A 72089-nucleotide genomic window follows, 5' to 3' on the forward strand; every position below is an offset into this window, starting at 1 on the left:
GAAGGAGAAGTGACAGTTGGGAGTGGTTGGTGGTTGCCGGGGGTGACAGTGGGGAGTTTTTAACACCTTAAGTAGCTTGATGAAGGATGTGGCGATGAAGATGAAGGATGAGGTGATGGAGAAAAATGATGAGGTGGTGACATGTGGACAAAACCACGTTAAAAAAGGGTGCTTGCATCGGGAAGTAACGCTCTTCCCCTGAGGAGGCCTGGGCTAGTCCCAAATGCATGACAAGAACCTTTTTAACACCTTAAGTAGCTTGATTTGACTAGAATGCATGAGTATCATGCACGGGTTAACTTGTGTATATATATATATATATATATATATATATATATATATATAAAAATATATATATATATATATATATATATATATATATATATATATATTCTCACTTACTGGTCAGCCCTTGAAATAATTTAAAAAAAAAAACCCTTAACTTACCTTATTCTCCGATGCAATCCTCTTCACTCTGCTTACAAGTCACTGCAGCACGAAAATCACCAGGCAGCAGGGGACTCCTCCGTGCTGCACTCTGTAATGGATGTCTGGTGGGCGTGATGACTTCACGCCCGACATGCACTGCGAGCGCCGCATGGAGGAGGAGACCAGGGAGGGAGCCGGATCGCCAGCTGACCGCAAGGTAAGTATTTTCTTCTTTTTTTCCAGGATTTTATTTTTAGCGCTGCCTCTGACGGGCCCCCTAGCCCGCAGGGCCCCTGGGCACCTGTCCATTGTGCCCAATGGAAGAGACGGCCCTGAGTAGAAGGCACTGATAATCAATTAGAAAATTGTAAATATATTATCCAAAAATTGATCACTATTAAAAATCCTATCATTGGGCAAAATAAACCTTTATTATATGGATCACATGTAGGTGAAATATTAAAAACAATAAAGTGATGAAAAAGATAAAAGAAGTGAATTAAAAACTCATAAACAGACCTTTGAATGTATTAACCGACAGATAATTATGTTATACCGGAAAGTGAGACATCAGATTGTTGAGTATTACAATATAATATAATTTATTTCTTGTTCTTCTATGCTATCACCTATTTATTCTATCTAAACATTGAAGAGGAGCCTACGGAATTTAAGGTACATGAAATTATAGCAGATCTTACATCAATTTGTATGTAGAAGAAGTGAATGCTGCAACATCAGGTGAGTGGTGAGAAGACCCAAAACATAGTCTGCAAACTAAATCCTAGTTATTTCACCCAAAATGTAATTTTCATTTTTTGATGAACTAGCCCTTTAAGGATATTATTCAAGTGGAGCAGCTGTGGATACCAATGCTTAGAATGACCATCTATTCAAAAATTATGGGGTGCAAATCACATCCATAAAGAAGTTCAGAAAACGAGGCCAGAAATGTGTTACCAATGTAAAGTTTTATTTGCTGCAGAGAAAACATGTCTCTATTTTAGTGATTTTATTTACTTGTTGAGTATATGGTTATTCATGATGTGTTTATGATAGTAGAGATCATTTGATGGTTATTAAAAATAATAAACTTTTTACCTGTGGGTATCTGAAAACCCCCAAAATATTAGCCAAGGCGATTGAGTTTGCGGAAACTGTGGATCCAATAACTGCGCTGAAAGATGATCTAGTATTACACCGGCTGTTGGAGGTGAATGTGGTGACCTCCGTTAAGAATCCCAAAGCTCCTTGTAGTTCATAATGAGGTATATTACATGTGTCGTACATCTGGAACCCTAATGTTACATTTGAAAGAATATTGGGATCCCTGTTGATCTCTTCAATGGTGTATATCAGAGTCTGAAGCTGATGATAGTGGTCCAAAGCAAACCTTTAGGATAGATAAAAGTTGAAATGAGATATTTGCTTTTTTTCCTGAATTTTTACCTACATTACATTAAATAGTTTTAATGGTATAAAATTATCATAGTATCATAGAACGCAAAGACAATTTAATTTTTGTCGGTAAATTGGGGCTGGCAATGCTATTCATCTTCTCAACCTGCATGAGTGCACTTGTCCACCTTGTGTATTTCAGGGTGTAGGCCCACCTCCTGGTCCTTAAAACACCCCCATAAAAAAGGATGCACTTACAGTAATTTAAATTGCTTTTTGATTCCTCGGTGTAGGGTGCACACAGTGTAATTGTCACCATAAAGTCCATCCTACTTTTAAGTTTGGACAATCACGCTAATTATTTCAAAGTTTTCCTTTTTTTCTTAAAATACTGCACGTCTTTTTTTTATATATGGCTTTAATTAATCATGAAAGTGAGATGGTACAATATGTAGCAAGTCAGGGAAGAAATGCAAGGTACTTCTAACTTTTAACTGTGCTATTTAGTTTGAATGCCATCAGCCAAATTGCTTCCCAAGTATGTTTAAGAGAATCTGAGTGTTGTAGATGTACATCCAGTGGTCAACATGGTGGTGTATAGAGTGTATAGAGTAGTATGCAATACTATCACTTCTCCTTCTGCCTTCATTGTAAAGCTATTAAATTCCATTCACTTACATTCCTTTACATTTTACATACCGCCACTTATAAATTTCCACTTCATACACTGTGTACATCTATATTATTATGTACTCAATTCAGCCTGCACCATTGATTTGTTGACATTACTTCATCTTCGCTTGTCATTATGTTGGAGATTCCAAAATATTGGAATCTCCAACATTGCCTTGAAGAAAAAAATGTAAATCTGCCAAGTATGACCTAAAAATGCAATTTAATTAATTAATGCAATTTAATTTTTAGATAGACCAGGATCCGAGGGTCCCAAAGCAAAGTGTATAATGTGGTGAATGTCATGTCCTTGCTATAGCCACCCAATCCCTCCATGTCGTGAACATAAAGAGCTTGCAATTATTTATAAGGGATAATTCATAACTGCGGGGTTAATAGGTTGTATCAAATGAATCCATTGATAAGTTAGTGTAAAAGTTAAAGACGGAGAGTCTGATGTAATTGTGTTTGATGGCTTTTTACATCCCAGTGTGAGGAGATAAGTCTGCCAGTTTTAGCAGCTTCCAGGATGTCTCACTGTTAGCTTTAGACACTGGAATAGACTTTGTGGTGCCAATCAAAGCTGGAGATCCTGGTGGGCAGCATGTGAAAGCCTATACATGTATATAGAAATATAACCTTCAAAGGAAAATGTTGTCATAGTTCATATTTTGGGAAATCTGGATGCCACTCTGTACTGAGGGGCAAAAACCATACAAGGGTCTTAAAACATAGATACCAACTACACAGAGAACAGCCATAGTCACATGTATTTCAGGATGAGATTGGATATTGTTGTAATCTCATCATATTTGGTATTATGATCGGTTTATTGAAGGGAAAGTTATGTCTCTGGGAGATATCTGAGGAAAGCTAAGACCGGTCAAAACTTAGGAATAGTTTGAACAAACCTGAGGTGACACCCAGGGGACATTTCTGCCCCCACATTAGCATTCACACTGCCCTTGTGAGTGCCGTCCCATTTGAGTTTGCTTAAAAATCTGTGTTCTGGAGGGACAAAGGGTCAGCTTCTTGGGGATCAATCTAATTGAAGGACTGTCCATCTTCTCTGCCTGCCCCAGGCATACAGATTATAAGTTAGTTTTGCTCTGTACGTTTATCTCTTTTATTTTAAACTGTTTGCTTGTTATGTCAATATATTAATTGCTTATTCATTATTTTTCTTAATATCTGAATGCCCTGTATTTTTGTATATTAAATCTATAATTGAATAAGTTGCGTCCTTGATACTCTAACGAATCCATTAGCCTGGTTAGAAGAGAGCTCGACCAAGTTAACCCTTGAAATGTCAGCGTGTGATTTGTTGATACATTTGATTAACAAGCTGTGTGTGCTTGCATTTACATTTGTGTAACAGTCTGGAAGTGTGAAGAGTTAACCCTGTGTGTGCTGGTGTGGGTCTTGCTAGTTTGTGGAACTAGAAGCCTGTGTGCCAGTATGGGACAGTATATTGGGGTCCTATTGCCCGTACCCAATAGGTGGTGGCAGAACCTGAAGTGTCTGGGGGTGTGAGAGTGCTGTGTTGAGGGTGATTCCGTAGGTCTATAACCTGTGTGATAGGTAGAGAGACTGCGGGCTGAAAACATGTGTGACCTCATACAGCGAACACCACAAAGTCACGGCAGCTTGGAGCGTGTTTGTGACACTCCATATCATAGTAAACCATTGAATGTAGCACAATACTAGATCTTGAAGTTGTCCTGAACACTATACAAGAGAGTACATTTCATATGGTCAAATTATGAAACTGAAAATAATAGTAACTAATATTGTGGAGACAGACAGAGAATTGACATCAGTGAAACTATCAAAATTTGATTTTCAAGCTCTTCAGCAAATGCAACCATAAAAACTGCAATTCCATACAATGATGTGTACCTCCTATAGCAGTATGTATTAACCTAAGAAGATTTTTCTCTATTATACTGCAAAACCTTTTAAGCAACAATTTTTATTATTATTTATTTAGAAAAATAAACTATAATGTTTAATAGAGATGGTTAACAAGAGAAAGACTGTTTTAAGCTGGTATCAAACATCTTATAACCATGTATTGCAATATCTGTTTACATGCAATCATTATACAGGTTTTAAGATTTTGTTTACACGTGCCATTGACATAAGATGCTGCAGTAATTAGAACCACTTATCTTTGTATTATTTGACTGAATTAAAGGCCTTTGAATGTCTGTCTGAGCTGAAAAACAAAACTGTCACAATTTGCAAAACGCAAATGAAAAATATTACACTACAATATTCCTTTCAAATACCTAATAAGTTGTTCAACTACAAATGGCGTAAAAAAATCTGTGTAAACAGACAAATCAGGGTAGATAGAGAGATCAGTTTAGAGAGCAGTGTGTATATACCAGCTCAATACATTGAGCAGTGTAGATCAGTCAGGAAGTCTCTAAGGGGTATATTTACTAAACTGCTGGATTTGAAAAAATGGAGATGTTGTCTATAGCAACCAATAGGATTCTGGTTATCATTTATTTAGTACATTCTACAAAATGACAGCTAGAATCTGATTGGTTGCTATAGGCAACATCTCTACTTTTTCAAACCCGCAGTTTAGTAAATATACCCCTCATAGACTGGAGAGCACAGAGAGATGTTTCTCCTTTCATTAAACCATGATGAATAAACATTGAAATATAATGTGGTTGTAAAGATATTAACCCTTGGTATGATAATATCGTAGTCAAACAGCTAACTTCAAAGTGAACGTCTAAAGGAGCAGAAGATCAGGTACAGATGTAATATGACCAGAAACACTGATATATCTGGATGCAGGAGTATTACCATATCTCAGTGATAGGTAGGTATAGGAGAGCACCTACTGCTTACATATGGTGCCTTGGAACAGTACTGGACTAATCAGCTGAAATGCAGTGTATACACACATATATATATATATATATATATATATATATATATATATATATATATATATATATATATATATATATATATATGCATCAGACACAGGCAGAATATCAGTTATATCATGAGCTTTACTTACAGTGTACACAAGGTCTTGGGTGGTCTCACATTGAATGTAGATTTTTGATATATTTTGTCAGCATGAATTCCTAATAAGATTCCTATCTTGATATCTCCAGGTTGTGTTATCCCCTCCAGCACTGACAGAGGTGACAGTCTGCATCTCTGATCCATGGAGCGGACAATTAAAATGAGGCGGAAAAAGATGACATTGAAACACACAATAGATGTACAGTTCATAGTATCTGGATTAGCCAGTGAATGATCTGAAAAAAAAAAATATGCATCACTGTTCATATTCTATATGTGGATGAGGATGTGTGCTGGAGGTGTAGTGGCAGAGAGATGTGTAGGGATGAGAGTGTTTGATGAAGGTGCAGTGACGGTGATGTGTTCATTGTTGAGCATTAGGTATATAAAAGAGTTTAATTTACAATAATGTGTGTACAGATGGCCATGGATGACAAATATATAGAGATAGTGATGTATATGGGTGAGAGTGTATAGTGGAGGTGGAATTACTGTGGTTTGCGTAGAAAAGGGTGTATGACAGAAGTGTAGTAACAATGCTGTGAATAGATGAAATGTAGGAAGGAGGTGTAATGGCAGTAATGTGTGTATATATAAGAATGTGTAATGTTTGTATAGTAATAGTGATGTTTGTATAGATGAAGTGTCTGATGGAGGTGTAATGACAGTGCTGTGTGTATAGATATGCATGATGGATGTATACTAACAATGATGTGTGTATAGATTATATGTGTGATCGACATATAGGGCCTGATTCATTAAGGAAAGCAAGAAATTGAGTAAGTTTGCTTACTGAAGTTTTCTGGACAAAACCATTTTGCAATGCAAGGGGTGCATATTAGTTTATTATTTTGCATGTAAGGAAAATACTGGCTTTTTTTTTCAAATACTTGACAGCTTATCTGTACACTGAAATTTAAAGTTGATCTAGGAATAAAAAGCTAGTATTTTCCTTATGTGCAAAATAATAAACTAATATGCACCCCTTGCATGGTAACATGGTTTTGTCCAGGAGAAAAACTGAAGTAAAAAAATGAGTACTTTCCTTAATGAATCATGTAAATAGTGACAGTGATGTGTGTATAGGTAACATATGTTATGGATGTATAGTGTCAGTAATGTGTGTATAGATGATATGTGTGATGGATGTATAGTGACAGTAATGTGTGTATAGATGATATGTGTGATGGATGTATAGTGACAGTAATGTGTGTATAGATGATATGTGTGATGGATGTATAGTGACAGTGATGTCTGTATAGATGATATTTGTGACAGATACATAGTAACATTGATGTGTGTATAGATGATATGTGTGATGGATGTATAGTGACAGTGATGTGTGTATAGATGATATGTGGGATGGATGTATAGTGACAGTGATGTGTGATGGAAGTATATTGGCATTGATGTCTGCATAGATGAATATAATTGGTGTCTTATACTTACATCATATCAAGTCTCTCTATTTCGTACTCACTGCTACTACCCAGCTTTATATAGGTAACTACAATTATATCTAATGATCTGAATCAATAAATAGATTGCTGTTTGCTCAGGGTATTCATAGTAACATTCAATTATCATAATGATTTAAATTTGCAGCATTCTCAGCGGTCTGTGGCCATAATAGTTTAGGGAAAAAAAATACATAATTGTGCAGATGTGATTTCCCAGCTGTGGGTAGAATGATTATGACTACACATTCAATATTACAAATAATAAATTAAAAAAACCAAAGACTCACAAGTAATATAAAATAAATCAATTACTACTTACATTTCTCATCTAATTTTGAAAACTAAATGTGTGACCCGTCCACCAGTAAAATAGAGCGTCCATGCTGTAACGATGCAATGAGTCTGCTCAGCAGGAATTAGCTTTGGACCCACCGCAAACCATGGTTTGTGAGAGTACACCTAGATCTCCACTTGGGTCACAGAGGAGTTTGCCCTCATCTGAGTAAGAGCAGGAGTTTTCACAGGGAGAGGAATTGTATTTAGTGAAGACATTCCTAATGCAATTTGCCTCCAAGTCTGGGGCAGGTAAAAACTAGGTTTTATTTTGCTGAGCGAGGTTATGGTAAAGAATAAAAAGGGGTGGATATGGTGCATTTTTAGGGGAATTCCTTTGTGTGGATGGGAGCTCAGCTATATCCACTTCACAAAAGGAGCTTTTCAACTCACCCCAGCACTATGGGCTTCTCAAAGCTAACTTTAGTGGAGTGGGATGGGGGGAAATCGACAGATTAGCACTGGACCTCATTCTGATAATCCTACTGGTCTTCATGACCATAGGAATGTGTACCATTTCGAGGGGGGATGTATTCATAGGTCTAGCTCTTTAAATGTGAGACAGAATTATGTTTCAGGTGCCGTCCCCATACTTCTCATGTGTGCCGAGGAGGGACGTCTGCCTCTTCCTCCAGGCGCATCCCCTTCTCACCGGTCAGCCCCTCACCTGGGCTTCTCCTCTGTGGAAATGAGCGGATGCACTCATCCAGAGTTCCACGGTTTTCATTGAAAATTTTCAGAAGGTATTTGATGAACTGTGCCGTGTTTTTTCTGCTGCTTCCAAGTCTTCTGTCTCTCCGTCAGGGGTCTCTTTCAGCAGAACAATGCACAGCTCAGTCCTGGACCCTGGTCTCAGAGGTTAAGTGGAGTGACAAGGCATTGGTAGCGACCTTCTAGCAAGATCTATCTGATGTATTAAGGATGATCTGGACTCATGTAATCTACCCGCTAGCATTAATGATTTGGTTTCCCTTTGCATTAAGGTGGATATCAACCATAGAGAACAGAATTATTTTTACCCAATGCTGACAACAGTTGTCTAGTTGTAGTATTTTTAGAGCAACACTGACAACACCTTCCTTATCAATATCCTCACTAGTGATCAGAGTTAGTCCTGCATTCAAGTCTAGATGACTATTCCCCTATCCATGATTTCTCTGATAAATTCTTGAGCGCTAGTCTAGCTGCTGCTGGGGTGGATCTTTAACCCAGAAGTAGACCAAGAAGATGACTACTAGTAGTTTACAGCAATTGACTGTTAAACAATTCTTTGCAAGAAGAAGCAAGTATGAAAGCTGTCACACAATCGCAAAGCAGATCACAGACGCAATGGCGACTATGCTAGTATTAGATCTGTGTCCAATATCCACTATTAATGCAGCTGGTTTTAGACAGTTAATTGAGGTCTTGTGTCCCTGTTACCAAATTCCATCACAGCACCATTTTAATAGAAAAGCTATTCGTCACCTCTACGAGAAAGTTTGTAAAAATTTAATTATTGGGCTACAAAATGCCATTCTACCCACTGTACACTTAACCACAGATATATGGACCAATGGAACTGGGCAAACTAAAGATTATATGACTGTGACAGCCCACTGGGTTGGTGATTCGTCTTCACCAGCAGTAACAACAGCAGCATGTACCCAACTACGTCACATTTTTCAGAGGCAGGCTAATCTGTGTATCACCGGCTTCACTAAGAGGCATACACCTGACAACCTGTTATAAAACTAAGGGATGTTTTTGCTACATGGCTTATCCCAATAGGACTCTCCTAAGGATATGTAATTTCTGATAATGCCACCAATATTGTGAGAGCATTTCACATTCACTGTTTTGCTCACACAGTCAACTTGGTGGTGCAGAGCTTTTTGAAAAATTTCTGGGACGTACAGGAGATGCTGTCTGTGGACCGTAAAATTTTGTGACATTTCCGGCATACTGCAACAGCATGTTGGAGAGTGCAGTAGCTACAAGAACAATTTATCTGCCCTGCCTTCAACTGAAGCAAGAGGTGATAACGAGGTGGAATTGCACCCTTTATATTCTTCAGAGGATATGAGCAGCAAAAAGCCAACAGTCTTAGAGTTCATTGATTTGTTAAACTGTACCTGCTACCCCTCCTGTTTCTGTGTGAGCTTGAATACCTTTGTTAAACCTTTTTAACATATTTCCCAAGGACAATTCCATCTTGCACTGTTTGACATTTTGGGCTTGGTCTATCAGCTTGTGTAACGGTCGACAATTGAGTTTTCAACAGTGTTATTAGGTCGCTAATTCACATGGTGGACAATATGATTAGATAGACTAGTCAAATGTGGAGAGTATTATTATAGGGCTAGGGATATGGTTAAGAACAGGTCTAGGGACAGGGATAATAGGGACAGGTATAGGGATAGCGATAGGGACAGGGATAGGAATAGGGAAAGGTCTAGTGATAGGGACGGGGTTTGAGTTAGGGATAATACTGTCTTCATTTAAATTGTCAACCTAATAAATACTGTCTACATTATATTGTCGATTTTACAACCTCGACTACTCTGCTGCCCTTCAATCATATTATGTCAATCCAACATAAGGGTGGGTGAGAGTTCCGAGGGACAATTCCATCTTGCACCACTTTTCTTTTCTGCCACTGCTGTGTTGCAGTGTTTCCGAAATGTGCTATGAACTTCCATGTGTTTGTGGCATTGCTCTGGCAATTAGTTACCAGTCAGCTCGCTGCAGTCTTACAGTTCATTGACAGCACTGTTACCTTAGCTGCCTTAAGCCCATTGTTTGTTTTGTGGGGGCTCAAACAAACCAAGCACTTCAGCCACAAAAGTGACATTCCTTGTCACTGAAGTGCTTGGTTTGTTAAACTGTACCTGCTACCCCTCCTGTTTCTGTGTAAGTTTGTTTAATCTTTTTAACATATGGGCGGGTGGGGTGGCCCAAGGACAATTCCATCTTGCACCACTTTTGTTTCCTGCCACTGCTGTGTGGCAGTGTGTGCTCATGCCATTGCTCTGTCGCTTAGTATCCAGCCAGCTTGCTACAGTCTTTGGCTGAAAGTGAATGAAAATAATATTGTGACCTATAAGGTGTTCAAAATGAACTGGAAATGACTGGAAATTAGTGTTATTTAGGTTAATAATATTGTAGGAACAAAAAAAGAGCAAATTTATGTGATTTTAGCATATTTTAGAAATTTTTGTAAAAAACACGGATCCAAAACCAAAACATGTGAGGCAGTTTTGCCAAAGCCAAAACCAAAACACGAATTTAATACAGATCCAAAACCAAAGCAAAAGGCAGGGATCAGTGAACATCTCTAATTGTAAGTTGGAGAAATATCTTTTTGAGCTTTCGCAATTGCCTTTTTGGGGTATATAGTTTCAAGAACTGGTCTTTAAATGGACCCCAAGAAAGTGGAGGCAATACACAGTTGTCCTCAGCCCATCAGATTGAAAGCCACTCAGCATATCATTGGCTTTGCCAAGTACTATTGGCAATTTATTAGAGGTTTCTCCACTCCTATTGCACCCATTACCTCTCTCACTTGTAAAGAAAAACAAGCCAAGCCTTGGCCTCCCAAAGTGGTCTCCACCTTTAATGCCTTAAAAAAAGCCTTCTGTGTCACCCCAGTTCTCAAACAACCCGACCAGCATAAGTCTTTTATTTGGGAAGTGGACGCCTCCACAATGGGAGTTGGGGTTGTGCTGTCACAGAAGACTTCCTCAGGAACTCTGGTCCCATGTGGTTTTTATTCCAAGAAATTTTCTCCCTGTTAAACTATTTATGACATTGGGGACTAGGAACTTTTGGCTATGAAGATCGCTCTAGAATAATGACGTTATCTTTTGGAGGGGGCACTTCATCAGTTACTGTCTTCACGGATCACATAAATCTTATTTATTTACAGTCTGCACATTGGTTTAGCCCTCATCAGGCTCATTGGTTTCTGTTCTTTTTGAGATTCCAATTAATTTTGACTTACCAGCCTCGTATGAGGAACTCTAGTGTGGATGCTCTTTAGTAACAGAAATAATGGGATACTCGCCTCACTCTAGATTAGCGCTGACTGGCCTGCAGTGCGGAGTCTAACGAACCCCCTGGTTTTCACCAAAAACCGCCGCAAGGCGGGATGGGCTTAGCTGAGGAGGTCCGCAGTTTGCGGTCCACAAGTCTGCCTCTAGATGTAAGGCTGAGGAAGATATCCATGGTCAGGTAAGCTGGAACTGGTACACAGGGTAGATGAATATGAAGTTGAACGCATCCTGAACTCACAAACTCTCAGAGGCAGGACAAAGTTTCTAGTTCACTGGAAATGCTACAGCCCCGGATAAAGAACATGGGCCAATAAGAAGGACTTTCATGGACCTAACCTTTTGGGCAGCTTTCTCAAGAAATATGCTTCCAACTCCCTTCCAACAGGGAGCGGTGTGGGGGTTACTGCTAGGTGCCGTCCCCGCACTTCCCCAGTGTGTAGGGGATGGCTGCCTGCCTCTTCCGACCTGATGCTTTCCATTGAAAGGCATAGGTTTCTATGTCTAGTAACAGGTCGCGGCACCTTCTGCTCTAGACATAGGTGTCATAGGTGCCAATCAGGCCTTTTGCCTCCCTATGTATAGGGTGCCAGAGTATTATGTCAAACCTAGCTCCAGCATTCTCTGGACTCCGCCATAATATCTATTCCTGTTTCCTTGTTCCGGTGCGTGTTTTTTGGCTTCTACCCCGGCTAGTCTCCAGACCATCCCTTGAGTTGCGATTTGGCTCTATTTTGACTTCTCAAGTTTTAATTCCTGGCTATCCCTGACCATTTTTTGGAAACTCCTCCTGTACTTTCCATTCCAGCTGGATCTGATTCGGATTATCTGACTATTCTCGCTTCACCTACCACTTCGCTGGTGACTGTCTTGGAGAACCACGACCTGTGCACTACCTTGCAGCAAAGCCCATACCTCCTTGCGGGGGTCCCTGGTGAATACAAGGGGTGCGTTAGACTCTGCACCTCCTCGTTCAGTTGCGCAAATACCAGCAAGTGGCCTTGTCTGATACTCGTACATGACATTATGTTATTTGTGCCTGAAGTGATACACTATTGCTCTATATCTAGGTGCAAATCAAAAAGTGATCTTTTACACTAAGTGCAAATCAAGAAGCTAAATTAAAATTACTTTTAAAACGATTCACTTTTACCAATCTAACTGGAGCCCTAAAATCAAGACAACCACTCAGGGTGCACATGATAACTCTAACATACATATTAATATATATTGGTAGAGCAGATATTTTATTACAGTGACTTGTGCACAACAGCTATGGATTTAGAAAAGGATTTGTATAATTGTGTGTCTTCTGACAGATTTATGACTTGTTAATCTATGCGAATCTAGGTCTATTTAAGTTAATATAAAAATGTTGTAGGTTTGTACACTGCAATGACTGCAATAGACTTGAGTCATCTCAGACCAGAGGTTGCCAAGCTGAGAAGAGCAAAAATGAAGGTAAGAGGATGCCCAAGACAATGGTGTTCAGTCTGTAAAACAGAAACATCTGCTGTACAAGTGCAACCCTGCTCTCACTTACACCTTTTGATTCATTCTTCATAACTTGTAATTAATTTAATTATTATTGATTAAATCTATCATTTTAATTTTAATGATATGTACACACTGATTGCCCCATGGATTAAAACCTCCTTGATCTAACTTCTGTTATAGGGGGTAATTCAATGACAAGTGCGTGGAATGAAGGTTAGTGCGAGAAAAAGCTATTTAGAGGAACTGCAGTAATTATATTGGGTTAAAACTTGCTTAAATCGCTTATTCTCAGCTAACCCTTCATTCTACAATGTAAAAGAACGTCCAGATGAATTACATTGTAACTGAAGTTTACCCACAGTTTTCAATTGTCTGAGGTCTCTTAACATTAACACCCGAAAAGCATCAGGAAAACTACAGCCGGGTTGACATCTGTGATTATTCAATGCTGTAATTTACTTCCCACATTGAAAGTGTTTATTTTGCTGATTTTATTTATTTAAGTAAGAATCACATTTCATTGAAAAGAGGCTCCCTTCTATATTCCAGCGATATCCTTACATCAGTGGACTGACCAGTTTTTCCTACTCTGGAAGAGCAAAAATGTCCCAATGCGTTGGTAAATTACATTTTAAGAGCACAATTTGATGATTTTTACTCCACTCCATGAAGCAGTTTGCATTTTAACTAATGAAGGTGCCCACCTTTATTTACAACATTCTCTTTATACTGTATCTAAAAGACACAAACACATTTATTGCTGAATTTCCATTAGGCCACCTGTATAAAAGGTTTACATGTATGGATGAATGACAAGTCAGACTCTTTATTACAGGCTGTCTTCCACTTTTACAATTTATCCAGATATGTTCTGTAGCCATTTCTACTTTGTTTGTCATTTTAGTTTATAACATGGGTTGGTTTACCTTCATTATAAACATCATATAACATTTCTTATGATAAACGTCTCCAATCAAATGATTTAGATGTGCAGATAGAGTAGATTGAGTTGTTCAAGATGCATCTAACATTCTAATCCTTTACCTTGTAATCTCCCACCTTGACTACTGCAACCTCCTTCTAGTTTTCCTTCCCAATTGGTAGATATGCTGCTCCACTGTGTAAATCAGTACACTGACCCTGCATACTCTTCAGTATTCTATTAAAAATCCTCACCCTTGCCTAGAAAGCCCTGAATGACATCTCCCCTTCTTAAATATTATGCCTCATCTCCAAATATTCTCCATTTTCCCTCTCTGACCTACCTGTGACCTATGCTTCTCCTCTCTCAAAATCACCTCTGACTTTCATCTATAAGTCTTTTCCCTAGCCACTACCTAAACATGAAATTCCCAACCATTCATTATCATCTCCCTGCTTACAAAGTGTTAAACAATCTCTGAAAGCCCTCCTGTTTTGTAAAGCCTTCTCAATAATCACCTAACTCAATCATTTCTGCCACTAATCACAGACACCATATTGTCCTAAATACACCACCCTGAGCAGGGCCGGATTAAGGGAATGGAGGCCCCTGGGCTAAGGGGGCCTCCATTCCCCCGTGAGGTCCCCAAATGCGAGCCGCCCACCACCCCCCATCCCCCGTGAGGCCCCCGAAGTGCTTACCAGTCACTGCATTCCTCCTTCCGTGGCACGCTGTAAGCTCCTTACTGAGGAGATCTTGCGAGAGTGAGACTCTTGCGAGATCTCCTCAGTAAGCAAATTACTGAGCGCCGGGGACGGGTGACTGCAGTGAAAGTGCTCAGCAGCATTGATCGGGCTGGGGGCGCCCCCGTACCGATCAATGATGCTGCCGAGGACTTTGAAGGGCCCCCTGGATGCCCGAGGCCCCTGGGCTGTAGCCCAGTTAGACCTCGGTTTAATCCGGCCCTGACCCTGAGTCACACTTCCTCCTAAGCTGTAAGCAATTCCCAAAAGATTGTATATTCTTGCAGTCAAGGTTCAAACCTGTGTGAGGGATATGTGTAGAATTAATAGTGTATTTTTATTTGTATGTTATTTGAGGCTATTGTTAAAAAATATAAGTCTGGTTCATCCACATTGCAGGGATGCAGCAATAAATATTTACATGACAATATCTGGAATTTACTGTTTTACGAAAACTACTATATTTTTTTTTTGTTTATACGAGGTATGTCTATTAAATAACGAGACTGTGATTCCACCTAGTAAACAAATCAGTCAGAACCGGTTAAAATTGCATACGTATTAACCTTGAACTGGTATGAACCTCCATGACAAGCTGCAACACTCTATGACGTTCAGTTGATTGTGAGTCGCCATTTAAGTTGGCTGTGTTTTCTGTAGAGTGCCGAAAAATGCTAAGTTTAAAAATTGAACTTGTCAATTTGAATTTTTTTGTAAAATTGCACAAAACACTTACAGAATGTTTTCAAATGCTTACTACGGCCTATGAGAATACCTGCCTGTCTCGTGCGCGTGTGTTTGAGTGGCACAAAAGATTTAGCAAGGGACATGAGAATGTTGAAGATGATGAATGCCCTGGACGACCTTGCACTTCAAGAACAAAGACAATGTAGTAAAATATCAGTCAGACCGCTGATTCAGTGTTCAAATGATAGCTGAATCCGTGAATATTGACAAAGACACCATATGGAAAATTTTGCGTGAGGATCTTAACGTGACGAAATTTTGTGCAAAGATGGTCCCAAGGGTTCTCACACCAGAGCAAAAAGAACGTCACAAGGAATGTTGTGTTGACATTCTGCAGCAACTTGACACAGATCCAAACCTGTTCCATAAAGTAATCACTTGTGATGAGACCTGGATCTTCTGGTACGATCCTTAAACCAAGACAGTCAATGCACTGGAAAACACCTTCATCACTAAGAATGAAAAAAGCTTGTCAAAGCAAGTCAAAATTCAAAGCAATGCTCATTGTTTTTTTTTATATCAAGGGTGTAATTCTATAAGAATGGGTTCCAGAAGGCACAACAGTTAATCAGCATTATTATAAGGAAGTTTTAAAAAAGCTGAGAGACAGAGTCAGAAAGTAACGGCTGCAACTGTGGAAAAATGGTTTCTTTCATCACCAGGACAATGCGCCTGTTCACACAGCACTTTCTGTGAAGCAGTTTTTGACCGACAAACACATTACTACACTTGAACATCCTCCATATTTGCCCGATTTAGCACCTTGCGATTTTTATCTTTTTCCAAAAGTTAAATCAGTGCTTAAAGGGACACATTTTGAGTCAGTTGATGCTGTAAAGAAGAAAATGGCAGATATGTTGAAACAAGTGACAGAAATTGATTTGCTCCATGCCTTCGTCCAGTGGAAAGACTACAGCGATGTATTAGTGCAAATGGAGAGTGTATTGAAGGGGACAAACATTAAATTTATAATACCAATAAATAAAGGTGAGTTATTTAAACAGTCTCGTTATTTATTAGACATACCTCGTATATTTACAATTAAGTAAATTTGAGTACACAGCAAAAAAGAAATGATTATAGTAAAAGGTGAGACAGATTAGGTACCCGCAGGGGGGATTTCTATTTATTTTCAGTTTTATAATTGCCCTATGAATATTTGTAGTATAAATGATCTCAAACACTGTTCTATATTTTTAACTGTATGAAAAATATTTTTGTTTAGTATTTATGTATCATAGAATAGTATATTCCCTCATCAGGCTTGGTATTGTTACTAGATAAGATATGTAGTTTTTGGGGTTAAACTGAGTCTTGTGAGGGAGTGTGCAAACTCAAGCTTTCTCTCCTCTTTAATCTTTTAAAACTATTCTATTTTTTGATGTGTTATGATTTAGGAAGACTTAAAGTTCCCTTTTAGTATTATCATGAATACAAGCTGTTACCTGGGTTAATACCATAGGGGTACATTGATTAAAACTGCAGGTGCAAGGGCTAATTGAGAATGAACATTGATATAAGTAGACTGCTAATGAGAATCTGGAGAATCTTTGAGAAAGTCAGCTGCTTACTGATGAAACGCGTCAGAATATTATGTTTCCAACATTTGCTACTGATATTTATATAACTGAGATGAACCAGGACTAAGTAGGATTCCTTTGGTGCCCACATATTTTGTCTTTTTCGGAGTGTAACAGCACTCACGGTCTTTGTATGAGGATTCCTTCTCCCTGCTATGAAACCATTGCAATTAAGGCTGTACTGCTAATTGGAAGAGGGGATTTCCCTTCCCTAATAGCTACCGTGTTAGACAGTGCAACAGGATCTATTAGACTCGTATGAAAACCATTATACTTTCTTTTTGGAATCACTGTATCTGAGGCTGTATTGAAAAACAGAAGAGGGGATTCCTTTTTCCTAACAGCCAACCTACCACAGTAGCCTATATAGTAGATTGAGCTGTGGCTCAACACTCTGATAAACTATTCTTTGGGGTGGTTACTTGGAGTTCAAGCTCCTATGCGAGACAGTGTAACATAATTTATTGGACTTGCATAAGGATCATCACACCCTTTGAAAGGGATTCCCTTTCCCTAACATCCTACCTGCTACATTGGGTGCAGGGCCGGATTAAGGGAATGGAGGCCCCTGGGCTAAGGGGCCTCCATTCCCCCGTGAGGCCCCCAATGTGAGCCGCCTGCCGCCCCCCTGAGAGACCCCCCCAAAGCACTTACCTGTCAGTGCAGTCCTCCTTCCACGACGTGCTGTAAGCTCCTTACTGAGGAGATCTCGCGAGAGTTCACGAACTCTCGCGAGATCTCCTCAGTAAGCAGATTACTGAGCGGCGCCGGGGACGGATGACTGCACTGACAGTGCTCAGCAGCATTGATCGGGCTGGGGGCGCCCCCGCCCCCGGACTAATCAATAATGCTGCTGAGGACTTTGAAGGGCCCCCTGGATGCCCGAGGCCCCTGGGCTATAGCCCAGTTAGCCCTAGGGTTAATCCAGCCCTGATTGGGTAAGATTGTTGTTTTTTTGTTTGTTTGGTTTTTTTTTCTCTAACAATTCAGTGAGTATAGTGATTATAATCTCTTGAAAAACACATTAACAGATATACAGATTTTTGTTTTGTTTTGACAACTAAGATATATATACTGTTAAAGATGCATGTATGAGTATGTTGTAGTTTCTGAATCCGTTTGTTGACTCTTGTATATCCATTCCTTAGTATTTAAATCTAGTTGTTATAAGTTATTTTTCAGATATCGAAATCTGTTTATATCAAGTTTTTTAATAATTATTTTTTTGGCAAAATAAAAAATATTTTTCATATATAGAAGCACACGATTTCCGACATATTTCTGGAGATTCTTTCTAGCTTTTGGCAAACCTTTCTTTCTTATTGTTTCAGGTTTTTTTATATTCAAAGGTGTTTATTTCAATAATATTACATCTCAATCATCCTAATATCTAGGAAATGCATATAGGGTAAAATGTTGCATTGAAATGTTCTTACATCAATTACATTATACAAAATCAAATACTTTGATAGACTATACACATTTTTGGATCAATATAACCTGTGATGTCAAATGATGGCTCCACAGGTCAAACTCTTCAGAATACATTCATCATCTCTTGAATTATTATATTTTCTTTAACATAAGTGTTGCAGACGGACTGTGTCCAGGAGACATACTTATTTTTCCTCCAGAGAGATGTTGAAAAGGAGATAATGATTTATAGGACGATTCTAAGATAATGTCTATAAGATTTATGCTACTTAAAGTAAAGATCTTCTACGTGGGATTAAATGAAATGGTATATTGTACAGAATAGAAAAAAAGAATGTATATAGACGCAAAAATCAAAATGATTTTAGTTTAAAAAATAAATGAGTTACATAAAAATAAGTGGCTACAACTGTATATGTCCATATGGGGACCTGCGTTTCGCCTCTGATAACCATCTCTCACTCACGCCTACAAGACCTCTATGCACTAAACAAAATCTCTAGCACAACCCTCTCAGATTCACCTAGTGCCTGCCTAACTTTAAGTACTCTCAGCAAACCCATCTCTTTATTAGAACTTGCCTCTTTATAAGCCATGTCTGGCCTATGCTTTTCCCTTTAGTACACCCTTAAAACTCTCGCCATCTCTCACTCTGACCTGGGGGCCCTTTTCAAATTAGATTGTAAGCTCTTGATATACAGGGTCCTCCCTAGCCTTTGTTTTGTTCTATCTGAATTAAATTTGTCTTCCATGATCCAGTTGTTTGTAAGTTCTGTTTTCCCTACTGTCCGGCACAGTAGTGCAAATTAATGCGTATAATTATAATAATTATATAATACATAAACAGATGCAACCTTTTAAGGCCATCCTCTATTTGTAAAACAAGTCTCAAGTCTGATGAACATGACCAGTAGGTAACCCGCAACTTCTTATCCCTAATACTGTTAACCAGTCATCCGTCTGGTAAGCTATAAGATTGTAACTATTCATTAAAGAGATCCAAGAAAACTGCAGACGTCATCTAGATATATGTGCATGTCTCCAGGTAAGACTCTTCTAAGGCTGCCTCAGGTTGTGTGGATTGGGTTAATTAATAATAAATCCTGTATTATGGACAGCAATAAGTTAAATGTTACTGAAATATAACAGAGACAAAAAAGAAATAACAAACCTTAAAAATCATCTAGTGTCATTCATATTAATCGGTTGTCACCTACTCTCCACTCTAGTGACCTATGCTAGAAATCATTTATGATAATTTCCCAACATAAACATTTTTTTTCTCTGATATACAATAAAGAGAAAAACATCATTACTAAACATTCTTGGGATAAACTTAATGGGCCTGATTCATTAAGGAAAGTAAAGCAAAAAAAGTAATTAAAAATAGTAACTTTTCATCTTGGCAACACCATGTTGTATTGGAGGGGGAGGCAAAATTAAAATGTGATGGCAGAATTTTTAGTTGGGGTGAGGTATGTTCTAGATCAACTTTAAATTTCAGTGCACAAATAAAGCTATCAGGTATTTGTGTGATACATGAAAAATAGACAGTATTTATTTTATGTGCAAAATAATAAACCTATTTGCACCACTTGCATTGTGACATTGTTTTGTCCAGGAGAATACTTGCTCAATTTTTTGCATTATTTTCTCTAATAAATCAGGCCCAACATATCCAGAGACTAAGCCATAAATAAGCAAAATATTGTATATATATATATATATATATATATATATATATATATACATATATATATATATATATATATATATATATATATATATATATTCAATGCATATTTTGCCATTAATCAGTTGCTATTTATTAAATGTTTATTGATTTAAATTTTTATTTTTAATTATGAGATGTCGGCAGTTCTTATCTGGTCTGAACAATATAATGAAACATTTGGGGAGAAACATGCAGATCACCAGAGCCCAACTGGATGCCAAAATGGCAAATATTTCCATTGCCACAGTGTATTTTCCCTGAGCACTAAAGGAGGTTGGGATAAAAGCCACCCAGACACTGAGGAAGGCCAACATGCTAAAAGTAATAAACTGGGCCTCATTAAACCTGTCAGGAAGTCTACGAGCCAGAAATGCTACAATGAAACTAATGGTGGCCAGAAGAAACAGATAGCCTAGCATGGTCCAGAATGCAATAGGTGATCCCTCATTACACTCAACAATGATGAGTTCAGGTTTAGTATTAGTGTTATATTGTTGGAATGGAGAAGCTACAGACAACCATGTGATGCATAAGATGAATTGTAGCAGGACACAGGTAAAAATAATCATATAGGACAATTGGGGTGAGGTCCATCTCCTCAGATTGCTGCCTGGTCTAGTGGCCATAAAAGCAAATACCACCATGATAGTCTTGGCCAAAATGCTTGAGACACACAAAGTGAAGGCCAGGCCAAATAATACCTGACGCAGGAGACATTTCCCATGGTGGGGGTACCCTATAAATACTAAAGAACACAAGAAGCAGAGACACAGTGACATCAATAAAAAACAACTTAGATAGTAATTATTGGCTTTCACTATAGGTGTTTGTCTATATAAGATAAAAAGGTTCAAAATAAGTGCAGGAATAATCGAGGATATTATGCTGATTGTAGCTAAAATTCCTCCCAATGCGTCATCATAAGAAAGAAACTCCATGAATTTTGGGAGACATCTAGTTTTATCAGGATTTGGCCACTGATCCCAAAGACACCTTATGCAGGTAATTGAATCTGGAACATAGAACATATATGGTACCATTACACATCTACATGTCATTAATTTGTTGATTGGTGTTGAAAGGAAACAGTTGAAATGAGTTTATAATAATGACTTCCTGCACCTACTGAAACTATAAGGTACAAAATTTTCCTTACACATTGTTTTTATGTTCACTTTATACATTTTTAGTTCCATGTACAAATTCAATTTGATTTCTTTAGTCAAACAAATTTATCCAGATCGTGTTTAATTGAAATAATAAAACTGTACAGGCTAAGTGCCGACTTAGAGGTATGTTCCTGCTACATATTTACCTTCCCTCTGCCATATTAGATCCTACAAGATCTGGCCATGTCCTACATATTTTTTTAAACAAGGGCACACCTACTACTAACAAACTACTAACTAACTACTTTTGGGCTGAAAAATAATTTTTTATGTTTGAGAATCTTGGCATAAATTGGTGTATAATTGTCCTAATACAATTAGTCATAAGAAATGCCAGGTATCTCTGAGGTGTAACCAACTCTGCCCTTCATCCTACACACAATATATTTGAAACACGCCATCTTGTCCCACATATCAATTGTTGACCCCATTAAATCTGTACATGGCCAGAAAACAACAGTGTTTGTAGATCTGTTGTGTTGTGCACAAATTAATGTCACTGAGAGTCTCCTGCTCCTTGTCTGTACAGTATTATAGATGAACAAAGCTATGGTGAAATTTTGTACTGATCAAGTGATTCGCGGCAGCAATACCATCTTCTTTGTGCACTACTACTTTGTAACACACGGAATGCTATACCGTACTGCATTTATCATTTAGCATTTCACTGTTTGTATACTCTATGACTAAATCTGAGATGATAACATTTTAGTCACTCAGAAAAATGTGGCCATTGAACAGTTTTGAAAATGTTGCTTATCTCTATAGTATCTATAATATAAATGTCTAGTGGCGTGTGTTAGTCTGTGTGTGTGTGTGTGTGTGTGTGTGTGTGTGGAAAAAATAAAACCAAGCTTCAGCGCCACCTGCTGTGCGGAGTTATACACTGACCTACTAAATTCTTAGTGTGTGTGGGAAAAAAAATTCAGAAAGGGCTGAAATTTGGTATACTAAGATGTTTTTAATTTGTTAATTTAATTTGTTAATTGTTAAAAGTGTTTAGTATTTAGTAAAAGTATTTAAGATTTAAAATATATATATATATATATTTCTTAAAGGAGAAGTGACAGTTGGGGGTGGTTGGTGGTTGCCGGGGGTGACAGTGGCGAGTGGTTGGTGGTTGCCGGGGGTGACAGAGTGAGAGGAGTGTGATACTCAGGACCGCTGACAGAGATCCCTGTGTCTGGATAGACATCTGGATAGATGTGGCGATAAAGATGAAGGATGAGGTGATGGAGAAGAATGATGAGGTGGTGACATGTGGACAAAACCACGTTAAAAAAGGGCGCTTACGTCGGGAAGTAACGCTCTTCCCCTGAGGAGGCCTGGGCTATGGCCCAAATGCATGACAAGAACCTTTTTAACACCTTAAGTAGCTTGATTTGACTAGAATGCATGAGTATCATGCACGGGTTAACTTGTATAGTATATGTATATAGTGAAGAGTAACCTATTTTATAGGTAGAGCAACTATAGGTTATACAAATGCCACAATATACACTCTAGATGTGAGTTAGTGAAACTATTCTTATTTGACCTGTTGCATTTTCTCAGTGCCGTCATGGGCAGTATGACATGATTTGCTTAGTGCTTAGAAGAAACTCAACCATTTTTATGTTTTTCAGACTGCTAAGACCACTACATAAATAAATAATTTAATGTAATTTGTATAAACCAGCAGAAAGAGCCATTTCACTTAGAGGACGTCAACTGCAATCACAACAGCTGTGTCGTACCGAAGAGGGTTCATCTTTCTGATGATTTGTGTCAGTATTGGACAGTTTTACAGTTGATAATTGTAGTCGCTGACTGCCCACTTAAATCCTTTGTTGATAAAATAGTCAATGTGTACATCATAATGTAAATTTAACAACAGACTCTTTAAAATAGCAATACAATCTATTTAAAATGTCATATTCAAAGGTTCATCATAGTAATTTAAAGATAAAGATTATATCTTATTCCGTACTCCCAGTTACGTAAGCAATCCCCAAATGTACAGAGAACAAATGTTTGCAGGTTTGAGGGGTGTATAAACCCTAATATTAATAGGTTGTATGGAAGTAATGATATTATTATAATATGGTCAGAAATTTGTGACTAATTCTGCTTCACATTACTTGGAATTTAGTACAAGGACTCTGGAAAGGCTTTTTGTGTAGCTATCACAATTTTGATGATTACATTTACATAATTTTTGACATAGATCATCTACTGTCACCTCCAGATTTATGTTTCAGTTCCAATGTCTTGACTTCCTCTGGGCAGTGGTCAAAGTGGAAATTTAGAAGTTGTGGTATGAAATTGTGGGAATGTAAGTGAATGGAATTTGATAGTTTTACAATGAAGGCAGCAGGAGAAGTGGTGGTAATGGCATAGCACTGTGTAAATCCCCACTTCGTCCACTTCCTCTGGGTACATGAAAAAGTCTTTTACTTGCCTGTTTGGTTAGATGTTTCTCCTTGTAGACATTGTAAACAATCAAAGCAGCAGATAGGTTGTCCTGTTCTAGTTGTTTTCCTGAATCCTGGAGGACAACTCTCACTGCAGACTGAGCGAGGCACCTTGGGATAATATGTCATATTATTATATTATTATCTGTGGCACAAACCACAGATGCTTTGGCAAAAACGTACAATAGCTGTGGTACTTACAAGGCCAGGCATTTTGCTTATTGGCAGAAATACATCATAACACTATTTTGAGATTTGGCATCAATAGATACTAGCCTCATAAAGAAGCTGTAGTGATAATATATATTTCCAAGAAATCAATATAACATAATCATGTTTCCTATGTATCATGTGTGACAGTAACAGTGCCAGAGGAATGCCATCCTTCTTACCGGGCATACCATACCTTTCCTATTCAGTCAAGTCTTTTCTCACAGCTTGCCCGTATGACCTGTTTTCAGTGATTTAGGCTGTTTCCTGACATCTAAGAGAAAGACAATGCTGCTTGTATTCTGTGCATGCATAGACTTCTGGACTTCTCTAACAAACTTCTGACAAGTAGCAAATGGCTGGTGCTAGGAAATGATGTTTTCCAGTTCCTTTCTCCTTGCTCTCAGTTAACCTACTTGGCTCTGATAACATGTGTACTGACATCTCTGACTATTTTACTACGTTTATTAGCCCTAGGAAGCTTGCTTATTATACAATGCTTTTCTGTGTATTGACACAGCCTTATTGTGGACTATGCTAATTAACCCTTGGAACCTAGATTATTTTATAATGCCTCAATGAGTACTGAGTCAGATGGACTATGTTTATTAGATTAACCCTTGGAACCTTGCATATTATATATTGTCCCGCTGTATACTGACCCCATCTGACTGTGGATTATTTGTACCAGATTAATCATTGGTAATAGTGATATAATTTTAAAAATATTTGTCATTTTTGAAAATCAAGTGTCTTTCTTTTGATAAACCCTTTCACACCTATTTGTTTCCCATACACAGGTGGGTCTTGTCATAGCACAAAGCAACTGGGATTCTCCTGGCTTTCCCCAAGCAAGAGGAAATAAACAGACTATTGACCTAACAGCCAAAAAGATCTCACCGAATATATAAAGAGTATTGAAAGTTGGTTATATGACTCACGGCCCCCATCTTCCTATCCTTGTATATAGATTTTTTTTTTTATATATAGAGTTAATGTGTATTTATATGAATTATGGTTGGCTTATATCACTGAGTGTTTAATAAAATGTGTATATCTGCATTTCAGTAATATCATATACAGTATATGGTATATGTGTATCTGTAATAAGTGCCATATCCATATATGTGTCTGTATGTGCTGTATATATCTTTATGAGGTTCCATATACTGTCTATTTGTATATCTGCATTTTGCACCTCAGTATGTATTTTACTACTTCTCTATTTTTAAGTGTGATTCACTGCCAGAGTTTTGCATGATTACATGTTGTGAACCCTGCTTATTTAATTGACTTGAAGGAAGTGGAGAATATATTTTGGGAGGTGTTCCCCATTTTATAGGTAGGAAACAACCTTTAGTCCATTCAAATGGACTAAAAGGATGGACTAATTCTCTGACTAGTTAGAAGAATACCAGCCTCTTTCCTATATTATTAATAAGACTATTTCATTCACAAATTAACAACACAGCTATTGCATTACAATATCTCTATTTATATATAAAATAATTTTTTTTGTTTGTTTGTTTGTAGGTGAATATCTTCGACACCCCTTCACCAATTCGGATTAAACCAATGCAAGGTGGTCCAGTGGGATCCTGGCCAGATTGTAAGGAGTTTAGGGACACCGATTGGATCTCCCGTTGGTGTACACTGGCCAGAATTCTGACCCACGGATCCTGTTCTGGGCCTCCACTGGATGGATTTGGATGAAAATGTCAAAACATTGGATCCCAGAAGACATACTATGGGATGTAGGTATCAGTCGGACCTCCCGTTGGTGGACGATAAACCAGAACTTTGACACAGAGAGTCTGTTCTGGGCCCTCTACTGGATGGATTTGGTTTGTTTGCATTCGGAAACCACCGTGAAACCACCGTGAGGATCCTGCGCAGGTGTTAAGGGGGTTAGGGTCCCACAGACCTCCCATTGGTGTATGTTCGGCAGAACTTAGAGCCTGTTCTGAGCCTTCCACTGGAGGGATTTGGTCAAAAAGTTCACAGACTGGTAACACTGGATCCCAGAAGACATATTAGGGGGTTAAACTTGTGGTTGGACCTCCCATTGGTGTACGCGGACCAGAATTTTTTGACCCCTGGAGCCTGTTCTGGGCCTTCTACTGGATAGATTTTGATTGTTTGCCTGTCCGGTTATACATTCAGACACAACTGCACCGATTTGCATGAAACCAATGTGAGGTGGTCCAGTTAGATCCTGGACAGGTTTAAGGAGGTTTCGGGACCCAGTCGGACCTCCTGTTGGTGCACGCTGGCAAGATCTTTGACCCAGGGACCCTGTTCTGGGCATTCCACTGGATGGATTTGGTTTGTTTGTCTGTCCGGTTATACATTCGAACCCCCCTGCACCTATTGGCTTGAAACCAATTCGAGGTGTTTCAGCTGGTTTTATTAGCCTTTGTTTATATGCTGATTTTGAATTGGGTCATACTTTTTGGATTTATAACTCTCCACCTCACATTATATCATTGAGTACAATAAGATTTCTATGGAATTCCCCTCCCCTCAGTTAAACTCTTTTCATTCAAACTCTCTTATTTAAGGAGTGTCAATTGCATTATCATTTATAGAGGTGATATTTTTTTGCTTTGCTTTGATCAAGGACTGAAAATTGCAAACACTGCACTTTTATCTATACAAATGCCTTTTAATATTTCATACATTCTCTATAAGGAGTGATGGTCAATTTACCCAAGGCAGCAGTTACTATTTCAATCTAATCGTCACAACACAATTTAATAGAGTAAGTATATTACAATGAGATCATTATCAGCTGCCTGACGGCTGAGGTATTATTCCCTCCTGTATATAACATCAAGTGCATTATTTCTATTATATAAAGGAATTCATTCCTGATTTATGAAAAATCTGGGAAATATCTTAACAGACTGCAATGAGAAGTGTCATTTATAAAACATATATTAGAGGACTTTGGATATACAGGATTGATATGTAACTAATTGTTTCTAATGATAATTTCACAGAAAATGACAGAAATATTTTGGTCTTTTCAGAGATTAGACATGTATAGATGCCATGATAAAATTGTTATCTTATATGTGCATATTCATTTCTCAGACATTATTATAGTTTGAGTTTTAAAACCTTTTTCTTTGTATAAATTAATGTGCTTGGAAATGCATATGTATAAGTATAAAGACAACTCTACATGGACGCTAAGAAGAGGCCTGTCATTGTGTATCTAACAAAATGCTGACCAGGTAAGATTCTTTAAACTATGCAGTTTATCCAATGTGCACTTCTGTTGTACTTGATCATTTGAAATATAAGATAGGGGCATAACCCCTTTACCTTTAACTGCTTGACTCACTTACATTCAGTGTCATCACATAGAAGTTTAGCAGCTAAACAAATAATGAAGAATTCTTCTCGACAGATGGACAGGAGTTTCATTTGACATCTCACCTGTTGACCTCCCATAGGCCACAGCAACAGACTTGAGTTGATGGTCAGAGCTTGATCAGGAGTTGCTATAGTACTATAATTGCCAATGTGAATTTGCTTCACAGTCCCTTCTGGACTCAGTTGCCAGTTCACAATGCTATAGGCTGTGGTTGTGAATATGACTTTCCTAACATAGTGTGTGAGCTGTGAAGAGGGGGAGAAGATAATCATTTGTTAACAGTAATAGTAATGAAAACAAGAAGTCAACATAAAGTGCACAATCACATTGCCATAGAAACAAAGGCAAGAGTGGTTTCACATTTTCTTTCTTTCAAGTAAATGAGGCTCCAGGATTTAATTTTTAAGAACATTTGATAGAATTTGATTAGTTCAGTTGTTTCATTTTATACAACTATGCACCTGTCGAACATAAATAGTACATGTACATACAGTATTTATATAAGACTTAGGGGCCTATTTAAGAATTGTCATATTTTTGCCCCGTTATATATTTTCTGTCATTGCAACAATGACAGATTACTTTTTAGGAGCAATGTACTATAAAGTCATGTTGGGACGGAGCATCCGATAGTGGGCTGTCCCGCTGATGACTCTATTCATATGAAGACTCTGGGTTACACATGCGCAGTTGCCATTTGCTTTAAGCAGCACAGTGGAGAGCAGCAATGTTGCCTGAGAGAAATCCAAAGTTTCCTATCCTGCAATGCTCTTCCCATAGGATTGAATGCTAACACCATCTTTAGATGGCACTAGCCATCGGGGTCATGGTTGAAGCATAATAAAATTGCCCACACCGCAGTCCCTATTGAGTATTATGGTGACTGCTCGATTGTGCGTTATTTTGCCTAATGCAGGAGATATCTCTGACTTCTCCTGCTTTAGGCTAGTCTTAAATTAAAGAAAAAAGGAGCAAAGGGGCTCTACGGTGCTGACACCGATCAATATGGTAATTACTAACTATACTAGCTGCTACCAACAGAACATCCTACTGGAATGTCTCAAAGGGGAAATAGAAAAGGGATAGGAGCGCTGGTATGTTAGACAATTTATTACTAAAATAACACAACATAAAAATCATATAAAATATATGATGGTAATAAAATTCAAGGGGGCATATTCAATTAGCTTTCGGATTCGCGGTAACGCGCGTTACCGTGAAAAGTGAGCGTTCTTGCGGGTATTACGGTACCGCATTAACGTGGATTTTCGTTCGCAACCCTATGGGCTGCGAACGAAAATCCACGTTATTGCGCCACCGTGTATTACGTTTTGCGGCTGTTCCGGCGCGTTACCGCGAATCCAAAAGCTAATTGAATATGCCCCAAGGTATTCATATAGACATAGATATGGACAGTATAATATCAATATTACACATATATTGCAGAGATAATATCCTGAAGTCAAATACCCGGAAATAGGACTTACTGCCTGTGGACCGATATTGATGTGGACCAGTTTTTACAACTCAAGATAAGTGGAAAACACCAACCGTACGTGCACATACTTTCCACAATACTTTAGACATGCAAGTGATGATCAACTGATGTTGTGGTCAGGATATTAAGAAACTTTATATCTGTTCAAGCCTTTTACCTTTTTAATGGTCTTCTATAAGGATAATAGGACTGTCACTTTAAAGTGGATTTGACTATACCAATAGGAACACCTTACAGATATATATCGCATGTATACATAGTTCTTTTTCGGACTTTTTACCACCTTTATGCTGGAATTTTTTCTGCACAGTTTGTAAGGATTATATCCCTGATGGGAAATATAAGGATAAAAAAGTATCAAGAGACTGTACAGTACATAACATCAGTAAACTACTCTATCCGGATTTTTTCTATTTAACAGGGTTATATATAGCTCTTTTCCAATTATATCTATTCATGGCTTATTTGTGCAATATATGTGTAATATTGATATTATACTGTCCATATCTATGTCTATATGTACACCTTGAATTTTATTATCATCATATATTTTATATGATTTTTATGTTGTGTTATTTTAGTAATAAATTGTCTAACATACCAGCGCTTCTATCCCTTTTCTAGTCTTAAATTATAATTTCACTTAAAAATGCCTAAACTATGCGGAAAAAGACTTTGCTCATGTTTTATGGCTTTATAAGTAGGACCCATAATCATATTCTACTCCTAAAATTAGGCATTATATTACCTGCCACGGTTTCAAATTCCAAATGTCTGCACAGGTTCCATGAGAAAATGGTCCTTCACCGTCCTTGCAGCTTTTTAGGTCTTCCAAAGCTTTAGCCAAAACATTTACAGACAAATATGTGTAATAACAATATCTTAAGCTGCTGATGTAGGTGGAGCTGTTCCTAACATCATCTAAACTTTGTTCTCCTGTGCATTCTTTTACTGGGGTCTCCAAGGAACCAGTAAGGTTTTTCCCATAAAGAAATTTACAATTGAAAACTTTCTCCCAATACAAGTTCAACCAGTTCTCCCCCATAGACTCAGAGGGATGTATCTTGCTGAGGAACTGACTTAATCCTGGTACAACATAATCTTTACTAGCTAAACCAAGTGTGCCAGATAAGATTTGGAAATAATTTCTTGCTGATAATAAGTTGGACCTGGACCAACCTGAATTTCCAATAAAAATCCTCCCTATGATGCTCTGCTTCAACATTTCTTGCACAATAGGAACAAAATCGGCATCAACAGAGAACACAATGATCACTTTAACTGTTGACTCCTTAATAACCTTGACTATATGTGGAGCATTGCGATTTGGTTGACCTAGACGAATATATTCAGTAAAAGCTACACATGCTCCAGCCTTGATTATCTCTTGTTTAATTGGCTGAATTCCCAGAATACCATAATCATTGTCTGTAGCTAGAAGACCAATCCAGGTCCAACCAAAGCTCAAAACAAGCTGAGCCAGTCCCATAGATTGAAATGTATCACTTGGAACAGTCCTGAAGAAAGATGGAAACATTTTCTTGTTACTCAGTAAAGAAACACTTGAAATTGGACTGATCTGAAAGTAAGAACAGTGAAATTACATAAGTTATACAATGAGAATAAACGTATAATGTGAACCAACACTTGAATTTGTTCTCCCATTCTTAAATTGGCATGATTGAATGCTTAACACTAGGTATGTCAGCCATGCTCTCCACCTTTATTGGTACCACACTTCCATAGTCGAGCACATACAGTCACTTATAACAGAAATGTATGGTGGTGTTAGAGGTGAATGGACACAATCACAGTGCTCCGAAGTTTTATACCATGGGGGCCTCTGCTCTACCATTCACTCATTGATGCCTAGCATAACAAATACCCCTTAATATGTACCAATATATCCAGCATTCCACTTAATGTCTTCAATTTTGTTCCATGTTTCCCTAATGTCTATACCCATATACCAAACACAACCTTACATCTATATAAATGTTTAGTTTTGAACTAACAATTTTGCCACCCTTTAAAGCACTGTGGAATCATGCTATTGCTCCATAATAACAACACCTTTGTTGAAATTGTGGGCAAAAAAATGTAATTGTGGAAAAATAACCTGTATGTAGCAATTATATTCAAACCTATTATGTCAAAATGAAAGCTAATATGGATAAATATTTCTGTAGACAGTATCTGTGTGCACAGGAGTAACGCATTCAGAGGAGTCCACAAACCCATGTTCCCTCAAGTGCTACAGAGAGAGCAGGAGAACAACTGAGTATCCACAATATCAAAGAGAACTTCCTAGATTTATTAGAAGCTGAACCTTCTAATCAATGTGCCTCCATCTTTGTTATAGTGGAGAGGAGGGACAATATTTTAAATGAAAAATAATAGAAAGAAAACAAAAGGCTATAATATTTGTTGTGGGTAGAAGGTTTACAATTTAGGGTACATTAAGTCACAGTAGATCTGGCATCAACCTTTATGTAGAAGAAGTCAAGAAGTGAAAACAGTTGCAGCAGGTATGTAGAAAGTTAGAGGAGTCAAAACATAGCCTGAATGCTACAACCTAGGTAAGTGACCTCTTGGTATAGCTTGTTCTTGTTACGAGCCGCGGCGGTACTCACCTTGACAACCGGGAAATCATTTCCAGGCACAGCCCGCCCATTGCCAAGGCAACTGTCGGACGCTATCTCCTGTAGCGCCACGTCCCGGCAACGGAGGACAGCCGGGCGCATGCGCAAGTCTAAGTGATACCTGAGGGCTAATTAAGTGTAATTTATTAATTAAAAAGGGGGCTGTGGATGGGTTCAGAGCTAGGCTCTGATTGGTGGCCAGTAGTATTTAAGGCAGTGAGGTCTGAAGCCTCACTGCCAGTTATAGCGTGACTATACTAGTCTGCTGACCTGCTCCTGTTTCCTTGCCCTGTCCTGTGGATACTCTGTTTGACCTCCCGTGTATGACCCCCTGCTTGGACTACTTGGACTCTGCCTGTTTTGCTCGTGACCCTGACACTTCTTGCCTGTACCTTGGACTTTGCTTCCGTGAATGTGACCCCGACCCCTGGTGTGTTTATCGATTACCCTGCTTGCCTGTGACCCTTCACCTTGGCTATCATTTTGACTACCTGCTGCCTTCTACCAGTCTCCTGGCCCGCCGCTGTGGTCCTGCATTACCAACCCACCCTACACTTAGAGCTAAGTCCTGGGGGCATCCGAGTACCGGTGAGCGCGTCAAGCTCTAAGGAAAAGGCAGCTGCTATAGGCGAAGATCTCCATCATCTAGTTTTGTGGGTTGGTGATCAGGCCAGCAGCCTAACAGTCCTTAAGTTATTCCGCCCAAAATTAAATTTTCAGTTCTTGGTGGAATAGCCCTTTAAGAATATTTAAGAATATTATTCAAGTGAAGCAGGTTTGAATATCAATGATGAGAATGATCTTATGTACATACAAGTGACTACAAATCAAAATCACATCCATAAAGAAGTCAAGAAACAGAGGTCAGAAATGTGTTACCAATGCAAAGCATTGTTTTGCTGCACTGAAAACATTTCTCTAGTCTAGAGATCATATTTACCTGTTAAGTATACAGTTATTCATGATGTGTTTATGATAGTAAAGATCATTTGATGGCTTTTAAAAATAATAAACTTTTTACCTGTGGGTATCTGAAAATTCCCAAAATATTAGCCAAGGCGATTGAGTTTGCGGAAACTGTGGATCCAATAACTGCACTAAAAGATGATCTAGTGTTACACCGGCTGTCGGATGTGAATGTTGTGATCTCCGTTAGGAACTGTAAAGCTCCTTGTACTTCATAATGAGGTATATTACATGTGTCGTACATCTGGAACCCTAATGTTACATTTAATATAATGTTGGGATTTCTGTTGATCTCTTCAATGGTGTATATCAGAGACTGAAGCTGTTGGTAGAATTCCAAACTGAACCTTTAGGATAGATAAAAGATCATATGAGATATTTTCTTTTGTTTCTTAATTATTGCTTATATCACATTAAATAGTATGAACAGTACCTGCTACCAAAAATGATCACTCAAAGGCAATGTAATTTTGGGGAATAAATTGGGGCTGGTAATGCTATTAATTTTCTCCGCCTGCATGAGTGCACTTGTCTACATAGTGTATTTCAAGGTGTACGCCCACCTCCTGCTCCTTGAAAACACACCCTTAAAAGAGAGATACACCTACAGTATATTTGATGGTTTTTAGATTCCCCGGAAAATGTGCAGGGTGCACACAGTAAAACTGTCACCACAATGTCCATTTAACTTCGAGTTTTGGACAATTCAGCTCATTATTGTAAGGTTTTCTATTTTTCTGTTTAAAATGCTGCTCATCTTATCCTTATTTATGGCTTTATGTAATCACAAGTGTGAGCGGACATCAGAATGTCTTTAATCATATGTCACTATTATGTTCTTGAACGTATTTATTAGATTGTCCAAAGTCCACCTAGAAATGTGCCAAAGTACAACTGGAATGTGCAAAATACATTCCATGGACAAGGTTTGGTTATACCTCCTCTAAGCAGATGGAATAATCAGGTCCATTTGCAGGGAAAATGCCTCCCTTAATGTGTCTCCTGCACCCCCACCAGATTCGGCAATGTCCGGACCCCACAGGCTAACTGCTACAACACTTAGACTGCGGAGTCCGGACATTGTAACTTTAAATAACCATTAAAGTAAGTAAGGTGCGCCCACGTGACACTGCAGTGCTGGATAGGTCTTCAGTCGGAATCGTTGCCTGTCAGCCTGCGCTGCCATTGGACATCTCCCTCATCGTCTTTCAGGTAAGTCTGCTTCTATTTGATTTGTCTTCTTCTGCCATCGGGTTTTTTATGTAGGAATCCCAGTTGTCGGAATACTGCTAATCGCTCAGCCGTACCCAACCCCTTATACCCCTATTTAAATTTATCTTGGGATCCACTTGGATTTGAATATGGGCACACGTACGCTCAAGTTCTGTGCTCGTTTAAAAAGCACAACTTTCGTGCAGGTTGCATTTTGAAGATTTATTAGTCCTATATGTTTGATACTCTTTTTTAAAAAGATTATTGAAGCGAATGCATTATCTAGAGAAGTAAAAAAAGGTCCAAAGATTGATTTAACCAAAAATCTGTACTGTACAGTTAGACTGTATTGTGGAATTTTAGTAGTATGGGGTGATGGTGAAGAGGTTGGCATTCCCAGCTTTTACATAAAAATGAAATTAGGAGGGTCCATCATGCAATAAATCATGGAAGAACATCAATGCACTTCTGTCTTTTGGGTGTGCTACATAGGTTGGATACCATCAGCCAAATTTCTTTCCAAGTATAATATTATTTAGGAGATTTAAAAGAATCTGAGTGTTACAGATGTACATCCAATGGTCGACTTGGGGTTGTATACGGTGGCATGCCAAACCGCCACTTCTCCTACTGCCTTCATTGTAAAAGTATTGAATTCCATTCACTTACATTCCCTTTTATTTTTCATACCATCACTTCCAAATTTCCTTATCACCACTTCTAAATTTCCACTTCGACCACTGTGTACATCTACATTATCATGCACCCCTAATGTTAAGATAAATTAAAATATCTTTTAAATCAATCAGCCTGAATTGCTTTAAAATTGTTATTCTGTTTGTGATGCCGATTTCAATTCCATGATACTAGTGATTGCATGACACCGCTAATGCGGATGGGCGTAATTGCTTCGTAACGGCTAGATGTAATGGCATCGCTTGTTGTATTAACTTCAATGTATTCTCATTGGTACACATTTGTGCAATAGGAATTGCTAATGTCAAGACTTCTATTTCATCAAAAAGATCGTAGGACAATGAGAATTGTTTTCCCAATGAATTTGGTATTTTCTCCAAAAAACATATAACATCTCAAGGCTATACAAACTTTCTAGACATAAGGGGGTAAATGTATCAAGGTCCGATTTTTTCAGTGTTTAAAAATCGCAGCAAATCGTGAGTGATAACCTGGAATTTTAGTCCCCAAGTTGCCAGATGTATTAAACTTCGATTTTTACTTTGATCTTAAAAAACACTGGCCATCTCTGGCGATTTGCTGTGATGTCAAGCACTCCAGTCTTTAGTTAAATCTCCTGTGTTTCCTGCGCGATTAGTAAACACATCACTGGTTTACTGTTCTATCTATAGAGCCGGAGGTACCGGCAGCTGTTAAAAGTGTAAATAGAGATAAAAGTTAAAAAAACGTGTGGGGTCCCCCCCGCCACAGCACTATTAACCTTAATGCTGCCAGCCTACTGCTGGTTACGGGAAAATTGGGGAAAAATTTGTGTGGGGTCCCCCGGTTTCACATAACCAGCAATAGGCAAACCAGCCTGGTGTGGGTGGCACTATAGCAGGGGGACACACGGCAGGGGTCCCCCTGCCATAATGACAAACCAAGCCCAGGCTGTTCAGCGCTGGGATGGATTCCCTAGGGAGTGGGGTTCATCGAAAAAAACGAGCGGGAACTTTGGACAATCTAATAAATACTACAAGTCCCAGCCAGCCCTTGTTGCCATAAACAGTGTGGGCATGCTGATGCTTGTATAACTACAAGCACCAGCATACTCATGGCAGCCAGGGCATGCTGGGACTTGGAGAGCCACAAATGCCAACATGCCCTGACACCCATGGCTGGCTGAGAACTGTAGTTTGCCCAAAAAATGTTTACAAAACCACAACACCCTCTTTAAAACCACATACATTTAATAAAAATAATAAAACCCCAATAAATACAATACACACCCTCATTCATACCACAGAAATGTATTAAGAATAAGTTAACCCCAAAGTACTTACCAATCTGAATTCTTCTTCTTTTCTCAGCAGCTTTTAATCCAAAAATGCTTGAAAACCATGTCCAAATAAATTTGTAATTCCAAATGTCCAGCTTAATTAGTCCAAAATAATTTGTAATTCCAAAATCCAGGCTTGTAAATATCATCTGTTCTTCTTGGCCAAAAAGAACCCCTTGTTGCTTGCAGTTTTCTTTTCTTCAGCCCAGGAGGGGCCCCATATTTGCAATCCAAATTCGGAACACGCTTGAGAAAAATAATAAACCCAGTTTACAGACGACGCAACTTCTGCTACTACAGTGTACAAGCTGACAGACGGAACTGAATAGAATCCAGCCACGAGGTCTACCTATAGTCTATGGGGATTTCCCATAGACTTTTCAGATAGAACTTCAGGATCTGAAATGTCATGTCTTTGTTATAGCCACCCAATCTCTCCAATTGTAGTAATCCAATGAATGTAACACAAAATTAGATTTTGAGGTTATCCTCAAGACTATACTAGAGAGTACATTTCAAATGGTCAAATTATGAAATTGAAAATAATAGTAACTAATATTGTGGAGAGAGAAACAAATTTGAGAGGAGTGAATCTCTCAAAATTTGATTTTCAGACTTTTCACCAAATGCAACTATAAAATCTGCAATTCTTTACAATGATATGCACCTCCTATAGCAGTATTTATTAAACTGGAAAAAAAAAGTTGCCATAACTAAACTGGAAAATGTTTTTCGTAACAATTTTTATTATTATTTATTATTTATTTAGAAATCTAAACATAATGTACAAAGCAAATGGGATGGACAGTGGTTTAGTTGTTAGTACTTCTGCCTCACAGCGCTGTGGTCATGAGTTCAATTCCCAACCATGGCCTTATCTGTGTGGAATTTGTATGTTCTCCAGGTGTTTGCGTGGGTTTCCTCCGGGTGCACCGTTTGCCTCCCACACTCCAAACACATACTGGTAGGTTAATTGGCTGCTATCAAATTGACCCTACTCTCTCTGTTTGTGTGTGTGTTAGGGAATTTAGACTGTAAGCTCCAATGGGGCAGGGACTGATATTAGTGTGTTCTCTGTACAGCGCTGCGGAATTAGTATCGCTATATAAATTGATGATGGTTAGCAACAGAAATACTATTTTAATGTAGTATCAAACATATTACAACCATATTTTGCAGTATTTGTTTAAATGCCAAAAAAAGTTTAAGATTTTGCTAAGAGATGTATTCGCTATAAGTCATTGCAGTAATTAAAACTACTAATCTTTGTATTATTTGACTGAATAAAGACAAAAATGTCACAAATTGTAAAATGCTAATAAAAAATAAAAGATATTACAGCGCAAAATTCCTTTCGAAATCCTACTAAGTTTTTAAAGTAGCAACAGTCCGTGTAAACAGACAAATCAGTGCACTTAGAGAGATCAGTGTGTATGTAGTAGCACAATACATTGAGCAGTGTAGATCATACCATAATATTTACTTACAATGTACACAGGGTCTTGGGTGGTCTCACATTGAATGTAAGTTTTTGGTAGATTTTGTCAACATGAATTCCTAATAAGACTCCAATCATGATATCTCCAGGTTGTGTTATCCCCTCCAGCACTGACAGAGGTGACAGTCTGCATCTCTGATCCATGGAGCAGGCAATTAAAATGAGATGGAACATGATGATATTGAAACACTTAGTATATCTACAGTTCATGTTGTGTGATTTATCCAGTAGATAATCTGCAAACAAAAAATATGCCTCACTGTTCATGTTCTATATGTGTGGATGAGGGTGTATGCTGGAGGTGTACTGGTATAGAGATGTGTATGGATGAGAGTGTTTGGTAGAGTTTCAGTGACAGAGATGTCTCCTTAGATGAGCATAGGGTATATGAAAGAGGTTCATTTACAATAATGTGTGTATGAAAGGCCATATATGACAAATATATAGAGATAATGATGTGTATGGATGCAAGTGTAATATGGAGGTGGAATAACTGTTGTGTGTGTAGAAGAAGGTGTATGATGGGAGTGTAACGTCAGTGTTGTGTTTAGATGAGGGCAAATGTTGGAGCTGTAGTGGCAGTGATGTTATGTAGATGAGGGTGTGTGATGGAGGTATAGTGACAGTGATGTGTGTAAAGATGAGATGTTTGGTGGATGTATAGTAACAGTGATGTGTGTATAGATGAATATAATAGATGTCATATACATACATCACATCAAGTCTCTCTATTTCTTACTCACTGCTATTACCCAGCTTTATAGAGAAAACTATAATTATATTTAATGATCTGAATCAATTAATAGATTGCTGTTTGCTCAGGGTATTCATAGTAACATTCCCTTATCATAATGAGTTAATTGTGGAGCATTCTCAACAGTCTGTGTACAAATGAGATTTGGGGCCGTTATAGTTTAGGGAAAAAAATGACATAATTGTGCAGATGTGAATTCCCAGCTGTGGGTAGAATGATTATGACTACACATTCATTATTACAAAAAAATATAATAAAATAAAAAACAAAAGAATCACAATTAATATGAAATAAATTATTTTACTACTTACATTTCTCATCTATTATTGAAAACTAAACGTATGACCCGTCTACCAGTAAAAAAGAGCACCCAGGCTGTAGGGATGACCTGAGTCTCTGTCACCATCTACATAAACTATTTCAAGTCTTGAATTAGCAAATCCAGAAAATGATTATGTTAAGAGTCTACTTACCTCTAAATATTTACCCCCTACCTACTGCTGGCAGACACACTTTATAACAACTGTACCAACATACTTGTAAGATGAGTAAATATCTTGAAGTCATAGTGCAGCACACAAATCAGATGCCATCACTGTATACATTACAGTAACAATGAGGATTTACTACTCTAACCAATGACCAGGGCTGCACAGTTTGATGAAGGGGACACAGTGATGAAAGGTGCACAGTATGATGGAGGGGGCATAATGTGATAGGGGGTACAGTCATGGAGGGACATAATGTGAAAGGGGGAACAGTGAAGCAGGGGGCACTGTTTGAAGAAGGGGGCGCAGTATGATGGGGGCACAATGTGATAGGGGGCACATTGTGATAGTGGGCACAGTGATGGAGGTACACAATGATGCAGGGGGCACTGTGTGATAAGGGTGCATCATGTGATAAGGGGGCACCATGTGATGAAGGGGCACAGTGCGAACAGGGGCACAGTGTGATTAAGGGCACACAGTTAGAAAAGGGTGCACAGTGTGATGAAGGCACACAGTTTGATGAAGAGGCACAGTGTGATGAAGGAGAAAAATGTGAAAAAGGTGCACAGTGTCATGAATGGAACACAGTGTGATGAAAGGGACACAGTGAGAAAAGGGTGCACAGTGTGATGAAGGGCACAGGGGGGGTACATTATGAAAATGGGCACATTATGATGAAGGGAGCACTAAAATGAAGGGGCACGGTGCACAGTGTGATAAAGGGAGCACTGTATGATGAATGAGGCACAGTGTGAATAGTGCACAGTTTGATGAAGGGGGCACAGTATGATGAAGGTGGCACTGTATAATTAAGGGGCACAGTGTGATAAAGGGAATATTGTATGATGAATGGGGCACAGTGTGACATTTTGCTGAAAACTACAGTTTTTACCGGCATGTTTCTGGGTACCACTGCTACAGCAGACATACTATTATGCATTACAGTTTTGACAGGCTTATTATTGGGACCTACTGGCATATATTTTGGGACACAACTACCTCTGTAAGTATGTTACTGATCACTAAAAACACAATTGGCATTTTACTGGGCACTATTGCTGATAGCATATTACCTGGGACTAAATCTATTTACTGTGTACTACTTACTACTACTGCTGTTTGTTTTTGATTGACAAAAACATTACTACTTATGCTACTGCATTATATATTAATAGAAATTTCCTCTTTTGCTTTAAATATTACTAGTTGTATCTCCCACTGCTGTTAAATCTGCTCTGCTGATGTTATCTGATGGTTCACATCATCCCTAGGGAAGATCCTCAGTGTTAGTGACCCACAGTAGTAGTGCGTCCCCAGCTAGGCAGCAAACAATTTAAGGGCAAAAAAATTCATTTGCTATGCTTAGGCACTTACACTGTCTGCCATGTGCAGACAAATAGTGGGGCTAATGTAGAGTTGGGTGTACATATGTATTATTTACATAAAACACCTTTAAGTACTTTATATGTGCATCCAAAATGTGCATTAATGCATCGGTATACAGATTTTGTCATGTCTTACAATTACTAGAACCTCCATTGTTCTGGTCACACCGCCACACAGCTGGCCACACCCAGACTTCACTGGCTACACCTCCGGTGGAACGGTATTTCTTATAATAGGCTAGTGATTATTTTCAGGCTCAGGCCCATGTGGTCCTTAATCTGGCACTGCCAATGACAACACATATAAGAGATAATTTTCAAAGTGCAAAATGTCTGCTCTGTGGTATGAGCCGCAGCGGCCGCGGGCAGCGGCCGCGGGCACCGCCGCGACTCGCTCCAGTCTCATCCTGGTGTCCCGTCTCCGTGACGATTGGGACGTTACTTATGGTATTCGGCCCGACCATTGCCAGGGCAATGGCCAGACGCCAAATTGACTGCTCTCATGCCCTCGGCAACACAGGGCAGGCGGGAGCATGCACCACCAAGCCTGCGGGCTAAGTAACAGGGCATTAATTAATTATCACTGCCTGCGGGTGATTACAGGGTAAAGCTCTGATTGGCTAACTCCAGTATTTAAGGCAGGGAGGGCTTAACCTCCTTGCCAGTTATAGCGTGGATTCTGTCTATTGCTGACCTGCTCCTGTCCTGTTCCTGCTTTGTCCCAGTTTTCTGTGGATACTCTGCTCATTTACTATTGAACCTCCTGTTGTGACCTATTTGCCTAGTTTCTGGATTCTGCTGTCCTGCTGGTGACCCTGACCCTTTGATGTGTTATTTGACTTTTCTGCTTGCTTCAGACACCTGACCTCGGCTTACTTTTGGACATCCGTTACCTTCTACTCAGCCTCCTCCAGCCCTGCGGCTGCGGTGTTGTTAACAAACTTGCACTACGCTAAGAGTTAAGTCCTGGGGGCATCCGAGTTTCTGTGAGCACATAAAGCTCTACGAGAAAGGCGGCTGCTATAGGTGAAGACCTCTTCCATCAGCTCTGTAAGTTTGTTATCAGACCGGCAGCCTAACACTCTGCATTAATAAGTTTTGGATCCATCAAATACCATGGTTGCTGAGAGTACACCTATATCTCCACCATAGAATAGATTCAGAGAGGAAGTTGACCTCATCTGATAAGGAGTAGCAGTTTGCACAGGGAGATGGAAGAAATACTAGGTTTCATTTTGCTGAGCAAGATTATGGTAATGAGATAAAGAAGTAGACATGGTGCATTTTTAGGCTATTCACACTTCACAAAATGAGCTATGAACTCATCCCTAAACTATGGGCTTCTCACTGCTAACTTTAGTAGAGTAGATGGGGGAAATCAACAGATTAGCACTGGACCAAATTCTGATAATCCTACTGGTCTTTATGGCCATAGGAATGTGTATCATTTTGAGGGGGGATGTGCATATAGGTCTTTAAATATGAGACAGAATTATGTTATATGTGCCTGCTATTATACACTATTGTTCTAGATCTAGGTACAACCGAAGAAGCTATTTTGCAAACTACATGCAAGGTAAACCAAAATTACTTTTACCGTGTGTAGCAGGATGGAACTCCTATGGCACCCTATCGTGCTGCTGGGGACCAGCTGGGCTTGCCTTTCCACTGTCACTTTACGTTATCCAAATTGTACTACTCTAAACGCAGTAGGAGGGACTTTGCTGCCGCTACTAGGTTCCTTCACCGGCACATAGAACTACTTCCTTCTGGGTAACTCTCGCTGCTAGTGCACCCCTTTGCTGGGCACTTGGACTGGTACCCCTGACCTCCTGATTTCAGATCAGGGTTGCTGTGGATGGTTCCCCCTGGCCTATCACACTGCCCAGAGCCGCAGGGTAGCAGGTAGAACGTTGGTACTAGATGCTGGGTCCCAACCTTAGAACAGCCGGATAACAGATTAGAGTGGTCTAATCTGTAGGTCACAGGAATTACAGCAGGTAATTAGGCTGGAAGCACAAGGCAGTATCTTCAAGTGGTGATGTTTTATTAGCTTAAGTAGTCATTTCAAGGACAGTTACAAGTTACTTTGAGGTATTAGTGATCTTCAGAAGCTCAGATGGTATAATACTACTTTACATGGTCAAACGATGCTCTTTATATACTGAATCTGACACACACGTTGGCAGGGAGTAACCCAGCCTCCTGATCTAAAATGGCAACACAAAGTCTGAGATATTACATCCAATGTTTACCATTAGGATGTAATATCCTCTAGACTTAAGAAAAAGCAATTTTAAACGTTAACAAATTTTACATCAATCAGTGATTTCCTAAATCACTTGCTGTTTACATTTTTCATGTAGTTTGTCTATCTTTAACAATACAGGCAATAAAGTGTTGGTCACTCACAGATGAAAAAGGTCTAGTTAACATGAGGCTCCCTATAGAAAAGTTGCAAAAAAACTAACTTCTTCTTACATATTATGCGTCATCTCTAAATATTATCTATCTTGCTCTCTCTGATCTGCCTCTGACCTACACTCCTCCTCTTTCATAATCACATATTCAGTTAATTAGTTCAATTGGAAATTTAATTCAGAAAATTAACCGGCTCCCTCCTGGTACTACCCGGATTTTGGAATCTGTATTTTTATTTTTATTTTTTGTCTCAAGGTATACTTGATATATGTACTCCTGTCTATCGCATTCGATCATTGGTGTGTGGAAAGGTGGAATTACTGTTAAATACCCTAGGAGATTTGATCTCAAGCGGAAGATTAGTACCCCTCTGTGATATTGTGAGATTGGACATACACTAGATTTACACGAGAAAACCTTTGCAATTTTTTGGATAAGCTGTCCCCCCCACTCCTTTTTGTGCAATCACCAGGGAGTGACTTCTGTGCTACCAGATCGAGGATATCTACCAAGACTATTTCCGCTTGTTCGGATACATATTGCACATATAGGGCCTGAGTCATTAAGGAAAGTATGGCCAAAAAAATGAGTAAATGTTCTCAGAGACAAACCATGTTACAATGCAAGGGGTGCAAATTAGTTACATTTTTTGCACATAAGTTAAATACTGGCTATTTTTTTGTAGGATTGAATTATAATACCCGTTATTTGGGGATATTCGTTGGTTGAGATATGTGAGTTCACTGTTTTAGATGTCTTTAATTTAACTATATGGTTTATTCTCTATATAATTGGATGTAAATTACTTATTAGTTAGGTTTCTATATACCATAATGGCACCCTTAGTGCTTGATGTGTTGATTTTGATTTTGTTGAATATCCGTTGTTTCAAGATTAATGTTTAAGTTTGTATTAAGCTAGTATTGACTGACTCTGATCTTGTTGTAGTCAGCATTATCTATATTATCTTTTTCAATTTATATTGCTAAAGTTTGTATTTATTTTCAATGTCTATTGCACTGTGGCTGTACAGGGTTTTCTTTGCTCTCCTGGTTGTCAGCTGTGGCTATGTCTGTCAACCTCCTGCGATTTTTCTAATTCTTTTTGTTCTTATTATACTGTCCTTGTAGTATAGTTTCTAGCTATTTCCCTTTTTTTGATTGTTTCTCCTTTTTCTATTTTTTTATTATATCACTTATTTTTGAATTTTGTACATATTATTTTATATATATTTTCTGTTTGTTTGTTTTTTTAATAAGTTAATTTTTGTTTTGGCTTCTGTCTTTACTTTTTCAATTGTGTGTTTTCTTTCTCTTAACGCTAAGGTGTTAAATACCCCTAATAAGCGTAGGTTAGCATTATGCTATTTTGCTCTCCATAAAGGGGATATTGTGGCAGTTCAGGAGACACACTTTTCTTTTATTTCTACTCCCCAGTTTTCTAATCCCACATATCCAACATGCCATATATCATCAGGTTCAGTTAAATGGAATGGACTTGTTTTTCTTTTTCATAAATCCTGCCCTTTTAAGATAGACAAGAAGGTCTCTGATAAGAAGGGTAGATATCTAATATTGATAGGTTCTTTAGGTAACAAAAAAGTCACATTGATATCTGTATATGCCCGTAATTTTAATCAAATACCCTTTCTAAGGAAACTTTGTGTTGAGATCCAAAAGGTTAGAATAGGCGCTTTGTTTGTCATAGGTGATTTTAATTTTTCTCCCGATCCGAAAATAGATAGGTCTTCTACTTTCGCTGAGGTTTCCTCTTCTTTTGATTACTGTACCTCTTTGGGTTTTTTTTCAGATCTTGGCGGAATACGATTTATATGATGCATGGAGAGTGAAACACCTTGTTACTAGAGATTATACATTTTTCTCTCACGTTCATGGTTCAAATTCTCATATTGATCTGCTTTTGATGGACAAGTGGTCTTTACAAAATGTCATCTCAATTACGATACTTCCTATCACCTGGTCCGATCATGCTCCTTTCAAGTGGAACTGGGATACCTTCTCTTATACTCCTCCACACCACCCATGAAGACTGGCAGCTTCTGTCCTGCTAGACCCTGAAGGCCTTCAAATTATGTCTGAAGGTCTTTTTTCTTACATGCAAACCAAGAGGCCAGAGGTCTTGTCTTTGCCTAATTATTGGTGCATGAAAAAGGCTGTGATGTGGGGTGTAGCAATTCAGGCTGCCTCAAGACTCAAAACTTGTGACCTTGAAATACAGAAATCTTTTGAGGATTAACTTTCGACCTTGGAAACTCACCATAAGCAATCTCCTCATGATTCCTGTATCAAGACTGAACTGACTGATATCCATCATAAGCTACATACTTTTGCTTTGAGTCAAGTAGAGTCTGCTGTAGCCCACTGAAAACAGAAATTTTATGCGCTCGTAACTAGAGCCTCTAAATTGTTGAAGGAAAAACATGCTATTATCCATATTAAATTTCGATCTGATTCTGGTGGTCAGCCTCTTTTGAATAAATTTGCTAGTTATTATGAAATCCTCTATAACTTGCATACTGATAGTTCTACTCTGCAACCCACACAGAGATCTATACAGTCTTTTTTTTAACTCTATGATGCTTCCCTCAGTTTCTCCAGTTGTGGTGACCTCTTTGTCATCTCAATGGACTGTGGAGGAACTCAAGCAAGCTTAAAAAAATCCTTAAAAAAAGAGAAAGCGCCAGGCCCCGATGGTTTCACAATTAATTTTTATCTTGTATTTCGAGCAGAGTTATCTCACGACCTTACGGCTTTGTTTAACCATGTTAATAAACTTTCTAAATTTCCTAAAAAAAATGCTGGAATCTCAAATTATTACCATCCTTAAACCAAGTAAAGATCCCACTGTCTGTCAAAATTGCCGTCCTATAGCACTGCTAAACTTTGACATTAAAATCTGCGCCAAAATCATTGCAGCACGTTTATACCCAATTCTCCCTCAGTTGATTACATTAGATCAGGTTGGATTTATATAGGGCAGACAAACCCCGGACAATGTTAGGCGAGTATTTGATACAGCCGAGTATCACCTCCACCATCAAGTTACCCTGTTGTTACTTTCTTTAGACGCAGAAACGGCATTTGACTGTTTGCATTGGGACTATATGCTTTTCATTTTGACTAAGTTGGGGTTTGATGGCTTGTTCCTGAATGCTATCTCTGCACTCTACTAGGATCCTTTGGTGCGTATCTTTAGCAATGGCTTCTTTTCTGCTCAGTTTGACAATTCCAATGGTACCCGCCAGGGATGCCCACTATCCCCTTTAATTGAACTCTTGGTTGAATAATTTCACCAGTCTCCTCGGATGCCGGGCTCCTCTCTAGGTGATAGGTGTCATAAATTGTGTCTCACGATGTGATGTTATTTGTGTGCGAACCTGACTCCACTTTGCCAACTATAAAACTTATTCTTCAATAATATTCTGAGGTCTCTTTTTATAAGCTTAACAAAGTTAAATCTGAAATTGAATCCTTAGCTACCTCCTTGGACTATCAAGAATCTCTTAAGGAGAAATTTGGCAAAAATCTTTTTTGACCTATTTGGGTATTCATATATGTCAGACCTTCCGATTCTTTTGTTATTAACTATACCTCATTGTTGACTCAATTTATTACTCTGACAAAGTTGTGGTTTTTAACTATGAAGTGTCATGGTTAGGTAAGATCTCAGCAGTTAAAATGATGCTTCTCCCGGTAATTTTATATCTGTTTCGATCTATCCCTTACTTCTGCTCTCGTCATTTAATTAATACATTTTATAAAGTGTCTTTAGATTCTATCTGGAGTGGTAAGCGCCCTAAAGTAGCAAATAATAATATGATAAGGTCCAAAGTGAAAGTGGGTATGGCCTCTTCTAATTTGGAATTCTATCAGATGGCATGCCTATTAGATCAACTCAGGGATTGGTTAGCTGCATGCATTGTTAATGCCTTGAACAGCATTCATCCCACTCATTCCCTTTGATGGAATTGTTGTAGTTGGATAATAAGTTTAGACCCTATGCAGCCTCTTGTTTGATGAGCATTAGTGACTCCCTTAGGGCATGGGATAAATTGATCCATCTAACCCCTAAATGTATGCTTTTATCATCTAATCTCTCTGTTTTGGGTCTATCTAAACTAATTCCGAAACAATACCCTACATGTGCAGGGTATTGTTAATCTCCAGTCTCTTATGGATAACTCTTCCCTTCTCCCTTATTCTTTTTTCTACGATCATTTTAAGATTCCGGTTTGATATTTCTTTAAATATCTTCAAATCCATTATTGGTTGCACTCCCAATCTAATTTTTTTAGTTCTGTAGGTCCTCTCCCTACTTACATATGTCTACGACTGTCTGCCACTAATCGGGCTAAGGAACTTTGATCTTGGTACACGTTTCTACTTTCCTCTATTGACAACTGCAAGCTCCCTGTTCAATCCCAATGGGAATTTGATTTTTACCCTTTTAGAGGATAATTGGGAATATATTTTCTCAAATGTGCTTAAAATGTCTTAATGTATTAACCATTCGGAAATGCTTTTGAAGCTAATTCACCAAATCTATTTGACCATTGACAGAGTTCATAGATTCATGCCGAATGTGTATAAATTTTGTTGGAGGCAATGTGGAGGAATTGGGAGCCTGCTACATATTTTTTGGTCTTGTCTGAAATTGCAGTCTGTACGGGGTGAAATTTTTGAATTGATAAATGCGGTGACTTCTGTTTCATTACTTCTTTCCCCAGAAATAGCCTTGTTTCATCTACACCCCCCATATCTAAAACATTGTAAGCAATATGTGGTAGGTCATATCCTTATAGCGTCTAGGGCTTCAATTACCCAGTTTTGGAAATCTGTCTCTCCTCCGCCCATGTCGCTAATTATGACTAAGATTCAACATAACTATGTTATGGAGACGATTGGTATACTTTATTCGATGTCTCCTTCATCTCCCTTTCATAAGTGGTCAGATTGGGTCACTTATTACTCTGAGCAATTGGTATGTGCTATTAATTTAATTTTTTTTATCTCATGTTTGTTACTGGATGTACCGCACGAAATTCAGGGTAATCATAAAGGTAATAGTTGTTTATCATCAATACAGGTTATTTATTAAATGTTTATGAACGGAACACTTAGGGCTAGATTTACTAAGCTGCGGGTTTGAAAAAGTGGGGATGTTGCCTATGGCAACCAATCAGATTCTAGCTTTCATTTATTTAGTACCTTCTACAAAACGACAGCTAGAATCTGATTGGTTGCTATAGGCAACATCCCCACTTTTTCAAACCCGCAGCTTAGTAAATCTAGCCCTTAGAGTTTTTATAAATAAAAAAACAATCAATCTGTATTAAATCAATACTAAGGCAATCTATATTAAAGAACATTTGGTAGTTATACTAAGACAATCTATAATTTAAAACGTTTCACAAGTTTAGAACAGATATCATGACTTCAGAAAGTAGCATGAAGGCTTTTGTGTAGAGAAATGTTCACATATGGGAAACCTTTGCATGTGAAGAACCCATTAATCTGTATGAGGATATCCATGTATTAAATGAGGGATTCATATCCCTGACATTTTAGCATATTGCAATAAACACTAGATTCTTATTTAGATTATATCATGTGTATATTTGTGTTATTTTTAAGATATAGTGTTGTGCACTGAAACATTTTGTATTTATCATATAGAGAATATAGGGTTGCTCTAGATCCTGAGCAGAACAGACAATCCTAGTTCTGGAGAGTACATCTGTATTGTGATAAGTACAGGTTCTCCTAGTATCTTCAAATCTTTAGACACTCTCAGAAATGCCATCTCTTTATTAGAGCTTTCCCATATCTGGCCTATGCTTTTCCCTTTAGTACACTCTTACAACTCTCCCAGTCTCTCACTCTGATATATACTCCCTCCTTTTGTCACAGCGGTGCACTTTTCCAATTAGATTGTAAGCTCTTAATGTACAGGGCCCTCCCTAGTCTTTGTTTTGATCTATCTAGATTAGTTTTGTCTTCAATGATCCAGTTGTACGTAAGCTGTGTTTTTTCCACTGTCCGGCTCTGTGGTACAAATCAATGCAAATAATTATAATAATTATATAATACATAAACAGATGCAGACTTTGGGGCCATCCTCTATTTGTAAAACAATTCTCAATCTGATGAACATGACCAGTAGGCAACCTGCATCATGTTATCCCTAATACTGTTAACCAGTCATCCGTCTGGTAAGCTATAAGATTGTAACTATACATAGAAAGGATCCAAGAGAATTGCAGTCGTCATCTAGATATATGTACATGCCTCCAGGTAAGACTTTCAAAACCCACATCAGCCTGAGTGGATTGTGTTCATTAATAACAAATTCCTGTAATATGTGTATTATGAACAGCAATAGGCTCTTAAGTTAAATGTTACTGAAAAATAACAGAGAAAACAAATAAATAGCAAACCTTTAAGAGTCATCTAGTGTCATTCATATTAATCAGTTGTCTCTGAGTCGCAACTCTGACGACCTATACTACGAATCTATACAACAATGTAACTTCTTACAAGTGCTCCCACGGACTGCTGCTTTATTATACTATTATTTGCCACTCCACCTTACAATACATGAAAACAGAAAAAATATAGTATAATTCTGTCGCTCTCCGTATACAACAAATTGACACAAGATGAAGGTCACGACTGATTATAAACATATATCTGTTCCAGGCTTTAGAATAGTACAACCCCAGAATAAATGTCTGGTAAGCTATAAGGTAACTATACATAGAAGAGATCAAAGACCCAAGAAAACTGCAGACGTCATCTAGATATATGTGTATGTCTCCAGGTAAGACTCTTCAAAGGCTGCCTCAGGCTGTGTGGATTGGGTTAATTAATAATAAATCCTGTATCATGGACAGTAATAGGCTGTTAAGTAAAATGTTAATGAAAAATAACTGAGAAAGAAAAAGAAATAGCAAACCTTAAATATCATCAGTTGTCTCTTAGTTTCCACTCTAAGGACCTACACTAGAAATCATCTATGATCATTTCCAACATAAGCGTTTCTTTTTCTCTGATATACAGCAAAGAAAATAAGATATTTACTAAACATTCTTGGGATAAACTCAACATATCCAGAGACTAAGCCATAAATAAGTAAAATATGATATAGATAGATAGATAGATAGATCGATAGATAGATATAGATAGATAGATAGATAGATATCAAAATATATTTTGCCAATTCTCTATGTTGCTATTTATTAAATATTTATTGAGCTTTTTTCTTTTTCGAGTTGTTAATCTTAATCTTTATTTTTATTCATGAGATGTCTGCAGTTCTTATCTGGTCTGAACAATATGATGAAACATTTGGGGAGAAACATACAGATCACCAGAGCCCAACTGGATGCCAAAATGGCAAATATTTCCATTGCCACAGTGTATTTTCCCTGAGCACTGAGGGAGGCTGGGATATAAGACAGCCAGACACTGAGGAAGGCCAACATGCTGAAAGTAATAAACTGGGCCTCATTAAACCTGTCAGGAAGTTTTCGAGCCAGAAATGCTACAATGAAACTTATGGTGGCCAGAAGAAACAGATAACCTAGCATGGTCCAGAATGCAATAGGTGATCCCTCATTACACTCAACAATGATGAGTTCAGGATAAGTATTAGTGTTATATTGTTGGAATGGAGAAGCTGTGGACAACCAAGTGATGCATAAGATGAATTGTAGAAGGACACAGGTAAAAATAATCATGTAGGACACTTGAGGTCTCATCCATTTCCTCAGATTGCTGCCGGGTCTAGTGGCCATAAAAGCAAACACCACCATGATAGTCTTTGCCAAAATGCTTGAGGTGCACAAAGTGAAGGCCAGGCCAAATAGTACCTGACGCAGGAGACATTTCTCATGGTGGGGGTAACCTATAAATACTAAAGAGCACAAGAAGCAGAGACACAGTGACATCAATAGAAGACAACTTAGAGAGTAATTATTGGCTCTCACTATAGGTGTTTGTCTGTACAAGATGAAAAGCCTCAAAATAAGTGCAGGAATAATCGAGGATATTATGCTTATTGTAACTAAAGTTCCTCCCAATGTATCATCATAGGACAGAAACTCCATGAATTTTGGGAGACATTTAGATTTCTCAGGATTTGGCCACTTATCCCAAAGACACCTTATGCAGGTAATTGAATCTGGAAGATATAAAATGTATGGTACCATTACACATCTACATGTCATTAATGTGTTGAGTGATGTTGAAAGGAAGCAGATGAACTGAGATAATAACAATGACTTCCTGCACCTTCTAAAACTATCATGTTTAAAAGGTTCATTACACAATGTTTTAATGTTCACATTATACAGTTTTAGTTCCATGTACAAATTTAATTTGATTCCTTTAGTCAAACAAATTTATTCTGATAGTGTTTAATTGAAATGATAAATCTGAACAGGTTATAAGCAGACTTAGAGATATGTTCCTGCTCCCTTTCTACCTACTCTCTGCCATACTAGACCCTTCCAGACTTGGCCATGTCATACATATTTTTTGCCACCAGGCCACACCCCTGAACTACTGTAAGAGGGTGATTACACTTTAATAAGATTGACAACAAGACGGTGGTAGTTAAGAATAAAGAATATAGAGAAGATATGGAAAACGATGGCATTTTAAAATCTTGGGATGCAAAATAATTTTTTATGTTTGAGAATCTGAACATAAATTGGTGTATAATTGACCTAAGACAATCAGTCATAAGAAATGCCATGTTTCTTTCAGTTGCAGCCAAAATATATTTAAAAACACGCTATTTTGTCCCAAATATCAATTGTTGGCCCCATTAAATCTGTACATGGCCAGAAAACAACAATGTTTGCAGATCTGTTGTGTTGTGCACAAATTAACATCAATGAGAATCTCCTGCTCCTTCTCTGTACAGTATTATAGATGAACAAAGCTATGGTGACATTTTCTACTGATCAAGTTTTGCATCGGACCAGTTTGATCTGCGACAGCAATACCATCTTCTTCATGCACTACTGCTTTGTACCACACTGAATGCTATACTGTACTGCGTTCATCATATAGCATTTCACTGATTTTACAGTCTATGACTAAATCTGTGATGATAACAGATCAGTCATTCAGCCAAATGTGAAGTGAGACAAATAATCCATTTAACAGTTTTGAAAGTTTTGCTTTTCTCTACAGTATATAGTATATGTATATTTTGAGGCGAAAACAATGCTACATTGGAGCAACTATAGATTATACAAATGCCACAATATACACTCTAGGGGCTAGATTTACTAAGAATCGAGTTTGGTGATGGTTTGGAACTGCCACCCATCGCTGGTGGTATAGTGGTCCAAACCGCTGCATTTACTATAAGGCGGCTTGAGGCTTAAATTTAAAATGACTGGCGATGTATGAAAAAGCTAAACCGCCGGCGGATTGTATGAAACCGCCATCAAATCCGTCATCCAAAAGACAGCACAGGACAGCTTTAATACAGTTTTTAATTCAGAATGGCTGGATAGCGTAAACATGCTGCTTGAAATATTTTGCCATTCAGAACATAAGAGAAGCACCATTGACATTTACATTAGGTTGGCAATAATTATTTATTGACTAAGGGGTGAAATGAATTAAATAATAACTTTAAAAAAATCCATATATTAAGGGGATAAAAATATTTAATTATTATATTATTTGGGCAATATGTAAGGACAAATTGTGCAATATAAATAATTTTATCCACCATTATCAATCAGTTAATAATATTATATATTCACATTTCCCACATAATATAATGCTATAATAGTGTCCTTTTAAAAAATATATAAAAATAAAGAAAATTCCCCCATAAGTTAATATTAAATTTATTTTGTCCCTTTATCAATAAATAATGATTTTCCAAATATTTTAAATGTCAATGCTGCTTTCTCTTAAGTTCTGAATGGCAAAATAGATCAAACAGCAGCAGTTTGAACAATCTCACCACTCACAACCACCTCTTTTATTTTGGCCGTTTGGATGGGTGTTTTTCAGCGGTTTTGAAAACCGCAGCTTAGTAGATCCAGCTGTTTGTATGTTCATCATTGTTAAAATCGGGATGGCGGGTTGTAAAGTGGTGGCTTTGAAAAATGTAATTTCTGGCTATTTTGTCGGCGGTTTGGGCTTTAGTAAATCCGACGGTTTCAAAACAGCCGGAAAAATGGCAGAAAAGCGGCAATTTGAGAAAAACCGCCCTTTAGTAAATCTAGCCCTAGATGTGAGTTAGTGGAACCGATATTAATTGACATGTTGCACTTTCTCTGTGCCGTCATGGGCAGTATGACATGATTTGCTTAGTGCTTAGATGAAACTCAGCCATCTTTATGTTTTTCCGGCAGGTAAGACCACAACATAAATAAATAAATTAATGTATTTTGTATAAACCAGCAAAAAGAGTAATTTCTCTTAGAGGGCGACAACCACAATCACAACAGCTGTGTCGTACCGAGGGCATTCATATTTCTGATGATTTGTGTCAGCAATGGACAGTTTTAGAGTTGATAATTGTAGTCGCTGGCTGCCCACTTACGTCTCTTGTCAGTAAAATAGTCAATGTTCATGTGAACATCATAATGTAAAGTTACCACCAGACTCTTTAAAATAACAATAAAATCTATGTAGAATTTCATACTTGAAGGAAGATCATAGTAGTTTAAAGATAAAGCTTATATCTCATGCCATACTCACAGTTAGACAAGCGATCCTCAAATGTACAGAGTACAAATGGTTGCAGGTTTCAGGGGTCTATAAGCCCTGATATTATTAGGTTATTGGGAAGTCATGATACAAACTATTATATGGTCACAAATTTGTGATTAATTCTATTTCACATTACTTGGAACACAATTTTGATGAATACATTTACATAATTTTTGACATAGATTATCTACTGTCACCTCCAGATTTATGTTTCACTTCTAATGTCTCAACCTCCTCTGGGCAGTGGTCAAAGTGGAAACTTAGAAGTTGTGGTATGAAAAATGTAATGGGAAGGTAAGTGAATGGAATTTATTCATTTTACAATAAAGACAGCAGGAGAAATAGTGGTAATGGCCAAGTACTGTGTAAGCCCTTCCTCTGGAAACATAATAACGTCCTTGACTTGCCTGTGTGATTAGATATTTCTCCTTGTAGACATTGGACACAATCAAAGCAGCAGACAGGTTGTCCTGTTCTAGCAGCTTTCCTGAATCCTGGAGGACAACTCTCACTGCAGACCGAGCGAGGGACCTGGGGATAATATGTCATATTATTATATTGTTATTTTTTTTTGTTTTTGTTTCAAAAAGACATTTTCCTGTACAGGTCTAAAAGAAATAAATTAGTCAACAGTGGGGATAACTCATTAGTGCCATCTGGTATGTTTATCAGAGCGTTGTTAAGTTTACTATCAATAACAGAAGCACTATTACCATTCTAGTTACATTCTAGTTCATTTATACACTGGTTTAACATAACAATATTTTATTTAAAAATAACAATTGAGGGTTATATGAGGTCTCTCTGTATTACTGGGTATTTTAAGAGCATCCACCACACGCTACTTTATCACCCAAGAACTGTGCATTTGTATTAAATGAGACATATATCCTGGCAGCCAGGACATGATAGATTGAATTGGTCCATCAGGGCTGGCATGTGTACTATGCAATAGTCAGATACAACAATACACTACATTTACTATCAAGCATCAAGCAAAATGTAATTATTAAATGTTAAACAGGATATTTAGGAAAATTTTATAGTAATGGGATCTAGAACCTCCCAAAGATTAGTTGTTTCAAATAACACTACCAATTACTGCTTGTGTTTAAACAAGGGGTTAAAGTATGTTGGGTTATGCTTTAGTTGCCTGTTCATGTATCTAGCTTGGATAGTTTATTTATAGATACCTAAAGTCACCGATTACCAGTCAACTATATTTCATTGCACAAACACAGATGCTTACTGGTAGGTTAATTGGCTGCAATCAAAATTGACCCTAGTGTCTCTCTCTCTATTTCTGCATGTGTGTGTCTATGTTAGGGAATTTAGACTGTATTTAGACTGTAAGCTCCAATGGTGCAGGGACTGATGTGAGTGAGTTCTCTGTACAGCGCTGCGAAATTAGTGGCGCTATATAAATAACTGATGATGATGATGATGATGCTTTGGCTAAAAAGTACAATAGTTGTGGTACCTACAAGGGCAGGCATATTGCTTATTGTCAGAAATACATTATAACAATATTTTGAGATGTGTCATCAATAGATAGTATTCATTTCTCAGACATTATTATAGATTGAAATATAAAACTCAAAGTTTTGAGTTATAAAACTGAGAGTTTTTCTTTGTATAAAGTAATGGACTTGGAAATGTCAATGTATAAATTAGAGATGCTCAGTTTTCCGAAAAAACCGAGCGCACCCGAACACCGCTGATCTGAGTACAGAGCCAAGCCAGTTCAGTACTTTCGCGCTTCCTCGCAACTGAAAACAAAGCTAAACATCATTGTTGCATCATCCGATTTCGCGATATTTGGATTATATTAGTACCGCCCTCCACGGCGCCATTTCATAGACAGACAGAGAAGGGGTAGCAGCATTCTTGGCAATCTCCAGTTCAGTTGGCTAGCGTCAGTGCTGAAACAGTGGCAGTCATCTCGATCAACATTGCAATGTGCCATAGTTCACACACAAATAGGAGTGGTGGCAGTGTTCTTGACAGTCTTCAGTGTCAGTGCCATTGCTGAGCATCATAGCTGAAACAGAAACAATAGGGATGACAGTGTTCTTGGCAGTCTGCTGTGGCATTGCACTGTGCCATAGCTCACACAGAAACAGGAGGGTTGGCAGTATTCATTGCAGTCTACAGTGTCAGTGCCATTGCTGAATGTCATTGCTGAAACAGAAACAATAGGGGTGGCAATGTTCTTGGCAGCCTCCTGTGATATTGTTCTGTGCCATAGCTCACACTGAAACAGGAGGGGTGGCAGTGTTCTTGGCAGTATCCAGTGACATTGCTCTCTGCCATAGCTCACACAGAAACAGGAGGGGTGGCAGTGTTCTTGGCAGTATCCAGTGACATTGCTCTCTGCCATAGCTCACACAGAAACAGGAGGGGAGGCAGTGTTCTTGGCAGTATCCAGTGACATTGCTCTCTGCCATAGCTCACACAGAAACAGAAGGGGAGGCAGTGTTCTTGGCAGTATCCAGTGACATTGCTCTCTGCCATAGCTCACACAGAAACAGGAGGGGAGGCAGTGTTTTTGGCAGTCTACAGTGTCAGTGTCATTGCTGAGCATCATTGCTGAAACAGAAAAAATATGGATGGCAGTGTTCTTGCAGGGTACAGTGACATTGCTCTGTGTCATAGCTCACACAGCAACAGGAGTGGTGACAGTGTTATTGGAAGTCTACAGTGTCAGTGCCATTGCTCAGCATCATTGCTGAAACAGAAACAATAGGGGTGGCAGTGTTCTTGGCAGTCTTCAGTGACATTGCTCTGTGCCATAGCTCACACAGAAACAGGAGGGGTGGCAGTATTCTTTGCAGTCTACAGTGTCAGTGCCATTGCTCAGCGTCATTGCTGAAACTGAAACAATAGGGGTGATCGTGTTCTTAAAAGTCTATAGTGACGTTGCTGTGTGGCATAGCTCACACTGAAACAGGAGGGGTGGCAGTGTTCTTGGCACTTTCCAGCCTCCAGTCACATTGCTCTGTGTCATTGATATGGATTCACATCAGTCCATAGAAGACCAGGAGCCCCAAGCAGCTGATGGCACCAGTCATGATAATACTAATCTCTATATGTCATCTGCTAAAGCCTATGTTCAAGTGCATAGTGGTTTTAAGTCAGACAAACAGAAATGTTAAAAAAAAAGCTTTCACCTTGGTAAATAAAATAACACCTGTAATCAAGGCAAAGTTAACTATAAAAAACATGAAATTGCCAACATGCTATTCTACACACACAGTGGCAAGAAAAGAATCAAGCCTTCGCCTTTCTGTATGAGTGCTAGTTCTGCAACAGTGAGGCATCTTCTTGTAAGGTCAGTCATGATGATGCAAGACCTTGTCATTCTGAGTCAAAAAGAGGTGCCCAAATACTTTTAAGTGTAAAAGCCGAGTTGGAAAAAACAGTAAGGCAGTATATTAAACTGTATGTTCAGATATAGAAATGACGCAAATCCCTGAGGAGAGTCTATCCACGAGTGCTATGTGTAAGCCTGATCTTTCTGATACTGTACTCTTAAAGAAACCTCCTTTCAGCATTTCTGCAGATGTGTGGATGAGCAGCCAAAGTGTAGCCGGTGATACACCAATTGAGGATACCACTTTGGGTTTGCAACAGGATGAGGGGGATATTTGTGTAGCTGACAACGGCACTTATGAGGATGGTGATGACGATGATGTTGTTTGTGTAAGTCCTGCTCCAGTGGAAGCAGTTTTTGTCAGTGATAAGAAGGTTATAATCATGCCTAGATATAATACCAAAGAATCCACCTCTTATGTGTGGACATACTTTTGCCCAAGTCCTGACAACAGTTGTCTAGCCATTTGTAGCATTTGTAAAGCCACAGTCAGTAGAGGAAGGGACCTTAATCAACTAGGAACCTCATTCATGTTATGCCATTTGAAGAGAATTCATGGGAGCTTTTGGGAAGATCAGAAATTTATGCTAAAAAAATAGCAACAAGCAGTCCAGCATCTGCTAGGTCCCTTATCTCAGCTAGATCCAGACACCTGCAATCTACACCCACAACACCTTCTTCATCAATATCTTCACAAGTGATCGGAGTTAGTCCTGCATCCAAGTTGCAAAGGCTAGATGACTCCTCCACTATCCAGGATTCCTCTGAAGAATTGTTGAGCGTTAGTCCCGCTGCTGCTGCTGGGGATGGATCTTCATCCCACAAGCAGACCAAGAATAAGACTACTAGTAGTTTACAACAATTGACTGTTAAACAATCCTTTACAAGAGGAAGCAAGTATGAAAGCTGTCACCCTGTCGCAAAGCGGATCACAGACGACATTGTGACTTTGCTAGTATTTGATCTGCTTCCAATATCCACTATTAATTCAGCTGGTTTTAAACAGTTAATTGAGGTCTTGTGTCCCCGTTACCAAATTCCATCACAACACCATTTTACTAGAAAAGCAACTCCTCACCTCTCCCAGAAGGTTCGTAAAAATGCAATTATTGGGCTAGAAAATGCCATTCTACTGACTGTAAACTTAAACTCAGACATGTGAACTGGGTAAAGTAAAGATTATATGACTGTGACATCCCAATGGGTTGGTGAATCGTCTTCAAAAGCAGGACAAGCACCAGCATGTACCCAACTACGTCAGATTTTTCAGAGGCAGGCTACTCTGTGTATCACTAGCTTCACTAAGAGCATACCACTGACAATCTGTTAGAAAAACTAAAGGATGTCATTGCAACATGGCTTATCCCACTTGGACTCTTCTCAGGATATGTGATTTCTGATAATGCCACCAATAATGTGAGACAGCTGGGTGAATTCCATTATATTCCCTGGTTTGCTTACACAATCAACTTGGTGGTGCAGAGCTTTTTGAAAAATTACATGGATGTGCAAGAGATGCTGTCTGTGTCCCAAAAAACTTCCGGACATTTCTGGCATTCTGCAACAGCATGTAGCAGATTGCTGCAGCTACAAGAACAATTTAATTTGCCCTGCCACCAACTGAAGCAACAGGTGGTAACAAGGTGGAATTCCACCCTTTATATGCTTGTGAGGATGCAGGAACTGTGAAAAGCGATCCACGCTTACTCCACAAGCCATGACATTGGGAAAGTAGGGGGAATGTAATTTAGACCGGTGTAGTGGAGAATACTTTCCGTGTTGTGCAAGGTGCTGAACCCATTTAAAGTAGTCACCTGTGAAGTGAGTTCAGAAACTGCTAGCTTGAGGTAAGTAATTAGACTTTTGGAAAAGCATCTTGACAAACTGAAGGACAAGATGAAACAAATCAATTTCGCTAAGTATGTCGGATTTGTAGATCAAGTACTTTATTTGTTTTGCCAGGATCCAAAAGTTATCCAAATCTTGAAATCGGATCACTACATTTTGGCGACTGTGCTTAATCCTAGGTTTAAGATCTATGCCTTCTCTTTGTTTCCAACTGACCCAGATCTCAAGGGATGCAAGGAGATCCTGGTGCGTAAGTTGACAGCTCAAGTGGTACGACGTGACATAGCGGTGTGTCCTCCATTAGTTTCTCAGGCAACAACTGCTAGAAAAAAAATTAGCTTTCCCAAGAGTCCCAGTAATGATGCAGATGACTCAGCACAACATTTTGACATCTGGTCTGGTCTAAAAGCATTGACCAAAAATCGTGACACCTCTGTTGTAGCACCAATTTTCCTACTATCAACATCCAAAAGATGGTGGAGGATTATTTACGCGACAACATATAAATAGAAACGTCAGACAGTCCCTTTACATACTGGGAGGAAAAAAATGGCAATTTGGAGACCCATGTACAAACTTGCTTTGCAATACCTAAGCTGCCCACACTCCAGTGCGTACTCAGAAATAGTTTTCAGCACAGCCGGGAACCTTGTCAATTGTCAGCATAGGAAGCTACTTCCTAAAATGTTGAAAAGTTGATTTTCATCAAAATAAGCTACAAATTCCACGAGGAAAGCTTTTACCGCCAATTACATCAAAGTACAGACACTTCTGTAATGGTAAACTCCAGCGGGGATGAATTAATATTGTGTGAGGATGATGTACACACTGATGAGTGTGACGAAGATGACAACAACATTTTGCCACTGTAGAGTTCATTGACAGCACTGTTGGGCTTAGGGCAGCTAAGCTATTGGTAGCTTGTTTTGTGGGGGCTCAAACAAACCAAGCACTTCAGCCACAAAAGTGGCACTCCTTGTCGCTGAAGTGCTTGGCTTGTTAAACTGTACATGTCCTTTTTAATATCTAACATATGGGTGGGAGGGCTCAAAGAGAATTCCATATTTTCTTTTCTGCCACTACTGTGTGGCAGTTTTTCCTAGATGCGCTGTGAACTGCCGTGTGTTTTTGCCATTGCTCTGTCGCTTGGTATCCAGCCAGCTCGCTGCAGTCTTTGGCCGAAAGTGTATGAAAATAATATTGTGACCTGTGAGGTGATCAAAATTGACTGCAAATGACTGAAAATTAGTGTTATTGAGGTTAATAATAATGTAGGGACAAAAAAAAGCCATATTATGTGATTTCAGCATTTTAGCAATCTTCCAAAAAATACAGATCCAAAACCAAAACACGAGAGCGCGGTTTTGCCTAAACCAAAACTAAAACACGAAGTTAATACAGATCCAAAGCCAAAATCAACACCAAAACACGGGGTCAGTGAACATCTCTTGCATAAATAGATACAACTCTACATGGATGCTAAGAAGAGGCCTGTCAGTGTGTATCTAACAAAATGCTGACCAAGTAAAAATCTTTAAACAATGCAGTTTTTCCAATGTGCAAATTTGATATCCTTGATAATTGGAAATATAAGATAGTGGCATATCCCTTTACCATTTACTGCTTGACTCACCTACATTCAGTGCAATTCACATAGAACATTAGCAGATAAACATACAATGAAGAATTTTTCTCGACAAATAGACAGGAGTTTCATTTGCGTCTCACCTGTTGACCTCCCATAGGCCACAGCAACAGACTTGAGTTGATGGTTAGAGCTTTATCAGGAATTGCTATAGTACTATAATTGCCAATGTGAATTTGCTTCACAGTCCCTTCCGGACTCAGTTGCCAATTCACGATACTATAGACTGTAGTTGTGAACATGACTTTCCTAACATAGTGTGTGAGCTGTGAAGAGGGGGAGAAGATAAATCATTTGTTGATAGTAATAGTAATAAAAACAAGAAGTCAACATCAAGTGCACAATCACATTGCCATAGAAACAAAGGCAAGAGTGGTTTCACATTTTATGTAAATGAGGCACAAGGATTTATTTATTAATTTTTAGGAACATTTGATAGAATTTAAATTCAGTTGTTTCATTTTATAAAACTATGCACCTACCGAACATAAATAGTACATATGTTTATTGCCCTTTGGCACTCCACAACTCATATGTATTACAATACATTTCCAATAAATTATTAGATCAAAATAACATTTATTTGCCATATGTTAAACAGCAGTTCTGGCCAGAACATATTTATCTGTTAATCAATCAATATAATCTGTGTTCATACAGATGTTCGTTAAACCTTTTTATTAGTTTATCCTGAGTCGTTCGGTCAAGGTCAACCATACAAGGCGATTTGGAAGAAAAAATATTGAATTGATATATGTATTAGCCACACTTTTATTCCAAAGGTATCCAAATTGTATGTATGGCAATAGATTTATACAAGTTTTCTATATGAGTTATGACTTCCTCATTGTTGTAGATCAATGTCCAATATCATGTCCCTCCAGGGCTGTTCTTACTACCTCCGCTTCCTTACAGGGGGCGCCAAATAAAGCTGTACTGGAGTCTCGGCAAGATTCGGATTACAACGGAAGTTGTGCAAGCGCAGTGAAGTCACTATTTTTTTCAGCTGTAAGCTGGTTGATAATGTCGGTTCATGACAGATAGTGGTAGCTGCAGCTCTGTGACATAAAGTCTGCAATCAATCTGTGAACAGGAATTCTACCTGTCCTTCGTAATCTGCACCCAATGTTAAGTCTATAAATTTCTAACCAACGCGCTTCACCTAATCAAATCAGACTTCTTCAAGGAAAACTTTCAAGTGTGAATCTTTTGGTGGCATACAGGTTTAAATTCCCCTCCCCGCAGGTTTTGATTGGTTCCCACCTCGGGGTAGGAGGTGCTGTCGGGGTATTGATTTATTGGTTTAGTTCCGTCAGTAGTGTGTAATATATTACTGTGCAGTTGTTTTGAACAGTCACATGCTGTAAACAATTATTGATCAGATTACAAACGTAACAGTTTATGTACATGCTCCGTATTCTTTGACAGATAGATAAATACATACAGAGAAATACAAAGGATTTGCCTAATGCTATTCTTTATTGATGCCTTAGTTTCTAATGAGTCACAAAATGCCTATTCAATTTGTAAGAAAACTTCCTGAATCAAAGTCTGAATTGAGGCCATGAGGTATTAGGGTTCCCAAATCAAAAATCCACCTTGCCTCTTCCTTAGAGATTTTGGCAACAAAATCTCCACCCTCCATTCATGTTTTACTTTTTAAATCCCTAGAAATCTAAGTGATGATGGATCACTATTATGGTGCAATGCATAATGTTCTCAAAGACTGTGTTTCTCTAACTTATTTTTAATGTTCCTGTAGTGTTCCACTAATCTGATTTTCAGACTCCTTGATGTTCCTTCCTACATATTGTTTCTTGCATGGACACTGCGGGAGATTCACCACCCCTGTGGTTTTGCAGGATATTTTCTCTTTTATCTTAAATTCTCTATAATTTTTATTGGACTTAAACCGAATAACAAATTTGGTCTGCACGCATTTGGTCTGCACGCATAACATTTGTTACAGAAATAAAAGCCCCCTATGTTGTCATTCAACCAAATATTGAGGGGGGTCTGTATTTCCATTGGTATGGCACTTTGTACTAGAGAGGTTTTGATGTTCCCTGATCTCCTAAATAACTAATGTTCATATGACCAAACCTGTAATTGGGTTTAAATCCAATAAAAATGATAGAGAATTTAAGATAAAATAGAAAATAACCTGCAAAACCACAGGGGTGGTGTATCTGCAGCAGCGTCCATGCAAGAAGCAATATGTTGAAAGGACATAAATCAGATTAGCTGAACACTGCAGGAACATTAAAAATAAGTTTGAGAAACTCAGTATTTCAGAACATTATGCATTGCACCATAATGGTGATCCATCATCACTTAGATTTCTAGGGACTAAAAAAGTAAAACATGAGTGGAGGGGTGGGGATTTTGTTGCCAAGGAAGAGGCAAGGTGGATTTTTGATTTGGGAACCCTAATACCTCATGGCCTCAATTCAGACTTTGATTTAGGAAGTTATCTTACAAATTGAATAGACATCTTGTGATGCACTAGAAACTAAGGCACCAAGGAAGAATAGCGTTAGGCAAATCCATTGTAATTCTCTGTATTTTCTATCTGTTTAAGAATACGGAGCATTTACGTAAACTGTTACTTTTGTAATCTGATCAATAATTATTTACAGCGTGTGACTGTTTAAAACAAGTGCACAGTAATATATGTCATACTTCTGACAGAACTAAACCAATGAATCAATACCCCAACGGCACCTCTTACCCCAAGGCAGTAACCAATCAAAGCCTGCGGGGAGGGGGATTTAAACCTGTATGCAGCCAAAAGATTCACTCTTGAAAGTTTTCCCTGATGAAGCCTAAATAGGTGAAACGCGTTGGTGGAAATTTATAGACTAAATATTGGGCACAGATTGCGAAGGACAGATAGAATTCCTGTTCACAGATTGATCACAGACTTTATGTCACGGAGCTGCAGCTACCACTACCTGTCACGAACTGACATAATCAACCAGCTTACAGCCAAAATAAAAAGTGACTTCACTGCGCATGCGCAGCTTCCGATGTAATCCGAATCTTCCCGAGACTACAGGACACCATTACTCGGGCGCTCCCCAAAAGAAAGGGGAGGTAGTAGGAACAGCCCAGGAGGGAAGTGATACGGGACTTTGATCTACAACTATGAGTAAGTCATAGCTGATTTAGAATACTTGGATAAATCTATGGCCAGACATACAATTTGGATACCTTTGGACTAAAAGTGTGACTAATACATATAGCAGTTCAAGATTTTTTCATCCAAATTGCCTTATATGGTTGACCTGGACCAAACAACTCAGAATAAACTAATAAAAAGGTTTAATGAACATCTGAATGAACACAGATTATATTGATTGATTAACAGACTTCTATTCTTTTCTATAAATAGTACATGGACATACATCATTTATATAAGACTTAAGGGCCTATTTAAGAATTGTTATATTTTTGCCCTGTTATTGCAATGAGCAAGTGCGTCCGATAGTGGGTTGTCCCGGTGATGACTCTTTTCATATGATGACTCCTGGTTACACATGCGCTGTTGTTATTTGCATTAAGCAGCACAGGGGAGAGCAGCAAAGCTGCCTGAGAGGTATCTGAAGATCCCTCTCCTGCGATGCTCTTCCTATAGGATTGAATGCTAACGCCATCTTCATATGGCACTAGTCATTGGGGTCATCGTCGGAGCATAATAAAATTGCCAACACCACAGCCCCTATTGGGTATTATGGGGATTACAGGATTGTGCATTACTTTGTCTAATGCAGAAGAAATCTCTGATTTCCCATGCATTAGTCTTTTCTTCAATTACCATTTTACTTAAAACTGCCTAAACTATGCTGAAAAAGATGTTTCCGCATGGTTGAGGGCTTCATAAATAGACCCTGTAATCATATTTTACTCCTAAAGTTAGTCAGTTAATTACCTGCCATGGTTTGAAATTCCAAATTTCTGCACAGGTTCCATGAGAAAATGGCCCTTCATCTTCCTTGCAGGTTTTCAGGTCTTCCAAAGCTGTAGCCAAAGCATTTACAGACAAATATGTATAATAACAAAATTTTAAGCCGTTGATGTAGGTGGAGCTGTTCCTAACATCATCTAAACTTTCTTCTCCTGTGCATTTTTTTACTGTGGTCTCCAAAGAACCAGTAAGGTTTTTGCCATAAATAAATTTACAATTAAAAACTTTCTCCCAATACAAGTTCAACCAGTTCTCCCCCATAGACTCAGAGGGATGTATCGTGCCGAGGAACTGATTTAAACCTGGCACCACATAGTCTTTACTAGCTAAACCAAGCGTGCTAGATAAGATTTGAAAATAATTTCTTGCTGATAATAAGACGGACCTGGACCAACCTGAATTTCCAATAAAAATCCTCCCTATGATGTTCTGTTTCAACAATTCATTCACAACAGGAATAAAATTAGCTTCAGCAGAGAACACAATGACCACTTTAACTGTTGACTCCTTAATAACCTTGACTATATGTGGAGCATTGCGATTTGGTTGATCTAGACGAATATATTCAGTAAAAGCGACACATGCTCCAGCCTTGATTATCTCTTCTTTTATTGGCTGAATTCCCAGAAGACCATAATCATTGTCTGTAGCTACAAGACCAATCCAGGTCCAACCAAAGCTCAAAACAAGCTGAGCCAGTCCCATAGACAGCATTTTATCACTTGGAACAGCCCTGAAGAAAGATGGAAACATTTTCTGGTTACTCAGTAGAGAAACACTTGAAATTGGACTGATCTGAAAGTAAGAACAGTGATATTAAATAAGTCATACAATGACAATAAACTTAAGATGTGAACATTTGAATGTGTCCTAACATTTTTAAATTGGTATGATTGTATGCTTGTCACATAGTATGTCAGACATGCTGTCCACATTTATTGGTACCACACTTCCATAGTCAAATGAGCACATACACTCACTTATAACACAAATGTTTGGTGGTGTTATAGGTGAATGGACAGAGACACAGTGCTATCAAGTTTTTATATCATGGTGGCTTCTGCTCTACTATTAGCTCATTGCTACCGAGCATGCAAATCATAATAAAAAAGTTATCATTACCACCATTATAATAAGGCAGCATGGTAGCTTAGCAGTTAGCACTTCTGCCTCACAGCACTGGGGTCATGAGTTCGATTCCCAACCATGACCTTAGCTGTGTGGAGTTTGTATGTTCTCCCTTTGTTTCCGTGGGTGTCCGCCGGGTGCTTCGGATTCCTCCCACACTCCAAAAGCATACTGGTAGGTTAATTGACTGCTGTCAATTTGACACTAGTCTCTCTCTCTGTCTGTGTGTGTATTTTAGGGAATTTAGACTGTAAGCTCCAATGGGGCAGTTACAGATGTGTGTGCGTTTTCTGTACAGTGCTGCAGAATAAGCGGCGATATATAAATAAATAAACAATGATGAAGTAACAAATACCCCTTAAAATGTTCCAATATATCCAGCATGTCAATTATTATTTGCAAATTTATTCCATGTTCCAATAACATCTATGCATGTATACCAAACACAACCTTACATCTATATAAATGTTTACAATATAACAAATTTAATTTACTTTGTATATGTTTTATCTTCATTAACACAATAAACAGTTAGTTTGCTTTAATTTAACAACCTTTAATCCCTTAAATCTGTGTGAAGTACACCTGGAGGTACATACCTGATAAATACCTGGTTAAAAATTTACAGGTGGATCATGTTAGTTTTAAACTAGCAATTTTGCCACCCTTCATTCTACTTGAAATTACTCCATTTTTTTGCCATGTTATTTGTTTGGTTAGGTCACCTTAGTCTATTGACTGTACATAAATAACCAGCTAGCAATGTATACAATATAACAGCATGTTAGACGAAGCTATCTGTTGAAATTGTAGACAAAAATTAACAATTGTGAATAAAACCTGTATGTAGCAATTATATCCAAACCTATTATGTCAAATAGAAAACTAATATGGATAAACATTGCTGTAAGCAGTATCTGTGTGAACAGGGGTAACGCATCCATTGGAATCCACAAACCAGATTTCATCAAGTTCTCCAGAGAGAGCAGGAGAACAACAGAGTATCCCCAATATCAAAGAGAAACTCCCAGATTTATTAGCAGTTGAACCTTCTAATATATGTGCCTCCATCTTTGTTATAGTGGAGAGGAGGGGCGATATTTAAATGGAAAAACTTAGTAAGAAAACAAAAGGCTATAATATCTGTTGTGGGTAGAGGGTACAGTTCAGCTGTCAGGCTGACTGAAATATTTAAGGTACATTAAGTCACAGTAGATCTTACATCAATTTATATGAAGAAGAAGTTAAGAAGAGAAAGCAGTTGCAGCAGGTATGTGGAAGGTTAGAGGAGCCAAAACATAGCCTGAATGCTAGACCCTAGGAAAGTGACCTCTTCGTACCACTAGTTATGACAGTATTCCACCCAAAGCTAAATTTCCAGTTCTTGATGGAATAACCATTTAAAATTATTATTCAAGTGGAGCAGGTTTGGATATCATTGATGAGAATGATCATATGTCCATAAAAGTGACTTCAAATCAACATCACATCCATAAAAAAGCCAATAAACAGAGAAAAGAAATGTGGTACTAATACAAAGTATTATTTTGCTGCACTGAAAACATTTCTCTAGTCTAGAGATCATATTTACCTGCTGAGTATACAGTTATTCATGATGTATTTATGATAGTAGAGATCATTTGATGGTTATTAAACATATTAATCTTTTTACCTGTGGGTATCTGAAAACCCCCAAAACATTAGCCAAGGCGATTGAGTTTGCGGAAACTGTGGATCCAATAACTGCGCTGAAAGATGATCTAGTATTACACCGGCTGTTGGAGGTGAATGTGGTGACCTCAGTTAGGAATTGTAAAGCTCCTTGTAGTTCATAATGGGGTATATTACATGTGTCGTACATCTGGAAACCCAATGTTATATTTGAGAGAATATTGGGATCCCTGTTGATCTCTTCAATGGTGTGTATCAGAGACTGAAGCTGTAGGTAGAATTCCAAACTGAACCTTTAGGATAGATAAAAAGTCATATGAGATATTTTCTTTTGTTCCTTCATTTTTGCTTATATTACATTAAATAGATTCAACCATATCTGCTAACAAAAGTGATTCCTGCACTCTGTGCTGTCTGTTAACAGATGACAAATACTGTTTAGGCAGAGTGCATTTATACCCAGATTCAATTGAAAATGTGTCTTGAGGTCCACTTAGATTTGAATATGTGCACAAGTACGCTCAAGATCCGTGCTCGTTTTAAAAGCACAACTTACTTGCAGTTGTGTTTGAAGATGAATCAGGCTCTATATGTGTGATATTCTTTTTTAAAGAATATTGGTGCAAATACATTATCTAGAGAAGTATAAAGTGGTCACAAGAATTATGTAACCAAAAATCTGTACTGTGCAGTCAGTCTGTATTGTGGAATTTTAGTAGTATGGGGTTATGGGGAAGAGTTTAGCCTTCCCAACTATTTCAAAAAATAAAATTAGGAGGGTCCATCATGTAATATATCAGGGAAGAACATCGAGACACTTCTGTCTTTTGGTTGTGCTATATAGTTTGGATACCGGCAGCCAAATTTCTACCCACGTATGTTATTATTTAGGAGATTTAAGAGAATCTGAGTACTGCAGATATATCATCATCCTCAACATTTATTTATATAGAACCAACATATTCTGTAGCGCTTTACAATTGGGAACAAACATAGTAAGAAACAATCAAAGAAGTGAGAGGACAATGCTCGCAAGCTTACAATCCATGGGACAATGGGCATTGGATACATGAGGACAATTCTACATATTGTATTTCGGTCCAGCCAGATTGCAAAGGTAAAAACAAAAAACAAAAAGTGATTTGTATGCTGTATGATTAAGTCGTACAGCAAAATTTGTCAGAGGGTTGTTGTCTTGTCTGGATTGTGTAACGGGTGGTAATAGGATAATCGGGTGAAGTTAAGAGGGTGGTTGAGGTATATTATAAGCTTGCCTGAAGAGGTGGATTTTCAGAGAACGCTTAAAAGTTTGTAGACCAGAGTAAAGTCTAAAGCTGGGTACACACTACAGAAATTTCGACCAACTTTTTATGCCGAGCAATTTTACATGCGATCCATGGTCCGATTGCTCGGTCCATGGACTGCATACACACTAGCCTTGTTTAGGACGAGAAATGGAAGAGCGGACGTCCCTTTAGCAACTTTTTACAGCCATGTTGTCGTGAGCAATGACTGTAATTTCATACTCACTGTTGAGGATCGGTCGGCAGTTTATACACACTACACAGCGGAAACGAGATTGGAACGAAAATATTAAACGGTACGACCAACCAAATGAGGCGACAATCATCCACTTGGGCAGACTTTCGACCATCGTGTCACTGTACACATTGACCCGACTTTTGAACGAGCGGTCGTATGTCGGCTGATTTAGCCGATTATTGGTTGAAAACTGTGTAGTGTGTACCCAGCTTTACTGTGCTGTTTCTCATAAACAAACATCTCAAGGCTATACTAACTTACTAGACAAAAGATAAACTTACGTTTTACCAGTATTCATTTGCTGATGATTGGTATACATTTAACATTACCTTGGGTTAAACACTCTCTATTTGTCTCTGACTATTCTATATTCCACACTGGATTTGTTACACAATTCTCATTGTCTGTGTCTCTGCTAAACCCACTAGCTTATATCCTAAAACCAATATTGTATTACCTGTATACTTGAAACTAATGTCAGCATTAATATCATTTATGACCCCATCTCAAGTGAATAAATTGTACCACACTGACTATTGGAAGGCAGAGTTTCCCAGAGAAGCTCTTGTGCTGGCTGGCTGCACTAGCTGGTCTTGGTGAATATAATTTTATTCTATTAAACTTTCCCCTTTCCCTGCATCTGATTTTTATTGTAAAATATGTTTGTTTTAAATATGTGATCCCCTCGCATCTAAATAAATACTGTTTGTGCTTTGAAACTAAGGTGATCAAAATTGGACAATCACTTATTTATGTTCTGAAAGTCAATTTTAATTCTTTTTAGATAGACCATGATCTGAGGGTCCCAAGGCAAAGTGTATGATATGGTGAATGTCATGTCCTTGGTATAGCCACCCAATCCCTCCAATTGTAGTAATCCAATGAATGTTACACAATACTAGATCTTGAAGTTGTCCTCACACTATACTAGAGAGAACATTTCTAATGATCAAATTATGAAACGGAAAATAATAGTAGGTGAAAGAAAGAGAATTGATATGAGTGAATCGCTCAAAATTTGATTTTCAGACTTTTCACCAAATGCAACTCTAAAATCTACAATTCCTTACAATGATATGCACCTCCTACAGCAGTATTTATTAAACTGGAATAAAATTCTATTATAATTTTTTTAATTATTTTGAAATATAAACATAATGTTCAAAATAAATAGTTAACAAAACAAATAGTTAACATCAGAAAGACAATTTTAAGGTGGTATCAAACATATTACAACAGGGGTGTCCAACCTTTTAGCTTCCCTGGGCCACATTGGAAGACGACGTGTTGGTTTGGGCCGCACATAAAATGCACTAACCCTAACGATAGCTGATCATCGAAAAAACCATAGAAAACATAGTTAACATATTAAACTTACTTGGAAATGAAGTTAGTAAGAGTTAGGAAACCTGTTGCAGAATCATGATTAAAGCAGTAGTCCCATTACCAGCTACAATTGAACTTACCTGCATCTGCCCCTTAGTGGGGTTCGGGGAATTAAATGCCAAAAACTTTTTTTTCCTCTCTTTCTGCACCCATGAATCATTTTTTTTATTGACCAGTGTGAAATGGTCACCGATATAGGTAGCATCAGGAGGACTAATAGAAATCTACAGAGATTTAAAGATAGGGTGGCGGGAAAAATGGCTCATGGAGCAGCCTCCGATGAGGGGAACAGTGGGTGATATTTTCACCCTACTCAGCACTGCACATTTAAAATGGTTTAAAATATTAAAAATAAAATCATCTCTTAATATTTATATTAGATACATACAGAGAACACAGCTAGTTCATATTTGCATGGTGCAGAAAGTCCAAATTCAGAGTAACAACAATAAGATACTGGATAATCTTTCACTGCTGCTGATAGTTTGTGCGGGTGACTCCTCTGTGCTGCGCTACGCAATGGATGTCGGGTGTGATGACGTCACCCCCGACATTCACTGCGAGCACCACACGGAGGAGGAGACCAGGGAGGGAGCCGGAGCGCCAGCTGACGTGACCGCAGGGTAAGTATTTTCTTTTTTTTTCTTTTTTTTTGCAGGATTTTTTTTTTCAGTGTTGCCCCCTTGCCACAACCAAAACTCCTGCTGGGCCACATTTACAGGCATGCTGGGCCGCGTTGGACAACCATGTATAACAACATTTTACAACCATATATTGCAATATTTGTTTAAATGCAAAGAAAATTAAATGTTTAGGATTTTGCTAACAGATGTTTTCGATACAAGTCATTGTAGTAACTAGAACTATGTATCTTTGTATTATTTGACTGAATAAAGACAAAATTGTCACAAATTGTAAAATGCAAATGAAATAATAAAGATATTACAGTGCAAAATTCCTTTCAAAAACCTACTAAGTTATTAAAGTAGAAAAAGTCTGTGTAAAGAGACAAATCAGTGCACTTAGAGAGATCAGTATGGAGAGCAGTGTGAATGTAGCAGCACAATACATTGAGCAGTGCAGATCAGTCAGGAAGACTTAGAGACTGGAGGGCATAGAGAGATGTTTCTCCTTTCATTAACCCATGATGAACAAACATTAAAATATAATGTTGTTGGTGTACAGTAGTGATATTAGCCATTGATAAGATAATCTACTAGTCACACATCTAAAGTCAACGTGCTCTAGAAGCAGAAGATCAGCTATAGACTTCATATGACCAGAAACACTGATATATCTGGATGTTGGAATATTTCCAGATCTATATGACAGGTACAATTAGACAAGCACGTACTGCTTACAGACGGCACTTGTATCAGTGCAGGACTAATTAAGTGAACTGCAGCTTATATACCGAGTCAAATATACATCAGACACTAAAAGAACATCAGTTATATCATAAGAGTTACTTACAATGTACACAGGGTCTTGGGTGGTCTCACATTGAATGTAAGTTTTTGGTAGATTTTGTCAATGTGAATTCCTAATAAGACTCCTATCATGATATCTCCAGGTTGTGTCATCCCCTCCAGCACTGACAGAGGTGACAGTCTGCATCTCTGATCCATGGAGCGGACAATTAAAATGAGGTGGAACATGATGATATTGAAACACTTAGTATATCTAAGATTCATGTTGTGTGAATTAGCCAGTAGATAATCTGTAAATAAAAAATATGGAACACTGTTCATGTTCTATATGTGTGGATGAGGGTGTATGCTGGAGGTGTAGTGGTATAGAGATGTGTATGGATGAGAGTGTTTGGTAGAGGTGCCGTGACAGTGATGTCTCTATAGATGAGCATAGGGTATATGAAAGAGGTTCATTTACAATAATGTGTGTATGAAAGGCCATGTATGACAAATATATAGAGATAATGATGTGTATGGATGAAAGTGTAAAATGGAGGTGGAATAACTGTTGTTTGTGTAGAAGAGGGTGTATAATGGGAGTGTAACGTCAGTGATGTGTATAGATGAGGACAAATGTAGGAGGTATAGAGTCAGTGATGTTATGTGGATGAGGCATATGATGGATGTATAGTGACAGTGATGTGTATAGATGATATGTGTGATGGATGTATAGTGACAGTGATGTGTGTATAGATGATATGTGTGATGGATATATAGTGACAGTGATGTGTATAGATAATATGTGTGATGGATGTATAGTGACAGTGATGTGTGTATAGATGATATGTGTGATGGATGTATAGTGACAGTGATGTGTATAGATGATATGTGTGATGGATGTATAGTGACAGTGATGTGTGTATAGATGATATGTGTGATGGATGTATAGTGACAGTGATGTGTGTATAGATGATATGTGTGATGGATGTATAGTGACAGTGATGTGTATAGATGATATGTGTGATGGATGTATAGTGACAGTGATGTGTGTATAGATGATATGTGTGATGGATGTATAGTGACAGTGATGTGTGTATAGATGATATGTGTGATGGATATATAGTGACAGTGATGTGTATAGATAATATGTGTGATGGATGTATAGTGACAGTGATGTGTGTATAGATGATATGTGTGATGGATATATAGTGACAGTGA

The 72089-nt window shown here is 38.2% G+C and overlaps 1 protein-coding gene across 1 annotated transcript; it reads right to left on the reverse strand.

Annotated features, from left to right (window-relative positions):
• Positions 1-20139: 20139 nt before the first annotated feature.
• On the reverse strand, positions 20140-31494 carry LOC142150561 (extracellular calcium-sensing receptor-like). Its single transcript, XM_075205760.1, has 5 exons — positions 31384-31494; positions 29499-30329; positions 27315-27497; positions 23648-23771; positions 20140-21050 (listed from the first exon to the last, which is right to left on the reverse strand). Exons 1-5 carry the CDS (start codon positions 31492-31494, stop codon positions 20140-20142), a joined length of 2160 nt encoding a protein of 719 aa, XP_075061861.1.
• Positions 31495-72089: the final 40595 nt, after the last annotated feature.

The sequence above is a fragment of the Mixophyes fleayi genome, chromosome 4, assembly GCF_038048845.1.
Source record: "Mixophyes fleayi isolate aMixFle1 chromosome 4, aMixFle1.hap1, whole genome shotgun sequence".
NCBI classification, from domain to species: Eukaryota; Metazoa; Chordata; class Amphibia; order Anura; family Limnodynastidae; genus Mixophyes; species Mixophyes fleayi.

Excerpts from the sequence above, each read along its gene's own strand:
- LOC142150561 (XM_075205760.1), bottom strand. The coding sequence starts at position 31,494 with ATGCGCCCGGCTGTCCTCCGTTGCCGGGACGTGGCGCTACAGGAGATA. Across the intron at positions 30,330-31,383 it reads ATGATTTCCCGGTTGTCAAG|ATCAGTCCAATTTCAAGTGT; the intron begins GTGAGTACCGCC and ends TCTTACTTTCAG. Across the intron at positions 23,772-27,314 it reads GGCCTATGGGAGGTCAACAG|GTGCCTCGCTCAGTCTGCAG; the intron begins GTGAGATGTCAA and ends TATTATCCCAAG.